This window comes from Saccostrea echinata, unplaced genomic scaffold, assembly GCF_033153115.1.
Source record: "Saccostrea echinata isolate AGI-Se365-2 ecotype Australia unplaced genomic scaffold, CSIRO_AGI_Sech_v1 ptg000054l, whole genome shotgun sequence".
Classification (NCBI taxonomy): Eukaryota; Metazoa; Mollusca; class Bivalvia; order Ostreida; family Ostreidae; genus Saccostrea; species Saccostrea echinata.
In genome coordinates this window covers 40,636,489-40,708,577 of record NW_026889803.1, presented here as the reverse complement: position 1 = coordinate 40,708,577, position 72,089 = coordinate 40,636,489, and the positions used below count along the sequence as shown (strand labels likewise).

The following is a 72,089-nucleotide window of genomic DNA, read 5'->3' as shown; positions in this document are numbered from 1 at the left end:
ACCATAGTTTAAAAGGGGTGTCTTAAAGATCTATTAATTAAAATTATGTGTGACATATATTCCTCCTTAAATTATGAAACGGACTGGGGCAGGAGGTAGAAAACATGTTAGAAATTCTATAACTGCAGTGCATGATTTGGAGACAAGCCAAGGCCATCTTTAAAAAAAATGTTTGTTAACCTTCTCCCGACCGACTGGCTAAAACGTTCCTACTCATTTTTAGGTCACCTGAGTTACTCAGGTGACCTATTGCTATCTGTTTTCGTCCGTCGTCATACGTCGTTTGTCGTCGATCGGTCGTAATCTTTTGAACATTTTAAGCTTCTTCTCTGGAACCACTGAACCAATTTCAACCAAATTGGGCATATAGCATCTATGGGTGAAGGGGAGTAAAAATTGTGAAATTCATGGCCCCTGCCCTCCTGGGGCCTGAGGGGTGGGGCTAAAACCATCAAAATTAATGCAATCTTAAAAAATCTTCTTTTTTACTCCTGGACATCAAGCAGTCAAACTGTTGGCATGATTGTAATAAGCATTGAGCTCTCTACCAAAATTGTGAAATTCATGGCCCCAGGGTCAGGGGTTCTGGCGCTAGGGTGGGGCTCTAATGATTATATAGTGAAAATGCATTAATTCTTTAAAAATCTTCTTCTTTGCTCCTGGGTATTCTTGTATATATAATCTTTATTGCCCAAGACATACATCTTATAGCATTGAGTTAACAAACATCAAAAGATTAAGGTTGTGTGACATGGTAATACAAATATATGTAGTATATAATGTTAAATTGTAACATACTTTAGTATTATACAGTTTGACCATATATACATTAGACAGAAAATGATTTTGTGACACTTTCTCGTACTTCAAAAGCACGTTTGAGATAAATACCTAAATTGCACAGTTCTTTAAAAATTTTTACGCTGAGCAGTTGTATTAACTTAAAAACTGAAGGTTTTTTCCAGTAATATTTCTTAATATATCGACATCTAATATCACTAAAGTAAGGGCATTTTAAAATAAAATGAAATTCATCCTCAATATCTAAATGGCACATTTCACAATATCTGTTATTTACTAGTATGTTATTGTGACGACCATATTCAATAGCTAGGTTATGGGATGACATACGTATTTTGCTTAATTGCTTCTTATATTTGATTGGAATAGCTTTTGTTAAGTAATATTGGAGAGAGAAATTATCAATGATATGCTTAAAAATTTTGCATCTTGATGAACAATTTATTTGCTCGAAACTTGTTTGAATAAAAATATCTACAATTCTCTGTTTAATAATAGGAAAATGTGTTTTTAATTGAATGCTTTCCTGACTATACCAAAGGTCGCCTAGCCCAATTTCAGCCGATGAACTAAGTACATAGTTATGATGAGCAAGAGTGCCTCTTCCAAAATTGTGAACTTCATGGCCCCTGGGTCAGGGGTTCAGGTGTAAGGGCGGGGCTCTATTGATTATATATATAATAAAAATGCATTAATTCTTTGAAAATCTTCTTCTCTGCTCCTGGATATTAAATAAAGTAACTAAGTACATAGTTATGATGAGCAAGAGTGCCTCTTCCAAAATTCTGAATTTCATGGCCCCAGGGTCAGGGGTTCAGGTGTTAGGGCGGGGCTCTAATGATTAAATAGTGAAAATGCATTAATTCTTTGAAAATCTTCTCTGCTTCTGGATATTAGATAAACTAACTAAGAACAAAGATATGATGAGCATGGCTGCCTTTTCAAAAATTGTGAATTTGATGGCCCCTGGGTCAGGGGTTCAGGTGTTAGGGCGGGGCTCTATTGATTATATAGTAAAATTGCATTAATTCTTTGAAAATCTTCTTCTCTGCTCCTTGGTATTAAATAAACTAATTTAGTGCATAGTTATGATGAGCATAGTTGCCTTTTCCAAAATTGTGAATTTCATGGTCCCTGGGTCAGGGGTTCTGGTGTTAGGGTGGGGCTCAATTGATTATATAGTGAAAATGCATTATTTTCTTTGAAAATCTTCTTCTCTCTCCTGGATATTAAATTAACTAAGTACATAGTTATGATGAGCATGGCTGCCTCCTCAAAATTCTGAATTTCGTGGCCCCTGGGTGAAGGGTTTTTGTGATAGGGCGCGGGGGGCTCTATTGATTATATAAGGAAAATGCATAAATTCTTTCAAAATCTTCTTCTCTGCTCCAGGGTATTATTCAAACAAAGGAAGTGCATGGTTATGATAAGGAAGAATGCCTCTTCCAAAATTGTGAAATTCATGGCTCCTGGGTCAGGGGTTCAGGTGAAGGGGGGGGGGGTCTATTGATTTTATAGTGAAAATGCATAATTTCTTTCAAATTTTTTTTTCTACTGCTGGTAATAAAGCAAAGAAACAAGTGTATAGTTATGATGAGGAAGGTGCTTCTTCCAGAATTGTGAGCTTATGACCCCTGGGTAAGATGTTCTGGTGTAAGGGGGTGGGGGTGGGGGGGGGGAGGCTTTATTTATTTAATGATATAGTGAAAATGCATTTCTTTGAAAATCTTCTATGCTTCTAGGCATATTCGAGGCAAACAGAGTAAAATTTTAATATGCAAGGGTATTTTTACCAGAATTTTGAACACCTGGATTATTTAGTCAAGTGTTCTGGTCCTGGCCAGGGCTCTATGAACTTGTATTCTGCTCAGCAAAGTTATTCCCCTTTGCCATTTACCTTTGATAATTAATCACTGTAAATAATGTATTTGAAAGGTTAATAGAATAAGAGAATTATGCAAGAATATTTATTGTATAATACAAAAAGTACTTTCATAGTTTTAATGATGAGGTAGACTTGGAAATAATAGATGAATAAAAGAGAGGCAAAAATAACTTTTCTTTTTTAATGTTCTTCAAAGGCCAAGAGAGACCAATGTGAGAAGTAATAATATGGGGGTTAAAAATAGACATTTTGTTAATAGTCTGCATGGTAATGTGTGATAAATGGGGGACAGATAAATTCTATACCAATTATTATGTTGATGCTTATCATACTATTTTTCTTGCTTTGGGGCAACAAAGCTTCATTTATCAGTTTATGGATCCTCTAAATTGCTGTATCGTACTCAGGTGTCCGTTAAGGCCCTTGGGCCTCTTGTTTTGTTTTTTTACCTCCAGAAAACAAAATATTTTTTTTCTTTTCTCACCCGTCCACATGTATGTTGAAATTTTCTTGGGGAAAAATTAACGCGTATCATATCTCATTTCTAAAGGTTTTTTTAACAGGTTTTATTATATAATATTGTGAAAAAGTAGGGGGGTCAGATTTCTATGGGGGTCTTTTTTCAACGTGAGAGGAGTCGTAGAATTACCGGTCTGGAAGGGTTTTCTGCGGTCGAAAAATGACCCTACTTGTCGTGGAATATTGACCCAGGATCATTTTTCTACGTAGAAATTTGACCCCCGGTCAATATTCTACGGGGGTCACTTTTCGTCGTTACACCGGTACCTCTCACTTGTTAAGCAAGAATCATATTCCTAGACCACGGAGGCACTTGATTTTACAGCAAATTAAATGAAACATTAGGTCACGTATAATGTTTATATTCACGTTCGATATTGTCAAAATTTTACACATTCGATATTGTCAAAATTTTACACAATACATGGTGTCTAATTTAGCCTTTACTAAACAGTTCTAGTAGATGTAATTAGAATATAAAAATCCGCCGACAACCTGTATTATTACGTAATAACTCTCCACGTGCCCCAGTGGACTTTCTTATATATGGCACGAGCAAGGTATGGTCAATATTAAATGGATAAGTGCTATAGTAAATCAGAATTTAAAAGACCAGTTTATTCAGAAATGGTCAAATGATGTAAATAATTCTTCTAAAGGCGAGGTTTACAGAATTTTTAAAACCAATTTCGGATTTGAAAGCTATATTAAAAAAATTACACCCAAAACAAAGAAAGGTATTGATGAAAATGCGTACTTCAAATCATCATCTACCTGTAGAAACAGGAAGATGGTGTGGCACCCCACTAAATGAAAGAATATGTTTACAATGTAAGAATGGAAAAATAGGTGATGAATACCACTACATTTTAGAATGTACAGCTTTTTCAGAAATTAGGAAAGAATTCTTACATAGTAGTTACTGCAGTAGACCAAATGTAGTTAAGTTCTATGAACTCATGGCAAATTCAAATGTTGAATCTTTAAGAAAACTTTGTACATTTATTTCAAAAATCTTCGAGACTGTCTGTTCCCCTTAGTTGTCCTCCTGGGTGTTTTTCCTTGCATTGAATACATACATACTGTTAATACTATATGTCTATTCTTTTACATGCAGTTGTAAAATATTTATTAATGTATATATTATATGTTGTATGTACCTCTGACGATTTAATAGATATGATTTATACTTTATGTCCCTCATGTACCATGGTGTATGGTTTGAGCGAATAAATTGATTGATTGATTGAGTTATGGTATAAAATTTCATTGCAAAAGCTCACAGGAATCTTGAGATATCGCGCGGAAACGAAAGTGTTAAAACAGACAAAATTTATGACTTTGACATTTGACTTTTTGACCTCAAAATCAATAGGGTTCTTTTTTAGGCCACAGGGAGTTGCTATGCAAAATTTCATTGCGAAAGCTCAAAGGGTTCTTGAGATATCGCGCGGAAACGAAAGTGTTACAGACAGACAGAAATACAGACGGACGGACAGACAGACCCAAATTAATATCCCCCACTTTCAGTGAAAGCGGTGGACAAAAATTCAATGAAAGCTTTATGACACAACTTAAATTCGAATTTTGATACAAACACCAATGAAACTCCAAATAGTTTTTAAAATCAAAACGACGAAAATATGAATGAACGACTACGTAAAACATCACGGCATGCACAATATTAGTGAAAAAAGGGAATTAATATTATTATTATTATTATCATCATCATCATTTAATATGAATTAAAAATCTTGCCATATGTTTCTTGTTTTTCTTTACTTATCATAAGGCTACAAACACGATGTATTTTTTTAAGCATATGTTATAAAGATAATTAATAATTGATTACTGTAGACATCGAAATGCGGATTTTGCAGGACATTTCAACTAACCAAATGTTCTGTGAGCAATTTTTCCTTGTTTTTACCAAACTAATTCCCAGGCGGAAAATTTGGTAACTGATAGAGAAAAATGGACGAATTCATAAAAAAAATTAACCTATAAAAAATTGCAGTACTCATAAAAAGGCAAGACAAACAAATCAAAGAAAAAAGAAAAAAAAAAAGAAAAAAAGAAACGGATGTACACATGATGAACGTTGCTAGTAACGTGAGTTTTCATTGGCTTACGTCATTATAATTATGACATCACATTTCTATACATGTAGACTTTCGTTGTGTTGTGGTTACGTCTCATTCTTACGGCATTAGTGGAACAGTTCGGACGCATTCAGTTTACTCTCCCGATTTCTGCTAATCTTACTGTGCTGAGCGAAGAAATGATGCTGAAGGTGCATGAGAGCAAAGATAAGAGGGTAATGCCTCACACCATTTAATTTATTGAGTGAAAAAACTCTGGTATTGAATTTTTTCGTTTAAAAAGAGAGGGGGAGGGAGGGGAGTTACTGGTGACATGTGAGCACCTTTTTTTTTCTTTTTTTTTTCCAAACATCCGCCCCTTTCAGTATATCCTGGTAGGTTATTTGTAAAAGTACAATCATGCAATAGAATTTCCTTTAGGAAGTTTTTTTTTTTGAAAGAAGTTGTCGTAGATTTTGTATTACATAAGATCAGTTGACATTTTGCCATTCTTGGTGCATATAGGAGTTATTATATATAATGAAGATTTATAATTTATAATATATAATGTAGATCTCTTCATGTATAGTTAGATAATGTAAATCAGATAATTTAACATAAAAGATGGTTAAAAGAAACTGTTTTAGGGCAAAGATACTTAAGAATTTCAGTTACAAAATTTATTTCCCTAGCTCTACATTATTTAGGACGTCGTTATTGGCAACGTCCTAGCTCTACATTATGTCGCAATTCCTATTGGAAAAAAGGGGGTGCAGCGTTTTACCCAAAAATGTTGAAAAAAAGTAAAAATGAACGACGAATGAATGAATAAATAAACAGAATAAATAAAAAAAAATAAAAGAAGGGTATTATTAAGGGCTCGTATGGTTTGTGTGTGTGTGTGTGGGGGGGGGGGGGTATGCTAAATATATACTGTTTAGGCCAAAATAAAAAATACCTTTGTTTCTCCTAACGCGACCGGCCCAATTAAATCTCGCCGACTGAAAAGTTTTTTTTAATAAGATTATTCAAGTTTTTTTTTTTTTATTATTGTTTATCGACTTTTATGAAATACAATTTCATCAAAATCCGTTTTATCAGAACGACCGACATTGTTCTACTGCGATTTTCAAGCGGTTACTTCGTTTACGGTGTTATAAAACAACGGCGAGGTATCAACCTTATGCCTTTAGCTTACTAGAATTCTACATTCTGTCTTGTCTTAAAATTTTGGTACGGAGTTTATGGTCAGGCCTGCCTCGTGAGCAGAGTGTGTGCGTGTGTGTGGGGGGGGGGGGGGCTTCATTGTGAACACATCAATCAATTTCAAACACATCAATCAATTTCACTGCTTTTTATTAAATTTGAGTTTTGGTCTAATAAATATATCTGGATATTTTATCCTGATGAATATAATTCAGACGTCCTTTCTTCACGCCTCAATTCATGTGTTAAACTTCGTGACTTTGAAATTGTGTGTAGCATTTTAGATATGGTTTGGTTCAATACTGTTTACATACTCTTTCCTACTATTTTGAAATTATGATACAGCTTCCTGAGTCGTCCAGTGTATTTTTCTTTAATAAGGCCCTTGAAGATTGGTTGTTTCTTTGCTTTAAATTCCTTTAAGAATTGTTGGGACGACAACATTTTAACATTTGTCAGGAGAAGGGCTCCAAATATAGACTTGAACTCGGCACTTGAACTGGGTCATTGAGCAGTGAGGGATCTTTTACGTGTCAGCATCTACTGCGACACTGGACCTAAGTTTTTACGCTTCAATTTGAAGGACAAGTCTCAATGTCCCTCATGATCATTGGGATTGAACCTGCTACTTAGAATTACTCCTTACTTCAGGACTCAAAAACGAAATGCTCTAGAACCATAGCACAACTTAAGGCCCTTGTATAAGTACATTGCATTAAGCACTGGAAGCTGATAGTAGGTTTGACAAGAACAGATATATGGGTTACCCCATTCGAATTTTCATTATGCTCAGATGATTTCTTATTTAAAAAAAACTATTTACTGATAAAAGGTCAGAGATACTCAAGCTGTAGAATGTCAACTATACAATGGCCATAAATATCCTGAAATGACATAATTTTTAGGCTACTGAGTTTCAACATCTTTTGTTGATTAAAATATGCATGTGTTAAGGAAACTGCATGTACATATATAACGTTACATGCGTGTAGTGACTTATTATCACAACGTTGCAGATGCCTAAAAAATAGTTTTAATTTCCCATAGAACATAGACTAAATATAATTAACCGTATAATTTTAAAGATGTATTTAACAGCTCACTCATTTTCAGGAATATTTTAATCCAGATAGCATGTTACAGGCCTGTAGCAACGTTTTCAAAGTGAAAGGGGGGGGGGGGCTCCGAAAAAATCCCGCGTACTATGGGCCTGTGCTACATGTGTACCATCTAACTTTCCAATGATAGAATCTTCTGTAAAAATTCGAAACAAGTCCAAGCAAAGATCAAAGATAGCCCAATTTTTTAAATAGCAAAACTATAGAACTATCAAGGATAGATTTTAATTTATTTTTTAATTTTGTGCTATTAAAGTACTATCACTCAAAGTATAGGCAGATGTTAAAGATGGGTCAACAAGAGTAATCAATGGACTCGTCTAGAGATGCATTGACGGCCGTTGTTAAACGCAAAGTAAAGCGCGAGATCGGTTGCGACTGTGGAGCGTCACTGAACATTCCTTCGTCATAGAATAAAATCCGACATTTAACACTTTATATAGACTTTGAATATAGAGACGTTTTGAAGATAAACTACATTTTTGTTTCTAGAAATGTTTTTATTTACAAAAATAGTATATTTTCGTGTTTATAAACTGAGTAGATCAATGACCTAGCATTGTTTTAGATAACTCAGCCCCTCTAGCCCAGTCTAGGGCTTGAGTAAAAAACCTGCACTTGTTATGAAACTGGTGTATAGTTCTTCCTCATGTCCGTAGCAAATACTGATACCCATTCTACATGATCTAAGCGTCGCTAGCGAACGGTGCACATACCTGTGCTTGCAAGACCAAATAGACTAGGTTTACACACGTGCGAAGATCCTTTCCGACGAGCTCGGCAAATCACGTTGCTTTGCCGAGAAGTTACGATTGCAGGTGTTTAACAATAATATCCATTCCGTTATTTTAAAAAAAAAAAGAGAAAAAAAACACACACAGTTAATGATTAACATTCTCACTCGAAAGAAAATATACGGCAATTAACGAACAATAATCATGACAGGTATATAATTGGTGAAAAGATTTATCACTATCAATCGAAGGATGACCTATATATTTTCGTGAAAAAGACTGAGGAGGCAGAGAGCGTAGGAATATGAAAACTTTTTATTTCCTTTTCTGGGGAAAAGTGATTTTACTTAAAATCTTTTTACGTTAATTCTGTTTTCTTTAACGAATTAAATATACATCATTATTCTTAACATTTGTTGTAATGTTGTATCTACTGATCATGAATGGAACTATTTTCTTCGGAGCAATTGTGTGAAGAGTACCTGACTTTAGTAATATATCTTGAATAGATAATATGCACTGATCGAATATATTAAAAAATATACTCGGATGTCTGGGCTTTGCGTATCTGAGAATCTTGTCTTTTTAAATATACATTATTCGATTTAAAATTTTAAATAAATTTACACTGGCGTGAGATATTTCAAAATGTTCAATTGAATAATAGTTGTGAATTAATTTACCTTAAATTTTTGCTTTTAAACAGCAATTATTGTATGATATTCTGTTTACAATTCCCTTTCTTTTTTACTGTTCTTATTTATAAAGGTATTATTCCATTAAATTACACAATGTATTTTTAAAACTGCTATCAGAAAAAAAAAATTTACCTACCTACATGTACCTACCCAACTTGAGATTTTAGGGTCGTGTTAGGGGAAACAAAGATATTTCAAATGATGGCCTTACCAGTATTACATGTGAATGCCGATGTCAAAAGAGCAATGTGATTAAATTCGTTACATAGATATTAATATTTTTTTTTAAAAATCGGGGGATTTGATCTGGAACTGATTGTATTTCTTGTATTTGCGACCGATTTTCAAACTCAGTACGTGATAGCTATTTCATGTATGTATGTGTGGGACAATTTAATGGAAAACCCATATTTTATGTTACCATAATGTTATGTCATACGACATAATACTAGAAGTTTTTTTTCAATGTTCAGATCTCATATCAATACAATTACAATTCTTTTTATAATGATTGATTCACCACAGAAAACTCACAGAACTGGTGTTTTTTTTTTTTTGTTTTTTTTGTTTTTTTGTTTTTTTGTTTTAATCACGACAAGTACACATGCACATATTCCTTTTTTTATATTCCAGAAATTTGAGGAACCAGGCGAGGACTCGTCAGGACCCAGAACATTAACACCTTCTGTCTCTGACAAGGTACTGTACATAATTCTCTTAACTATACAAAACGTGAATATTTGTATTTTGTTAGGACCCCCCCCCCCCCCAAAAAAAATGTGATTAGCAATATAGCAATTCATGACACATCGATCATGAATAATATTCGTGAACAAAAGATATCAGTTTAAAAGCACGTAAATCGTGTGTTTATTGTTATCGATTAATTAATTAGTTTATTTATTTATTTATTTATTTATTCATTTATTACATGAAGTGAATAAAAGTGATTCCTGTATTATCCGTAGTTTGTGTGTATAAACCACTAACTAGTTGTTTTCAGTTTGAAAAATATATACATGTCTGACTGCTAAAGTGATTTTCTTAATAAAATTCACATGTGAATTATGCACAATATTAGTTGTAGGTAAATAAAGATTTAATGAATATTCATTCTCAAAAAACCTCCAATAAACTTCAGAAACATGCCTACGTGACAAGTCGGTATCATTTTCACACCAATAACTCACACAAAACTTTTTAAAAAAACATTCCTAAGTTGATAACGTTGAAATGCTCGTGTGAGTTTAATTTTTGCGAGTAATAATTTTCTTTGCCATCTAACAATTTATCTTAACTTGTTTTTATAAAACTAATCCCACACTGAAAGTTTTTAGTATAATAATAAAATTGGACAAACATGTACTAGTATTCTTAAAAAGGCAACCGATGTCAAATTTGTGGATAAAAAATGTGCACATGATATGCATATTTTTTATCCATATGCTTTCTCTATCCAGTTGTCTGCCGCTACGTTTCCAGCACCTTTGACAACTCTCGTTGTACAAGATTCTTGTGAACGGTGAAAATTTGAAATTAAAGTTGTAATTAACTTTCGTAATTATTGATAAAGACGATAATTTATCATTTCCTTTAAATTTATAATCCATCAAAACGATTTATTCTCATATTTTTTAGGGAATTATTTTGCGGAGTAAATATTAAAAATTTAATTAAAAAATCTTTTTAAGGGGTAATAGATTAATTCAATTCAATTCAATTCAATTCACTTTATTGACAATTACCATGTCGGCATACAGTCATGACATAAAACGAATTAACAAGAATAATACATACATATACAAAATGACAAATGTGAGTTGAACAAAATAATGTAGAGTATATTCACATATTTCTAAGTATTCATTGCTGACTTTCTTTTCTGGTGTCAAAGCACTTTTTCAAAAAACAACATATCCTTCTAGCAGTTGTAATATTTGTAGGATTGACAATTTTTCTAATGGGATTATCACTAGTATATGTGTTTACATTAAATATATCAGTATAATTGCATCTAAATTGGTCATACTTTGAACAGTATAGAACAAAATGTTTTTCATCTTCAATAAATAATTTACATGAATAGCATAAACGTTTTTCTCTAGGAATAGGGGGTTTACAGTATCTGCCCGTTTCAATATACAATGGATGGGCACTGATCCTTAATTTTGTTAATACAGATCTAAAACTTTTCTTTAAAGGCAGCTTTAAATAACTTTGCAATTTGTATTCATTTTGAATTACAATTTTACTATAAAAAGCTAACTTTCCAGAGTTTGATTTGCTTATATTTTTCAGTTGTTCATGTATCTTGTTTTGGTAATGCTTTTGTAATTTGTTTTTCAAGGTTGTGTGAGAAATATCCAAAGAAGTGATATTTAATTTTTGTAGTAATGAAGACAGTTTTCTTTGCCAAGATATTCTAGATACAAGTTTTTTGTCTTCTTTAAATGCAGAAATCACTAAATAATTATTATAATCATGTTTGTTTTCCATTTCCTTAAGTCTCTTAAAATATTTAAACATATATTCATAACATAAATAGTACAAAGGAAAACGACCCAATTCACATAAAACAGCAAGATTTGATGCCTTTCTATGTACCCCTAGTATGTCTTTAAATATTAAGTGTTGTGTTTTTTCAAAAGGAAATTGGTCTGAAGACATTAAATCACATTTGAAGTCAGTTATCCATACTTCAGATCCATATGTAATAATTGGTATTATCATTGACTGGTATAATTTTATCATAATTTCAGCTGAAAAATTAATGTTTGCAGGAAAATTTGATTTAATAGCATAATATGCTTTCCTAGCACGTTCTGATAGTTGTTCAGCTGCAAATTTCATTTTTCCATCAGATCTGAACACAACACCCAAATATTTATATTCATTCATTATGTTAATCATTTGGTGATTGTAATAAAATCTAAATGATGTTTCATCATCTGTTTTTCTTGAAAAAATCATAACATCTGTTTTATCCATATTAACACACAATTTCCAGTCTGAACAATATTTTCCTAAAACATCTATACAGTTTTGTAGACCAACTTCTGATTCTGATACAAGGACCAGATCATCAGCAAAAAACATATGATTTATTGGCATAGTATCTAGATATGCAGGATTTGTGCTTACATTTTTAAGATAATTCACAAAATCATCAACAAAGATATTGAAAAGTGTTGGACTTAAATTATCACCTTGTTTGACTCCTCTATTAGCTTTAAATTTTTCACTCATTTGATTGTCCTTTTTACAAGAATAGTATGTATTTGTATACATGTCTGTCAAAAGTTTGAGAAAGTTACCACCAATACCCTTTTTATTCAATTTGTATAAAAGTGCAGATCTCCACACAGTATCAAATGCTTTTGAAAAATCTACAAAGCACACATATAAATTCTGTTTCTTTGTATAAAGATATTTGTTTACAAGTGTTTTTAGTACAAATATATTGTCAGTGGTCCTATGACCTTTTCTAAATCCAGATTGATATTGACTTAGTAGGTTATTTGACTCAAGATAATTATCTAAGCGTTTCTGTAGAAGGCCTGTAAAAAGTTTTCCTAAACAACTTGTAACACTGAGACCCCTATAATTGTTTGTATTATTAGGATCACCATTTTTGTATAATGATGTTATAAGTGAAAGGTTCCATTCTTTGGGCATTTTTCTATTTTTAAGTAGAATATTAAACAGTTTTGTAAGGACAGGTAAAAGGGTAGTATTGTTTGTTTTAATAAACTCATTTAAAATTAAGTCAGGCCCAGCACTTTTACCATTTTTCAGCTTTAAAATGCTTTGTTCTATTTCATCTTGAGTAAACAAAAAGTCTAATGGATTTGGTTCAGTATTTAGTTCAGTGTACTTGTATTTCAAGCTCTCTTCATCAGTATATTGAATGTTCAGTAAGGATTTGTAGTGGTCAACGAATTCTGAAATTCCAATTGTTTCTGCATTAGTTTTCTTTGATTTATTTTCTTTTATCTTATTCCAAAATTTACTGGAGTTTTGTGGCGAAAGTGTGTTAATTTGTTCTGCAATACTATTGTAAAAATTAGATTTAAGACTTTTTCTTAGTTTATTATAATCTTTTCTACATTTTGCAAAGGCATGTTTTAGTTCACAGTTGTTTGGATATTTGTGTACTTTCTTCCCTAAATTTCTAACTTCTTTTCGTAGGAGTAAGCAATCTGTAGTCATCCATTTTGGTCTTTGTTTATTTTTTCGTTGTGATTTTGTAAATTTTGCAGGTTTAAATGGAACACTTTTATTAGCTGCATTAATTATAATACTTGATAGTTTATAAACGAGATCATTTGAATCATATGTGTTATCATCATATATTTGGTCAAGTAAATTATCCAACATTAGTATTTGATTTTTAGTTTCTTCCTCATTAATAGCTTCTGCATATTGGTTTTTACAAGTGCTTGACCAGAGATATTTCCCCTTCAAAGAGTGCATTTTATATTTTTCATTGCAAAACACATTTGTGTTCATATTAATACTTGCAGTTATAAGGCAATGATCTGATATTTCTGTAGGAGGTAATACATTAAAATGTTCAATTTTATGATACAACTGACTTGATGCCAACATATAGTCAACAGTGCTTGAACCATTAGAATTAAAAAATGTAAAATAGCCAAGTGAGTCACCAAGAAATCTTCCATTCAGGATGGATAATCTATATGTTTTGCAAATATCTGTAATTAGGTGTCCATGTAAATTTGATGTCTTATCAAGTTGGTTTCTGTTCACTGAAATGTCAGGTTCATATATGTATTCTGGTAGAGGGCAATCCAAAAATGTATCATTCAGTGTGTCATGTTGTATAAAATCTTGCAGCCCTCCTGTACGAGCATTAAAATCTCCACAAACAAAAATTTCTCCTTTGCTTCTATAGTTTGCAATTTCATTTTCTAAATTAGAAAATATTTCTTCCGATTTTGCCTTACTTACGTATGGTTTTATATAACAGAAGCAAAAATAATATGAATCAATATTCTGTTGTGATTTTGTATTTCGAGTGTTAATTTCAAGCCAAATGCTATTTTCACTTTGAAATACTTTTTTGAAGTGTTTGTATATTGTAGGTTTAATATATACATGTAATCCACCTGATGGTCTACCCCTTTTCTTTGTCTTTTTTGAGTTCAATACAAATGGTGGAGAAAATCCTGGAAGATTTCTTGTTGAATCCTTCAGCATTGTTTCAGCTAAACAAACAATATCATATTTTGTACAAAAGTTTCTTAAAAGATCATCATTTAACTTTTCATCACTGAGACCATGTACATTCCAGTATGCTATATTTAGCGATGACATTTCAAAATTATAAGAAAAATCAAGCTAACATTCTGACAGTGACATAAAAATATAAATGGCAGATACATATATCAAGTTTAGAACAACCATTTAAAACACAACCAGGTATATATTGACTACTCTTACTTCAGTTTTACAACACACAACCTGAGGAAAAGAGAAATAATAATAACAAGAGAGTATTATGACTTAGATAATGACTAGATTGAATGATTGGTATCATGCTGGTCTTCCATGTATCTACAAAAATTTCAACATCTGTTCTAGAAGTTCTCTCATTTGAGACTCCTTCGTTATTGGCTCTTGAACATTTTGGTTCCCCTGTGTTTTTTGTGGTTGATTTCGTTCAAGATGTTTATTCTGGTGCTTTCGTTCACTTGTGTTTTGGTGGTTCTTGAAATTATATTGTCTCCATTCTCCGCTTGTTTGCCATTGATCAATGCGGCGATGCTGTTTCCTTTGGTAATATTGTCTTTGATCATTTTGGTAATGTTCCCTTTTGTGATGCAGATGATTTTGTGATTCATGTTTTTGATATTGGTCATATGGTTTCATTCCTAGATGTGGATTCAGATGTTGCTTTATCATAATGACAAGATTTTTCCTTCCTATGTTACTAAAGTGCACTCCATCCCTTGTGTAATTTTGAGGATTTTCTGATGATATTTTGTTTATTTTGATGAAGTTTACACCATTTTCCTCACATAATTTCTGTAGTTCTCTGTTGGTCTCTGTAACTTTTTGGTTGTATGTACTGTCTCCATATCTTTCAAATATGGGTAGAATGTGAAGGACACAATTTGTTGGATTTTTAGTTATCATTTCTTTAAATCTGAGTGAGACATCTTCTGGGTTTTCGTTGGACAGGTCGTTACACCCAACTCCTATGATTAAGTGTTTTGGAAATGTTATACTCTGAATATGTTCCATTGCTCCCTTGATGTTCTTTTTTCCTGCACCCAGTACTGTTATTCTTAAATCTTTGTTCTTGTACATCCATTTTGGATCTAACCATTTTCCATGTGAGTCCATGATGACTTCAATAGGCAGATCTTGTTTCTTTTTTGGCATTTCACATGATATGTCTGACCTTGTTTGGTGCATTGCACCTGGTTCTTCAACATTAGTTGAGAGGGCTTCATATCTGTTTGCAGTTGGAATTAGACACTTAACACTGGTATTCTCTTCTAACATCACATTCATTTCATTGTCTTTCTCTTCATTTTTGTTTTCCTTCTGCTGCTCTTTCTCATTTTTGTTTTCTTTTTTGTCTTCTTTCAGATATAATGAATGCATTAGTAAATAAAGTGAGGGGGGTTTAGTAGTATTAATATAAATCCTGTTTATCGATAAGAAATATAATTAAAAACGATAATTAATACAATTTTTCATTTTTTACAAATTTTCCAAGAATCTAAACTAAGTGCATGGTTATGATAAGCAATTGTGCCTTTTCCAGAATTGTGAAATTCATGGCCCCTTGGTCAGGGCTTCTGGTGTTAGGATGGGGCTCTATTGATTATAATGGGAGCGTAGCGGGAACGACAACTCTGGATAGACCTTTATAACGTGAGTTTTCATTGGCTTACGTCATTATGATTATGACATCACGTTTCGCAGTAGACTTGCGTTGTGTTGTGGTTACGTCTCATTCCAACGACATTAGTCGAGGAGTTCAGACGTATTTGTTCACTCTCCCGATTTTTCCGTAAATTTTACATCACTGAGCGAAGAAATGGTGCTTAAGGCGCACGAAAGCAAAGATAAGAGGGTAATGCCTCAAATCGTTTATTTTGTTTAGTAAAAAATCAATTGATCTTGATTTTATTAGTTATATTTACTTCCTAAAAAGGAGGGAGTTTACTGAAGGTATTCTGGTGACATGTCAGTATCAAAGTTTCATACATCTGCTCATTTTCAGTATATCTTGCTATCTTCTTTATAAAAGTTGTACAATGTACATGATATGCATGTATAAGCATTTCCTTTTGGGGAAGTTTTGGTTTGTTTTGTTTTTAAAAAAGCAAAATGTATTTGTATATAATGATCAGCTGACATTTTGTCGTTCTTGGTGCATATTTTAGATCGCTAAATAGAATGTAAATGTGATAATTTATCGTAAAAGATGCGGAAGATACACGACAGTTTTTGTAAAATAAGCTGCCTCAGAATAAAGAAACTTTAGAATTTCATGGTAGCAAATTATTTTCCTAGCTCTACATTATTCAGACGTCGCTATTGACAACGTCATTCTTTCTTAGCTTGGGGGGGGGGGGGCACTCATACAGAACGAACGACAGCTCTGCAAAGGATATAGGGGGGGGGGGGGTAGAGATATAATGAATGCATTAGTAAATAAAGTGAGGGGGGTTTAGCACTATAACGATACGGGGAGGGTGTTATGCTACTAAATACATGTGTTGATTATTATAATTCTGCAGTTTCAAGGTGTCAAAGACATACGATTTTTTTTTTGAAGTTTGTTATCGAAACAAGGAAGGGATAGCGAGAAGTTAAACTGAAGCTGAACTTTAGAATGTGATATTTAGAGAAAAAATAAAACAGAGGGATTATAGATTTGTTCTGTTAATTTCTGACACTTTTCAGTTGCATGAATGTTACAACAACAAACACCGTTGTTTATATTTCACCGTGCATGAAAACACTTGTAAAATGACATAAAACTAAAGGCATACTATATCATTATGTTTATACTTAAATATATGTATACGTATGTGTATATTGTCCTTTGAGTGGTCAGAACTCATATTTATAGCGAGGTAAACTCAGATAATAGTTTATCATCAAGGATTGATTCACATGTGAAAACTGGAGAGATGTAAATTTTCTTTTTTATGCCCCCGTAATCGAAGATTCGGGGGTATAAAAATTTTGCCCTGTCCGTCCGTCTGTCTGTCTGTCTGTTTAGCTGTTTAGCCGTTTGTCCACAAAAACTTTAACATTGCCCATAACTTTTGATTGGTTTGAGCCATGGGTTTGATATTTCACATGTGTATTCCTTGTGACAAGACCTTCCTTAGGGTACCAACATATTTGACCTAATTCTTGACATTCGCCTTGGAGTTTGACCCACTTTTGCAAAAATTTACGCAACTTTTACCTTGGCCATATCTTTTGAACAGTTGGTGCTAAGGCTTTTATATCTCACATGTATATTCATCGTGACAAGACCTTTCCATGGGTGTAAATGTTTTTGACCTTGACCTTATAGTTTGACCCACATTATAAAAACTTTAACCTTGGCCTTAACTTTTGAAAAATAGTACCATGGCTTTCAAGGTATACACAGGTATATTCACAGGTATATTCCTTGTGACAATTTTTACCTTGACCTTGGAGTTTGACCTACTTTTGAAAAACTTTAACCTTCGCCATATCTTTTGAATAGTTGGTGCTAGGACTTTTATCTTTTGCATATGTGTTTCTGATAACAAGGTCATCCCCTGCATACCATTAATTTTGACCCTTTGACCTTGGAGTTTGAGCCACTTTTAGAAAACAGTATCTTTGACCATAACTTTTTGAATGGTTGGTGCTTGGGCTTTCATATTTACCAGGTATATCCATTGACACAAGTCCTTTCTTTGGGTAACAACATTTTTTATCTCTTGACCTTGACCTTGGAGTTTGACTTGCATTTGAGAAACTTTAACCTTCGCCATAAGCTGTCATACGGGGGCATCAGTGTTTCACAAACACATCTTGTTTATTTCAGAAGTTTGTTGAACCAGGCAATGTCTCCCTGGGTACCAGAACATCGTCATTGGCATCTGACGAGGTACGGTACAGATTTATCCCAACTTTACAAAACGTGAATATTTTCTGGATTGTTTGTTTGTTTGTTTTCTATTTTAGGAGTTGACATATTGTAACATCATGATATGTTTTATTATATTTTAGCTCTACTGGTCAGAGACCAGAAGAGCTTATGCGATAGTAAGGTGTCCGTCGTCCGTCCGTCTGTCTGTCTGTCTGTAAACAATTTTTCAAAATGCTACTCCTCCTACAGTTTTGGTCTGATTTCAATATAACTTGGCACACAAATAGACTACACTAAGATACATAATTCTGTGTATCCATTTTTGATTTGGATTAACGGTGTTGCCATGGTTACTAAAAATAGAAATTTCTGTGAAATACTTTCAAAATGCTACTCCTCCTATAGTTTTCGTCTGATAAAACTTGGCACACAAGTAGACTACACTAAGATACATAATTCTTTGTATAAGTTTTAGATTTCAATGAACGGTGTTGCCATGGTTTCTAAAAATAGAAATTTCTGTGGAATACTTTCAAAATGCTACTCCTCCTATAGTTTTGATCTGATTTCAATATAACTTGGCACACAAAAATAGATTACACTGAGATACGTAATTCTGTATATCCATTTATTGATTTTGGTGAAGTGTTGCCATGGTTACAAAAAAATAGAAATTTCTTTGATATACTTTCAAAACATTACTTCACCTACAGGTTGGTCTGATTTTAATATAACATGGCTTTTAAGTAGACTGCACTGAGATACATAATTGTCTTAAGTTTGTTGTTTTTCGATTTTGACGAATGTTGCCATGGTAACTAAAATCGGAATTTCTCTTAAATTGTTTTAAAAGGCTACTCCTTCTACAGTTTTAGTCTGATTGCAATTCATCTTGCCATAAAAAGAGAGGAAAACAAGGATTATTATTTATTTATCGATGTTGCAAAGTTTCAAGTCCAGGTGCTACTTTTCTCTTCCTTTGTTTTAAGTACAAACCAGTAGAGCTACAGTCTTTCGACAGAGACTTCTGGTTAAATATTCTTAGAAACTGAAATTTTTATGGGGATAAAATTTTGCGAATTTGTATATTTTTTCCTTTTGTTAAGAGAAGATTGACTTTTAAAATGTTTGATTTTTTTAAATTATGAAATGGTTTGTAATTAGGCTTGTTTTTAATGAATGATATGTGCAAAGAAAAAAAAAAACCCTCCACATTCTCTGTATTTTGTAGTCTGTACCAAAGAGAACAAAGAGACCCTGGCGATACAATCGAGTGTGGAGTAATGACAAGAAATGGACACGTGAGGTGAATTTAACAAGCTAAGAAGCTAACAAGCTAAGGCGGAGCCTTAAAATATACTAATATAGAAAAATATCATAATACATCTTATTAAAACAAGTTTGGGATAACTTGATAAATACATATTGAATAGAGAGAGAAAGAGTTCAACTCATATTTTTGGAGGTTTGATGAACTGATGAACATGAGCCACTGATTAAAATCATTCTTGTTTATTATAGGGACTGGCCCCCTCTGAACCTGGAAAAACGACAGAGACTAAACAGGTGTTGCCAGTACCCAAACAGGTGAGTTGAATGAATGCCAATTACTAAAGTCTCATCTTTTTTCATAATCCACAATGATCTTGACACACCGATAAAAACTTAAAGTGATAGATTTGTTTTAAAAAAACAGCGAGTACGCGTACATGTTTTTTTCATTTAATTTTTTATGTTTCAGAAGTATGAAGTTCCCAGAGAGACCGCATCAGAAACCAGAACCTCTCCAATCTGGGAGTCTGATGAGGTACTGTACAGTGTATCAAGTTTACACATTGCGAATATTTCTGCATTTGTTTTTCAACTGATTTCCCTTTTTTGGGAGGGGGGTCGTTCTGTTTTGGTTTTTTCTAAGGAACAGGCTTATTTGTATAATCAAGATGTGTTTATCTATCATTTATGTATAACTCTACAAATTTATTATGACTATCGTGATTTGCTCATTTAATAGCTTATTATTAAATTACTAAATTAAACAAAATGTTATTACTATGAAAAATATCTTTGTATACTCTCTTTGGTTTGTAGGCTCTACCCAAAAAGAGACAGTGGAGGTTCAATAGAGTATGGAGACGTGATAAGAAATGGACTCGAGGGGTTAATATATGGCATTCAGTATTAGTTATCATGATTATTTTCGTTTGATAAACTGTTCAACAATTTTAAAATTAATATGTATAATTGATTGTTTTCATTTTTTCATTTTAGGGACTGGCCCCTTCTGAACCCCAGAAGAAGATAGAAACCAAACAGGTGCGTTGAATGAATGCCAATTACTTAAGTCTCATCCATTTATATGATTTTCCATAACGTTCTTGATCCACCAGTGAAGTGCAAATAGATACAAGTACAAAACTTATATGATATGTGTATTTCAGAAGTGTAATGAACCAGGAGAGGAGGAAACAAGAAATTCACCACTTCTTGTGTCTGACAAGGTACGGGATCGAAATATATTGACTATATATTTATAATGTTATGGTTCTTATGTTTGTAATATAATAGTAGGGACTCTATTTTTGTGATATTTTATATTTGTGATATAAGAGTAATGATTATGATGTGCACTAGTATGACACTGATTCCCTATGATTTGTAGGTTATACCAAAACAGAAGAAGAGGCCATGGCGATATTATAACCGTGTCTGGAGAAAGGACAAGAAATGGACACGAGAGGTAAATATAATATAATTCATTATTAATTAATTTTGAGAGGGGGGGCTAACAATTTTAAAAAGAAAAACTGATATACAAATATATCTTTCACAGATTAACTATAATTTTGAGAAAAACTTGATAAACACATAAGTAACTGAAAGCAATAGAGAGGATAGCATTATTTTGGATGTCAATTACTGATGATTAAACACATTAATTGTGAACTATAAATGAAATTGAAATAAACATGACGATTTTAGGAGCAGACCAAGCAGCAGAGAGTACCACCCCCCACCCCGGTACAGAGAGACCACCCCACAAAGGTGTCACCGGTCCCAGTACCCAAACAGGTAGACAAGGACCCAGGGGTCAAAGTTTCTCCTTGTATTTTTAACCATTCTAAGGCTATTAAACAGTAAACTTTGAAATCTGACAAGTTAAAATTCAAGAACAGGGCAATTCCTTATTGGCTGTAATATCTCATAATTGCTTGCCCATTTCCTGTATTTTTTGTATAAAATTAATAGTTTAAACGATACATTTAAAGTCTCTGCTAGTCAAAACTGTAAAACTGTAGTATCAGCAAACTATTACTGGAATTCAAATTTTTTGTGAATTTGAGAAGTCTGAATGTTATCCTGTAAGGTTCTACATGATCTCCTTATAAAAATGGTCAACCCATATCTAGATGGTACTAGTCAAAGAGTCCTCAAAAGGAAATCTTTGAAAACCTATCCTTATTTGAATAATTTCAATTTTACAACAATATGACTTATGTTTTATAGCCTGAGCCACCCAAATTCCTGAGGAGATACTGGCGGACCAACAGGGTTTGGAGGAGGGACATGGTGTGGATGAGAAAGGTAAACATGACACTTAGAATTGTCCTCTGTGAATCATTATGAAATTCTGTCAACATTAAATTTCAAAAACAAAATTAATATGCAAACTTTGGTTTTGAAATAAATGACATATTACCAGTTTTTAAGGTAGAAATTTTTTCACAATTCAAATTAAAAAAAAAAACAAAACAAAAAAAAAAAAAAACAACAAAAAACCGAGTCCAGACTGCAGTAGCCAAGTTCTCCTGTGTCAGCACCACTGGAACAGAGAGAAAGGGCAGGCAGGCAGTAATGTGGAATTATGGGTAAAAGTCAAAGGTAATTTTTTTTATCCTAAGACTGTTAAAAGTGAAGTTAATATACACACTGCTCATGTAAATTACCATACATGTTGATATTCTATTATCAATGTCATCATTGAATTGAACAGTCTGTCTCTCTCTCCAGGTCTTTTTTTTTTGAAAGGGGGGGGGGCTAAGTGTTGCATCCAGGTTTGACCATTATTAGTTTTGAAAATAACTCTTTGGGCTAGGTAAAAGACCCTGTAATTTGATTTATTTGTGGTGGTTATTCAATTTACAAGAAGCATTTTTAATTCCTTTTCCATTTTCTTTCAATAGTCAATGCCAGAGCCAGCTCAGACAAAGGTTGTTGATGATGCAAGTATTTTTTTTTCAATCTTACATAATTTTCTTACAGAAATATTTGATACCAGTATTATTATTTTGAAATGCATGGAAATTATTTGTCATTATCTGTTTTAAGAAATTTTAAGATTTAAATCAATAAGGATGTTTTTTAATCACACAGGATCAAATTTTGGTATCCTTTTCTCAGGAGGTTGCAGCATCCTCTCCCACTGGTCAGACTGAAGTCTCTGAGGGACAGATAGAAGTCACTTCTGGATCTTCCGCAGGTGATGACGTCCCTCCCTCTGATAGAGAATCCTCTTCAGCTGCTGAGACTCGTCCCATCCCTCCCTCTGATGAGCAGAAAGCTGTCACTGACAGAGTAGGCGTTAATACAATTTTTCTTAAAATAAATAAAAGTTTTTTAGAATAGCTTGTCATTTAGCATAAGCTTTAGAAATTTGCTTGTTTGAATAATGTAAAAGATTATTTATCTGTTTAATTTTAAACAAATAAAAGATAACAGTCATAGCTGCCTTTAGGCACTTCTAAAAGAGAAAAGAAAAAAAGTTAAATCCATCATTATTACAAAATATCTTCCTATCCAAATCACTGATGGCACACAGAGTAAGGTGAGGAAAGCCTTTATTAATTTCAGTTACATTACATAAGTAACTTATATGTGTCTTGATGATAGTTGAATAATTTATTTTCTTAATTCTAGGAACTGACCACAGGAAAGAGGAAGAGGCCAGATTGCCCTTTTATGCCTTCAAAAAGAATGAAGACTGATTTGGTACACACGTTTCTTTTTTTTATTATTGGGAACACTTTCAAAGCATTATTCTTTACAATTCCATTAAAATGAATTATAATACATGTTTTTTTTTTCTTTCAAAAATCCTTTAAATTGATTTTTCTAAGTTGTGTAATTTTTTAAAAATTATGTTTTTTTCAGTTTTCTCCAATGGAGATGGAAATACAGTGCCTGGTGAAGATGTTTGGTGCCATGAGCTTGTAAGCTCTCCGAAAGGTGTAGAAACTTTTACCTGTGTGTCTGTATGTCTGACATATGACCTTTGACTCGTATGGTTTGGGTTGCTGTGGTTTTTCGGGGTTTTCTCGAGTTACTTATACAGATTGTCACAAAGGTAATTGATACCATACCTCTTTTTTTGTATATATATGTACATAGTTCATACTGAATTAAATGATCATATAAATAATTCTGATAATAGTTTTTCTTTGTCTTACTTATTTTGGATTGGTATTTAAAAGATTTTTTTCATTCATTTTGTTGTTTTTGTGTTGTTGTTGTTTTTTTTTTTTGGTCTTTGTATTGTTTTTTAATTTATTTTTGGGGGTTTTGTTTTTTATTTTGCTTTTTGTTGTTGTTGTTGAATGAATTTTATAATAATTAAGTATGAGTTTTTAAAATCGTTTGATTTTTTCAGGGGGGATGTTTTGTTTTGTTTGTTTGTTTGGGGAGGGGTAGTTTTGTTTTTTGTTTCGTTTTGTTTTGTTTTTTATTTATTTTTTTTTTTTTTGCTTTTTGTTGGTTTATTAACCATTAATTTTATTTTTCTAATTTAAGAATTTAAATTCTTCAATATTTTCATGAATTGCATTCTTTTTTGGTTCTTCCTTTTTCAAAATAAAAATTTTGTTTATATATATATATTTTTTTTTACTGATTTTTTTTCTTTTGGTTATTTTTACTTTGTTGTTTTAATATGCATATTGATAATTATTTATTTTATCTTTTTGGAATATTGTAAATACTTGCATGATTTTTCCAATAAACATAAAACATCTATTGTTTGTCTTGTTATATTTTTTTTTATTTAATGATTAGACAAATCTCATGGTAATACAACACTGTCGGTTGAAAGTGCTCATCAAACTTGGGATAAAGAATCCCGTGGAACTTTTCACAAAATATCTTACTACTAAGATAAAATTTTCCAATTCTCCAAAGAGTATCTAAGCTATAGTTGGTCACAAAAAGTTTTGTAATTTTATTACATTCAAATATATTGTGAATAATCTTTTTTTTAAATAACAACTTTATTAAACAAAGTTAATCTTAGTCGTAAGATTTTTTCTGAAAATGGCCACAGAATACAGTTAACGGTAAGCACTGAATGATTAATATTCTTTGTTGTTTTCAGTGACTAAATTCACACAAAGTGAATACGATTTCAAATAAATTAATATTTTAACGGTAAAACTTGTTTCTGTTGAAACGTACACGATATAATGGTTGCTAACGTGTGATATGTATTTTTTCTGCAATGCTTGCAACCGTTATACCCAAAACTCAACAAAGACATTTTATTGCTTATATTTATATATTTGGAAATTATTTATATAAAGTGGGTGAAAAAAAAAACATTAAAAAAAAAACAAATTAAAACATTTGCACTTATATTCACACTCCTGCACCACTGCTGTGAAATACAACCAAAAAGGCTTGCTTGCTCCAAAAGTGTAAAGAATATCTATTTTAAAAATCGTGAACTACGCTTGTAACGATTTTTTTTTAAAGTTTTTAGTGTATGATTTTTAAAAAACTAGGCCTAAATATTTTTTACACCCTGCATGGTAGCAACCCCTGTGGTACGACACATGAGAAAGTAGGGAGATCTAGGTTTAGTAACTGCCGCCAGGAGCTCGTTTGCATGACAGTATGGATACTCTTGTTAGCATATCGTGCCCCCCCCCCCCCCCGATACTTTTGCCGATATATGGTATACTGCAGAAAACAAAGCTACTTTACTAATGTGCCCCCTCAATAACCTTGACATAATTATATATGAGTACTCTGTGACTACTCCGTTTATTTGTGCCTCTCCTATGTACATTTACATAGAATATACAGTTATCATATGTACTGGCATTACGTGCACGTTTATATAATAAATATCTAAATTCTCCCATTTTATACACATATACCTATACTTTAAGCATCATCTGTCACTTGTCCCAACATGTGTTTAAACTGTTTTTTAAATCCATCATATTGGGATCAATATTTCTATTATATACATAGTGTATTTACAGTAAAATAAATGTTTATCTCAGGTTCTAAAAATCATTAATTATTTTTGACATTTTATATGCTCATACATGAGGGTAATTTGTGTAAATCCTAATTTTTGGCATAAGGTTTAACATTCCTATATTCTTTAATCATGCATGCATTACACTTCTTCTTGCATTTGCATTTCAAGATTTCGAAAAGATATTCAAAAGTAACTGCACCTGTAACAGTGCATTGGAAGACTGCATTTTAATCATGCACATGATTTCAGTTCGAAACTTAGCTACTAAAACAGTACTGTTCACGACAATCGTATCTTTCAGCAAACTTCGAGATGCACCAATGAATTTGAAAGAAATGGAACAAAATTTGTAGTGCATAATGTAAAATTCGTTGAAATTTAAAAAAAAATATTTAGCCAGTAAGTGGTTTTAAGAAAACTATAGGTAAATGTAATTTTACATGAATGTATCCAACTAAGAAAAAAATGTTAATTTAAAGATATCTAGAGCTGCATGCTTGCAAATTAAATTCCTAAGTATACAGTGTACACACTTTCTGTATCTTATTTTATTGATGTCAACAGTCACATATGACTTCGATTCTTTTTTCGAAATTATGAAACTATGCAATATATTTTTACCTCTCTGATTATACACTTACAACAAAAAAGTCTGCATTCTATAGATTACTAGTAAGTCCGGAGAGTTGTTGTTGTTGTCTACAGATTAAGTCCGGAGTACCGTTTATAGATTGAGTTCGGAGTATTGAACAGGTCTACTGATTAAATCCTGCGTGTTGTTGTCCGAACTAGAGCGCTCTTTCTACAGATTAAATCCAGAGTGCTGTTGTCTACATATTGAGTCTGGACTTGCATGTCTATAGATTGAGTCTAGAGCGCAGTTGCCTAAAGATTAAGGACTGGAGCGTTGTCTATAAATTAGGACAGGCATGCTGTTCTCCATAGATCAAGTCCGCGGTGCTGTTTTTAGATTAAGTCCAGAATGCCATTGTCTACTGATTTAGAAAGCAGTGCTGTTGTCTATACATTAGGATCGGCGTGCTTTTGTTTAAAGATAAGGACTGGAGTACTATTCTCTCCAAAGTACTCTTGTCTACAGAATAAGTACAGAACTGTTGTTTATAGATTGAGTACGGAGTGCTGTTGTCAATAAATTCTAGTCCGCAGTGCAGTTGTCAATAGATTAAGTCCGGAGTGCTGCTCTCTGTATAGATTAGATAAATTCGCATTGCAGTTGTGTATATATGTTTATTGATTGAGTCCAGAGTGTTGTTGTCTATAGATTGGGTCCGGAGTGCTGTTGTCTATAGATTGGGTCCGGAGAGTTGTTGTCTATAGATTAAGTCTGAAGTGCTGTTGTCTATAGATTGGGTCCGGAGTGCTGTTGTCTATAGATTGGGTCCGGAGTGCTGTTGTCTATAGATTAAGTCCGGAGTGCTGTTGTCTATAGTTTGGGTCCGGAATGCTGGTGTCTAAAGATTGAGTCCGGAATGCTGTTGTCTAAAGATTAAGTACGGAGTGCTGTTGTCTATAGATTGGGTCCAGAGTGCTGTTGTCTATAGATTAAGTCTGAAGTGCTGTTGTCTATAGATTGGGTCCGGAGAGCTGTTGTCTATAGATTAAGTCCGGAGTGCTGTTGTCTATAGATTGGGTCCGGAGTGCTGTTGTCTATAGATGAGGTCCAGTGTGCTGTTGTCTATAGATTGGGTCCGGAGTGCTGTTGTCTATAGATTGGGTCCGGAGTGCTGTTGTCTATAGATGAGGTCCGGAGTGCTGTTGTCTATAGATGAGGTCCAGTGTGCTGTTGTCTATAGATTGGGTCCGGAGTGCTGTTGTTTATAGATTGGGTCCGGAGTGCTGTTGTCTATAGATTAATGCAAGATTGCTGTTTATCTGTAAAGGAACTTAAGAGATGGACCACTCGATCAAGAACTGAAGAGGAATATGCACTGTATATGTTTATCAGTAGACATCACACTGGCTTACTTACGCAGTCATTTTAATTTTACTTACACGGAAATCGGGAATCCTTCAAATATTTGGCTTAGTCACTGTTGTTGATAGAAATGTACCGAAAATTTAACCACGTCCATTCGGAAACATAGGAAAAGACTTAACAAACGGCACATGGGCCATTATACTTTTCTGAGGATGCTTGGTGCTGCTGTTCTGATCGTCATCTGAATTTTCCCCTATTGTCTTCATCCCTAAGAAAAAATGGGGACCTATATCATGTCTCCGGTATATCCCCGAGGGGTCAGGACTTATCAAACTTGAATCCTTACAACATGGGATATATGCTTCAAAATTAATATGACTAACATGTGGCTTTTGCTGTTCCGAGAATAATATTCTTTAAAATCCCCCCCCCCCCTGTACATTGCAAGATGTACAATGTGATCCCAGCCCTATCCCTATATTAAAGGCTCATGATTCAAACTAATTTGAGTCTGCAGATCCGAGACATATATGTGGAGCGGAGTGGATCAGAAACCCTTTATTTGGGAAGACGGATCCAAGGATGCTCGCAAATTAAATTGACAAATTATGGCCTTGTTGCACCGGCCATGCACTTGTTGACGTTAACCTTACAACATCAACGTTCATTTACAAGGTTTATGTGCCTGTGCCCTGTTGTTTGTTTAGAAGATTCTACCCTAAACATCCCTGTGAAACATTCCTGTGTAAAACTTTGAACCAATTCTTGGGCCCCCTCTGCATTCCGTGGGATTTGAATCTGCACTATATGAGGATATTTTGACATCAATATGAATAATCGTAGCCCTTGAGAAAAAAAGGTTTAAGTAATAATAACGTATACTCCAATGTTAAATTTTGATACCCCTTTTTTGTCCCCCTCCCGGGGAGCATTCCCTTTAAGAGTTGAACAAACTTGAGTCTGCACTATATGAGGATGCTTGCATATAAATATAACTATAATCAAGGAAAACTGTGATTCCCTGGTGTGGTTCCATCCTACCCCCTCCCCCAGAATTTGACAAACCAAATTTAAAACATGCCCAAACGACTTGATTATTTAAGGATCCCTGATGTTCTTGTGAAGAAGATTTTTCATTCCATTTGATCCCCTCTTGCAATCCCACTCTACCCACGGGGTTATTTGATTTGATAAACTTAATTTTGCACTACTCGAGGATGCTTACATATTAATATGATTTATCACTGCCCTCTTGTTCTTGAGAAGATAATGATACCCTATTGTGCCCCTCCCTCTTTCCGCACATCCCGTGAGGATAAGCTTTCAAGCTTGATTACTCGAGGATGCTACTAATCAAAGTCCCGACTTACTACTGTTCGTAAAAAATGTTTAAGATTTTTTCCTATACATTCCGATATAAAACTTTGATCCCCTGTTCTAGTTCCATCCTGTCCAAGGGAGCCATAATCTGAAGAAATTTAAAGCTACACCATGTCTGGAAGCTCTCACATGTTTCATTTTTTTCTGACCAAGTGTTATTTTTAGATGACCAGCCCTGTTTTTGCCTTTTCTTGACTATTTCCCCTTCGGAGGGGTATGACCCTTCAAAGGACCCCCCTTTACCCAAAATACTTTGTGGTAAATTTAGTTGAAATTAACCTTGTGATCAGAAATGGGTTATGGACGGATAGACAGATGGACGGGCGGACACTCGACAACGGGTAATCAGAAAAACCCACTTTAGTTAATAGTTTATGTGAGCTAAATAATTTCTGTAAAAATCTAGATTCATGTTTACTTTTACGCTCATTTTAACACAGAGGGACAATTTCCAACAAGTGGTATGATCTGTCATGCTTAAAGTTTTGATGCAAGTTATACTGTAAAAAAAAATATATGTTTAATTCACGCACACAGACACACACTGAGATATATACGTCATATACAAGAATGTAGGTGACAAAAATATTTCATAGATGTTTAATTTATTATCGAACCTTGAATGTGTTACCAGTACCTTTCCGATCATCTAGAGAGAAAAAAAGTTAAACTTGCTGGAGTACTACGATTTTGTCATGTTTCTCTCGAAACCGGATCCAAATTATGAATTATTTCTCTTCGTTTTTTAATTTCTGAAATCAGTAGTCCCACAGTTGTTCTGTCCATGAAAACATGTTTCGTTTTGATTCAATATACAAGCTCCTGACCACGCTAAATTAAGTACAGAACTCATTGTAAAGTATATTGTATTTTAGAATTCGTCAATGTGGTCCATGCTGCAATATTTGGTCAAAAATTCTTCTTCTTATTTTTTTATATTTAAAGCAATATCCAACAATCTGTTCAAACGAAATCCACCCACCAGAACTCCGCTCTTGGCTGTGATAATGAAATTATTATTGAAATGACACGCTTTCTTTCAGACCAAACATTGAATAATTACTCTTTAAACAGATTGATTAATTATATAATTTTAAAAAAAGCGTTATACATCACATGGGCGGATCCAGGATTTCGGGGAGGGGGCGGAAAATTATAAAAAAGTTAAATAAAAACAGAAACTCACAATTCTTATAATTAACATGGATTTAATAGCATATTTAAAAAATAATATATTTGATAAATTATGGGGCGTCGTCGATGCGCTACCCCCCCCCCCCCAAAAAAAGAAAAGAAAAATCGCATTGAGATAGGTTTAAAATAAATTGGAATCTTCTATACGCCTTTCATCCTCTTCTTACGATCATTTTTTTTTTCATATACAGCAAACACATCGATCACAGACCCCACAGGCCGGAAACTAATCCACAGGCCGGGAACTAAGAACTTGATTCACTGATCCCATTAAATAACCAATCATAAATATATATAACTAAATCTAATCCTATCAAATAACCAAATAGAAATATATATAAGTCTTATCCCATATAATAACCAGTTATAAATATAAACTATTATTTTTTGTTAATCATGAGTAAAATAACAATTAAGAATAAAAATTAAGTTTTACTTTGTGAAATTGAATGGTTAAGAAGTATAACATGGGTATCAATAGATATCTATGGTTAATCAATGTACATACACTGTTCATGGTGTACATAGACATTTTCATTATCATTTTAGCCGATTTAATCCGATTTTTTTTAAATGAGATGAATAATTGTCGTTCTATTGATTAACACTAAAAAAAATTCCAAAATAACATATATCGTAGATAGATATAAGTTGTTTTTATGAATAGAATTTAGATTTAACTTCCAGCTTTTGCGATAGTTAAGCCAGGGACCTACGCGTGATCCTGGTATAGATGTTACTGGACATGTTCATAATTATGCATGCACATACAGTTACATGTAAGTGGCGTGATCAACTGCTGATCACGTAATATTTTCCGTCTGAGTGGGGTTTTGCCAGATGGTTCATGTAAGTAGATTGTTGTTAGTCGAGACAATGAACTTACACTTATCCCCCCCCCCCCCATCCTGTAATAAAATTTTGTGTATTTTATTAAAGGTTGATTTTATAATGAAGCATATTATTTACCATTCTAAATATAGAGTGTTTTATTAATTTCAATCTGATTCTGGAGACATGGATACCGGAGACATGGATATCGTCATGTAAAGCTTTACTGATAAAACAGCAAGATCCTGGTAACCGGTAATTTACCCGTATCCCCGCACAACCCCCAAAACTCTGCATAATGTTTCGTGCTTAAAAACTAATCCGTTCAAATTGAACTGAAATGATGTTATTATAAATCGGTTGCTAAATTATTATTCCATTAATAATAGAATTTTAAATATGAATTATTATCATAACATGCTAATTTATACGGATAAGCCTCGTGTTTATTTGCGAAAGTTCTGCGTTATAACAACAACAACCCCCCCCCCCCCCCTCAAAAAAAAAAAAAACAAACAAACAAACAAACAAACAAACAAACAAAAAAAATTTAAAAAAAAAAAAAACAAAAAAAACCCAAACCAACAAAAAACAAAAACAAAAACATACGAAGATGAACTCAAAGGGCTTTTGTTCAAATTTTCCCATGTATAAAAAAATCTTCTTGTGGGAAAAGTTGGAAAACTAACTAAAGAGAATGTAGAAAGAGTATGACAGTCAATTATATATACAGGTAACTCGAGAAACCTCGAAGTCCGCGGGACCAAGGAAAAACTTCGAGAGATCAAGAGTTCGAGTTTTCAAGAGTCCGGAATTTTCCGGGTTTGTTGACAGGTTTTAAAATTAGTCTTACCGGTAATAATGATTTTCATGCAGTGCTAACCTTTTACACGTGGTTTTTATAAAACAACGATATTTTTTCGTAATTCAGATGAATATTTCATTAAACTGAGTAAAGCAAAAAATGTATATCGTCATATCATGTATATTTATTTATTCTTTGTAATACGGACATCATACTACGCGTTCGTTACATGAAAACGACATTTTACAGCGTTGTACATAGCATTGACTATTCCAAACATGATCATTGATCGCAGTTCTGTAAGTATTTGTCCAATAATAGTCGTCATATTGACATTGAGGCTGTTTCTGCTTTTTTCATATTTCGTTTAACTTTGATACTGACTCGAAATAAAAATTAAATTAGTGTTTTGTCTTTTAATAAATTACTACTTTTCAATGACACTGCATCTCTAAATTATCGTAAGACAGTCGATGATAATTATTTTAATAGCATATAGGCAAAATAGGATTCATTATAAATTAATTATCACCTTGCATCATAAGTGTCACCTGAATAAACATCCTGTTCCTCGAGACCCGCGTCTTCTGCCTGGGGCCATTTAAATGTCCAGATAAAGGTGCTAATTATATAATCTTGTATACACATAGCCACTTCGAGGTATCGAGGGTAAATTCTAATAGAATATGCATAGCGGGACTGCATTTTGACTTTGAGGGATCAAGGGTTTCGAGAGATCAAGAGTTCGAGAAATCAAGAGTAAATTTGCTTAGTTATATAGTGAAAAAATTCGGGACCGGAGACTCACTTCGAGCGATCAAGAACTTCGAGAGATCGAAGTTCGAGCCATCAAGAGTTACCTGTAATTAATATGCTATATAATATATAGTGCTTGAATATAAATAAGATCATATGCTCCTTATCTACTTATCTACAGGCACACAGGTAGATTAAAACCAAAATGGCTGCAAATAGAAAAAATGATCTTGGATGTGGCAAACTGAGAAGTGATATGGAAGATTCACAGAGCAATACAGAGGAAGGTGTCTCGTCCACCTCAAAGATTAAAGCCAACAAATCAAGAGAGGATTTACCAAGCAAGCCAGAGGAAGGCATCTCATCCAAATCAAAGACTAAGGCCAACAAATCAAGAGAGGATTTACAAAGCAAGCCAGAGGAAGGTGTCTCATCCAAATCAAAGAAGGCCAACAAATCAAGGGAAAATGTGGGCAGTTATACTCAGCTGCTAAGGCAACACAGGAGAAGATCACCAAGAGATCTGGTAAAGTGTGAAGAAAACACAAGTCTGCATATTCAAACATTATATATTGAAAACTTAACTCTCCTCAGTTATTGTGTGAAAGTTGCTGGATGTGTCTGTTTCACCATTCTTTCATTTTCATCAGTAGAGCTATTTAATTTGGAGTGTATAAAAAGTTTGCTTCACTTAAGGATTTAAAAGTCATTATTATATAGTCTATAAATATTCCCTATATAATCTATACAAATGCAAACGGTTCATAATACAATGTACTACATATTCACAGGATTTGAAGTAGGGCTGGGACGATACAACTTTTTTTATATTGATACGTATCACGATATTTGAGCCATGATACAATATGTATCACAATATGTTGAATTGGTTATAAAATGTTTTTTCTTCACAAATAAGAATAATTTATTCAAAGAAGTTGTATATCTGTTGTAAAACAAAATCATTTTACACAAATGGTATTTATTTTTATGTATTTCATATTTATATTTATATTTAGCATATTTATTTTATAGATTTAACCCAAAATGTTAAGTAAACAAAGAAAAACACAAGTCAGAATTTTTTTGACGATATTTCGATATTTCCTCATACGTATCGATATGCGTATCATCCTCACATTGAATTGATATTATCGATATCTCGATATATCGTCCCAGCCCCAGTTTGAAGCCGTATTCACTGGAGGGTCAGTCATTGTGACGTCCCAATCAATACTTTGAACAACGTTGAAAACAATGGTTGTAATGGCCAGTTATTTTTCTGGTGAATAACAAACCATATTCACCACCAAAAGAGTCCATAATTGTATATTATTTTAGGTTTTCAATATGAACTGTCTGGTCCCAAAAGTAAAATAAGAGGTTCTCAATGGGGGAGATAGGATATACGAGTAATAAATAATATATTTCTTTATAGATGGATCAAGAAGATATGAAAATTGATAAACCAAACAAAAAGAAAGTATGTGAAATGATAGCAGAGTCAGCACAGAGATCTGTAGGGAAGGAAGCATTGACTAATGAAAGTGTGTATCCAAAGTTAGTGGAGGATCTCAGGGACAGTGCATTGAACAGTGGTTGTGATATTCCAGTGGATATAAAACCCAGTGAGAAGAAAAATGAAAGTGGTATAGAAGTTGAAAAGTTTGAAAAAAGTGAAGGACAAAATGATAGTCAATTATTAAATAACCAGGCAGCTAATTCTTTAGTTCAGGAACCTCAGAGTATAGAGTCTGAAAATAAAGGTAACAGGGTGAAGGGTCAGAAGGAGAAGAGGCCAAAAAGTGGGAAGTCAAGACAAGGTTCAGGGGGGCCTGAGATGTCAGAGAGAGGGCAGAAAAATGAAAGAAAAGGTAAAAAAGAAGAAAGTAATAAACCTCCTAATGATTCTACTAATAAAGTAGATAGGCCTAAAAGTGGAAAAGGTAGACAAAAGGAAAGAGAAAACCAGGAAATGGTTAATGCCTCAGAAAATCAACAGGATGAAAATGGCAAGAAGAAAAAGCCAAGAAACAGAAGATTTGTAAGGTATGATAAGGAAAATGAAAGTAGACCAAATAGTGAGAACTTGCAGGAGGGTTCAGATGAAAACGAAAGTAGAAATGGTGGTTTGAATGGAGAGGAGTTAAAGAAAGGAAGAAGGTCTGAGAGACCTGGGAGTGGTAGGAATTTACAGGAGAGCATAAAGGAAGATTTAATGGAGAAACGAGATAATGCACAAGGGAAGGGCCATAACAGAGGGAAAAAAAATAAAGGTTTGTCTTTACTGCACTTTTATGTTTCCTTTAGATTCTCCTAAAATCAATCATTTAAGAAAATAAAAAAAGGTCAATTGTAGACATTTCTGGAGTTTGTTTGTCAAATTGATGTACAATTAAAACAGAAAGATGCACTGAGAATTATTGCACTTGTAACTGGCGAGGGAGAAAATAAGATGAGTAGACCAGGATTCGAACCTCGATGGGCTCCCTAAATCACTAGTCAGGTGCTCTGCCAACAGGGCTATCTGGCCACTAGCTATCAAACCTGTCTGACTGCCACACATTGAAACGAAAATTAAATAACATATAGTGAAGTTCACTAGTGACTAAATACATACATGTACTTTTATTGAGGAAAAAAGAATTAAAACTTATAACTGTATATTGTATTCAAACTTTATAACTGTATATTGTGTTCAAATTTCAGGACAGCCACAGAACAATAGAGGACAGTCAGCTAAAACCCAGGTACAGTATCTCTGTATTAGTTAAATACTGTAAAATCAATAACCAGTAGACGTTGAATTCTCAGGATTATTTAATAGGTCTCAGAATATCTGTTTTATACTGTAGAAGTCAATTAGCAGTTTTAAAAAGTTCTTAGAACAAGTTAGAAGTATTTACTAACTCAGTGAGTACACCCACAAAGACAATTGATATAGTGTCTATACTTAGTCATAAGTTTCCATTTTTTGTGTTTGTAGTGTTTGTTTGAGCATTACTGGTCAGCTGAGGAAATCTCTGCTGGACTGAAACGAGGGGAACTGCTTGAGGTAAGTAAATCTAGGAAACGATAATCAAATTAATGAGTAATATGAAAATTCCAAACTAAATGATTTCGTAAAAATTTTATAGTTCGAGTTCCAAAAGCTTTGTTTATGGAAGTTTTTTTAAATTTGTATATTTTTTTTTTTTTATAATTTCAGGGACAGTTTAGGATAAATGTGAAGAATTATGAAGAGTGCTTTATAGACCATCCTGTGAGTGCAAGATTTTACATGTAGTGTATGAGATTGATTCTTAAGAAAGAGCAGAACTTTACCAATTGTATTTCATGAACCAATATATCTAATTAATGGTGAAACTCTCTCTTCTGAAAATGGGATTTTCATGACGGACCTAACAAAGGTGTATACATGTATATCAAGTAACAGTGTTTGAACTGAAGCAACACCAATGTTATATAAACATGCTAGTGGATATACAATGTATACATTAAATGTGACTATTTTTCCTTGGGTTTGTGTTTGCTAGGTGAGCATGTGAATCGTTGTAATTTTACAATTCACATTTAATGTATACATTGTATTTAAATATGTACAATGGTTGTTGTATCTTCTTGCACTGGCTATTAATATTTTTAGAGAGAACAGATGATAATTTTGTTGTTGTTGTCTTACACAGGATGGAAAGAGGGACATTCTTATCTCAGGGATGAAGGACAGGAACCGAGCATTCCACGGGGACATCGTGGTCGTCCAGCTCAAAGACAAGCTGGAATGGAGGGTCAGTGTTATAATCACAGCTGTCTGAATCTACTCTTAATGTAGAAATGTTTGGGAGGGGGTAGTTTTTTTTTTAAATTTGCAGTAAGAAAAATATCTCGAAAATATTGCAAATATTTCAGCAAGCATGACATCTTTTAAATCATACTCTGTTTTTCTTGCCTTCACAAAAATAATCCCCATATAGAGAAATTGGTATAGAAAATCACAAAAATTATTATTATTATAATAATAATTTCCTCATTTTCAGTGGTTGATATATGTGTTATTGAATTAAATAATTTTGTTGGTACCCCTAAAGCTTGCTGATTCCAATCAAAGGATTTTAGTGTTGTCAAGACTTCAATATTTTAGAAATTCTTGAATGATCCATTATTTTGTTTATTTATGAATATTAAATTTTAAGGTGCATGAGAAACACCTAACAGATCTGGAAGAAGAACACAGACAAAAATGTGATGAGAAAAATTCCTCAGTTGTTGATACATCTGATGTTGTCACTGATACCATAGGTGCCACTGGGAATAGCAACAGTGGGGACAAAGATGCCAGTGGCAGCCAAGCTGACAGTCAGAAAAACACTCCTAAAGCCACTCCACAGAAAAAATACCTCTCTGTACATGGGGCTCTTACTAATAATAGCCCAGTCATCAAAAAATTATTTCATGAAGAAGCAGAGAAGAAAGATGAACATTTGGAGAGCAAACTGCTACAACCAACAGCAAAGGTAAGAAATAAAAGGGTGGGTGGGGGGGGGGTGATTTGTGTGTGTGTCTGAAAGTAATTGAAAGGTCTGACTTGTTATGAAATGAGTTTGTCAAAAGACATTTTTTGAGATGCATTTAAATGGGTAATGGTAAAATTTATACCAAAGTATGTTAAACATGTATTTAAAAGAAGAGAAATTGAAATATGTTGAAAATCAATTAAATGAACTTGTTTCAGTAAAAGATTTATTAATGTTTTATCTTCTTATATTGTTTTACGTGTACTTGAAGGTAGTGGCCATCCTGGAGAAAAGAAACAACAGAGCTTGTACAGGAAATATCAGTTTAATGACTGACAAAAACAAAAATTGGGCCTTTTTCAAGCCCATCGACAGTAGAATGCCTCGGATGAGAATTCCAATGTCAGAGTGTCCGAAAGGTAATTAAGATTTTGGTGTGCTGTAAAGACCTTTCTGACCATATCTATAAAGTCGTTATTTTATAGCAAAAGTGTCTATTCATATTTTACAGATTTTTATGAAAGGCCAGATGACTACAAGAACACTTTATTCATATGCAGAATAATAGAATGGAAAGATAACATGCAGGCATTTGGGTAAGTCTCTGTTCCTATGAAAAATTAATTAGTTAATTAAATAAGGAGATTACCCCAGGTTAACAATGAGAAATGGAGAATTATGTTTGGGTGGAGGTGGGGGGATAACTTGGTTGATTCCTTTTGAAATGGATAAAACGAGATAATTTTCTTATAATAAGCTTGAAAAAAACAAGCCGAGGTCTTTCAGAAAAAAGATTTTAGGATAATACATGAAACTGAATGAAAAACTGTAAGTGCATGCAGGTCTCTAGGGTCTTTTGCAGTCGTAAGCCATTGTTACTTTCTACATGTATGTTAGCAAGAGTTGACTGATATAAGGTCCTTTTTTTTTTAAGGTCACTTATGAAAAGTCTGGGAGAGGCAGGACAGATTGAGCCAGAGACTGAGGGAATGCTGATTGAGAATGATGTTGATTCTTCAGAATTTCCTCAAGAGGTACTGAAAAAAAATCATTGACATTTCAAGAGCACTAAAAACAAATTGTAATATTTGAAATGTTCAAGCTAGAATTATTTGTTTCACCAGCACGTACAAAATCTAAAGAGGTAGTTACATGTATGTTGTAAGTTTTTTATCAGAAGGAATTTGATTCTGTTTTGGAAGATCCATTACATAGAATAAATACTCTGTACTGTATTTTCTTTAAATATGTGTGTCTCAGTAATTCTGATGGATAGGGGTTAACAAATACAACAGACTTACTAGAATCTTTCTGTGACTAGGCCATTGACAGTTTACCTGTTCATAGTCTGCCTTGGAGGATTCCAGCAGAGGAGTATGAATCCCGACGGGATTTCCGATCCCAGTGTGTGTTCACCATTGATCCCTCTACAGCACGGGATTTAGATGATGCGCTGTCCTGCGAGAAGCTCCCTGATGGTAAGATTTCCTCTGTATCTTTGATACCATTCTTTTTACTTTGTAAAATGTTTGTATATTTATCATACCATATGTACATGTAAATTGCAAAAATTGATTTTTGGAAAAGATGTTAACTTTATGATTTTCAACCTCTGTTGCCTAGGTAACTATGAGGTGGGAGTTCACATAGCTGATGTCAGTTACTTCCTGAAAGAAGGAACAGTTCTAGATAAAATAGCAGGTCATAGAGCTACTAGTGTGTATTTGGTGCAAAAGGTAAATTTTTTATTAATCAATCATTATTGATTTTACAAATAAATGTATGATTGTTTATTTGCCTTCCAGTATTAAAGGAGGCTTTCTTCAACTACAGAATTAGATTATTTCAAGATGGAACTATGAGAGCATCTGGTTTTTATTTTATCTTGCATCTAATTAAAAACATATAGAATCTGATTGCTGGTACATGTATATAGAAATTTTTCAGGACAGACATTTATTTTTTTTTTTTTACAGGTAATTCCTATGTTACCCAGAATTCTGTGTGAGGAGCTTTGTAGTTTGAATCCAGATGAGGATAGATTAACATTTTCTGTGGTTTGGAAAATTTCAGAGAAAGGAGAGGTCATTATCAGACACATTTTTGCACATTCAGAATAACAATTTTCCATTGGCAAAAAAAGGAACAATTTTGCAGCTTGTCTCAAAAAAAATGTACTGAAATATAAAATAGTTTTCTTTTATTTAAATCTATTAATGCTTTTTTCTTTAATGGACAGATATATGAAGAGTGGTTTGGTCGATCTGTGATCAAGTCTTGTTGTAAACTGGCATATGAACATGTTCAAGGATTTATCGAACAACCAGATAAAGATTGGACCAAGGAAGAGTTGCCTCCCATATCTGAGAAATTCTCTGTTCAAGAAATCAAAGACAGAACTCTAAATCTTCACAAAGTGAGTCCTTCTCTATTGAAGATTTATAAAAAGAAGTATTGAGATACAAGATACAAGATCTAGCTTGTTTATGCAATTTATAAAACTTCTGGAATTAAGATAATGAATGTTTGAAGTTACGATTTCAATGATCAGATAGCAGTGAATCTTCGGAAGCAGCGAATGGATAGTGGTGCATTGAGACTGGACCAGGTCAAGTTACAATTCTGTCTGAATGATGAAACAGGACTTCCTAATGGCTACAGTATCTACCAACAGAAAGATAGTAACAGGTAAAAGAAAATGTTGTAAGGATTACCAATGAATGGAGTCTTCTGAAGTAGCCTTTTGTAGATTTTAAATTTTTTTATTAACATGCAGAATATAAAAGGATCTTGCAGATATAATGTGTTTTCATTTTGAATTTCTTTTTAAATTAAGTTTGTACCATTTAATACCATTTGAAAATACCATCAAAATCAAACAAAAATCAAACTACCATTTGATTTCATCATTGGGGGGGAAATCCTATGCTTAGCTTGTTGACAACCTTTTGTATATGTTTCGTTATATTTAGATTGGTAGAAGAGTTCATGTTGCTTGCCAATATGGCTGTTGCTCATAAGACATATTCAGTGTTTGACAAACAATCTCTGCTGAGGCGTCACCCACCACCCAAATCTAAAATGATGGAGGACATGGTCAGTTTCTTTGTAAACAAACCCATATTTCTTTTTATTGATACATTTTGTGTACAGAAGAAGTAATATACTTGTATTTTACCCTTTAGAGAGACCTTTGTGCCAGTCTAGGTGTTCCTATTGACATTGACAGTGCAGGTGATCTTCAGGTTAGTTTTTTGAAATGTGTGTATGATGCCCAAAATTTACATATTAATTGTATTTATTCTATTTTGATTTTCATTCAAGAAGAAGGTTTGCTTTGGTATTGCAGTTGTTTATTTATTTTCAGAGGTCTCTGTGGAGTTACCTTGGAAATGATGAATTTTCAGGTGCTAGAATGCAAGTGCTTGTCAGTATGTGCTCCAAGCCAATGCAGGTATGGCAGGCCTCAAGATTAATATAAAATGATGTGGCACAGCATTTTGAATATAAAATGAATATTTGCACCGAAATAAAAGTTTACTACTGTATACAGAGTTATTTTCGCCCCATGTTATTTTTGCCCTTGCACACTTGCAAACAATTTTGCCCCATTTTAAATTCACCCAGTCACAGTTCTGTTTAAGAAATACTACAGTGCTCTTTGAATTTGCCCCTTTTAAATTCATCCAACTGAGAGTAGGGCGAAAGTGGCGAAAATAAAACGGGGCAAAAATTTCCCCGTATACAGTAATTTTCCTGTTCAGAAAGTCAGTGATGTTAATGTACTTTTCTTTGATCATGAATAGAGATGAGTATTGCATATACATGTGTATTAGTGATCTTCCATTAATTTTATAAAGTACGTGTATTTCAGAATGCTGTATACTTTTGCACTGGATGCCTTGAGGATGAAGAACTGTACAGACATTATGCCCTAAATGTTCCACTATACACCCACTTCACCAGTCCCATCAGACGATATGCTGATGTCATTGTTCACAGGACACTATCAGCTGCGCTAGGTAACATAAGTCACAGACAGACATACAGGAAATCTGTGTGCTTTTGTAATAATAAAAACCCATCTCTCTTGTTGTGAATATTGTTAGGTGTTTACAGTTTAAAGATACTAAAATAAAAGATAATGTTCACAGCATTTGATTTCTTAAATGTAAAGATGTCAAGGAGGGGTAATGAAATTCCTTAATTTTTCAATGATACATCTTGTATATATAGGCTACAGTCCAGAGATTAGTCTGACTCCACAGCAGATTAACAAGCAGGCACTACAATGTAATGAGAAAAAGACCAACTCTAAACGAGTGCAAGAACTAAGTGTAGATCTCTATTTCTCCATATTTGTCAAGGTAATTTTACTACTCAAAGGCATTTAACATTTTTGAAGTTTATTGCAAATAAATATTTTGGACGATTAGTTTTTCTGTTTGTATATTTACAAGTTGAAGACACTGGGAAGGGTAATGGTCAATAGCCTTAAAGGAAATTAGGCCAGTGTTAAGAGAAATGATAAATTATTCTCTAAAAACAATTGTTGCATTAATAGGTTAATAAGAAGGTTACGGATATTACCGGTATTGTCATTATGTTTTTGTAATATTGTAGGAAGCTGGTCCATTTGAGGAGAGGGCAATGGTGATGGGTGTGTTGGACAAGGCTTTTGATGTCTTCATCATGAAGTTTGGTGTTGTCAAACGAGTGTACTGTGATGTAAGTTTGTGAAAGCTTCATTCTATAAAGATACTTGTTATGGCAAAATAAAATTCATTCTTCAAAGTGTTATTTGACTGCACATTTTTTATTGTCACTGATTTGATGGCAATGAATCTGCTATTTTTTTTAAAGTATGTAGGATGAAAAAATGAATCTGTGAGTAAAAGATATGGATCATCTAACATCACTATCATATTGATAAATTAACCTGTTTTATTTTCAGAAACTGGACATTAAAGATAAAATCTTTATAAAAGAACAGAAGCAGTCTGTGATGACCTTAATTTGGAATCCAGAAAAAGAGGGGGGAGAGTGTGTGCAGGAACGAATCGCTATCTTCTCATTGGTCGATTGTGTAATGGCAGCAGGAGATCGTCCACTACAATGGATGGTAGGTTTTAAAGAATAAAGTGTTGGGTCCATAATCTTAACTGTTGTATGCATTAATACATGTATCTGACATATATATATATATATATATATATATATATATATATATATATATATATATATATATATATACGTACATGTATATATACCTAGATACTTGTATATTATCTAGTGATTTTTAGGAACAGATAACCCATTTAAGAGTTTAAAAATTCTCATGAACTGATTTTCTGTTAGCTGCAATAATGTAGCCCTTTCCCGAATTTTTTTTTTTTTAATTGGGAGAGGGCTACAACTCCTTAGGATCTCTGTAATGGTGCAAGTGTGGGAGTGATTCACTACCGCACAGATTTCGGCTCAAATTATTAGTAAATGGCTATTTTACTAGCATTTCTTACCTGAACTCCAGAAATGTAGTTATGCAAGACATAAATCGATCCAAAAATATACAGAACATTTCATATATCGGTTATTTTTATGTCAACATCACAACTTGAATTTATCCGCCATGTTTACTGACCTTGATCATTTTAGGACAGCCAATGAGAATTCGGGAGCGGATCTTTAGGAATTCCCTTATTTTTAGCATAAATATCGCTGTTTACGAAAAAATATCACATGGAATGGTTTTATTTATCGATGTTTAGTGATACCTTATAACGCAATCATTTATCAACACCGACATTTGCTTTATCAAGTTATTCTAAAGCTCAAGCGCAAGTCTCAGTACATCACGCGAGAACTGTCATGGCTGCTGAGGAGAGCGACTGGTAAACACGCAGATTTATTTTACCTGGTTTTCGCGTTTAAAGGGCTATGCTGTTGACAGTCAATAAAAATTTCGTCTTATTAGAAATGAGTTAAATGTAAAAACAATTTATTTTGCCTGCAGTCGCCTGTATTTAAAAAATATATTTGCACCATTATGGAGATGCGGTGGAATTGTAGCCCTCTCCAGAAAATATCAGATTAAAAAAATCGGAGAGGGCTACATTATTGCAGCCAATTTTCTGTATGTTCCTCTATAATGGTTAATTTCATACTGAGTGTTCCGTCAGGTTTCTTATTATGTCATGGGTTTGATGGAAATAGAAAGACCGTCCCTTGGGATACTTTCAATAGAGTATACATATACCTAGAATGAATTACACTTAAAACCTCAACAAAGAAGAAATATTTGTTATTGTGTGGATATTTGAAGATTTGGAAGTACGATAACTGAAAAATGAAATGCATTAATTACTGTATACAGGGTTATTTTCGCCCCATTTTATTTTTGCCCTTTCACACTTGCAAACAATTTTGCCCAGTTTTAAATTCGCCCACTCATAGTTTTGTTTAAGAAATTATACTGTATTCTTTGAATTCGCCCTGTTTTAAATTCGCCCAAATGAGGGTAGGGTGAAAGGGGCGAAAATAAAACGGGGGCGAAATTTTCCCTGTATACAGTACCAGGTATATCGTGTGTGCATGTAAAATGTTGCAAATGAATTTGTTTATCATTTATTACAGGCAACTATAAAACCCCCTCACAAGAGAAAGAAAGAGACAGATGATTTGAGCACTCAGATGGACAATTTAGAACTTAGCTGATTCACATGACTGTATAAGGAATTGTATACATCATTTCAATACAGCATATTTATTTTAAATTGGGTATATTACATGCAAATTAATAGGATATTGAAATGTAATTTCTGTATTTATTTGATTGAAATGGCAATTAAAAAATGCCAAGCAGATTACAACTGACTTTTTATTTAATAATGATAAGAAGGTTTTGAATTTTTAATCTTTTACTAGTTTACAGAATCAGAATGGTGATGATTTTAGCATCTGCTGTGAATTAATAAATGAAAGTATTTCCAACACAGAACAAGAAATGGATATTAACAAGTGTATGTCTGGTTTATTTGTAATTAAGATTGATGGTCCATTTCACACATACAAGTAACTGATAACGAAGTCAATAAAATAATAAAATGTTAACCACTGTCAAAATATGCAAAGCATGTAAAATACGTAAAGGTTGTATCAAGAAATGAGAAAAAAAAATACATAATACAGACAAGGGAGATTAAATAATACAAAAATTACAGAGAAAATATTAACAAATCTGTCAAAAGCTGTACATGTTATCATGCACATTGAAGATGTATCATATAAAACCCAATACAGATAACAAATTCAATGAAAGGTGACATAACTCGTAGCAATTGCCATAGTGTTCATTTTATTGCACAACAGAAATGGGTGTTCACACTAACACTCTGTGATATGCAAAGTACATTTATTAAGTTTAAATAAAACCCATTCTAAGTAACCCTAAGGTATTCTATTCATTAACACTTGTTTAATTATAGGTTAGTCCACGGTCAGTTAATTAATCTTAAGGTTTCCTGATAAGCCCATTAGTTACCAACAATGTATAATAACATAGCAATAATAACATAATAATAATAATATGCAGTTGTGGATTTTCCAGACCAAAGTACCAGTATAGACTGATTAATTTATAATACAAAATTGTCTACATGTGAACAAATTGTGAGACCTAGATTGGCTTTTTACTACATGTAATACCATATAAAGTTGGCATACCATATCAATTTTATCAATATTTTCAGTAAATAAAAGAAATGAGTTATACCTGTTATAAAATATGTTTTTTTCTTTAGGTATTTTTTTTTTATTCAATGAAAATTAATAGAAAAATTAATAGATAGATACATTCTTCTGCTAATACAGACATCTTTTAAAGGAAATTATACATGTAAGTTGAATTGGTGGTAAGCAAATTAGAGACGCAACTTACTGTGAATAATACACATATCTTGACAGTATGTTCACAAGTTTGAAAATCTCAAAAAAGAATTAAATACTTTAAATATATTGTAGATGCACATGTGCTTAGTTATTTTAGCCCTATTTTTTTCCATATGAACACATTGGAGCTATCATACATTCTCACAAATTGTTATTTGAGATGTACAAAAATTTATTAGCAAATTTTCATGAATTATTGAAAGAATGCCAGCTTTTGATTGCCGCTGAAAAAAAGTGCATGAGAAATACTATAATAAATCATTGAAAATAATTTGAACATTTACATGAAAGAATATAAAAAAAAGAAACTGAAGAAAATACAAATTATGAAATTTCATCAACTGAAGACCCAAGTGCATTCCCATACCATATTGATGAAAGACTAGCTTAATTAATGTTTGGCAAAACACTCAACAAAAACAAGGAACTCCTTCTGAAGGAAGTAAATAAACGGAATTAAAATGTTCTGAATGTTTTCTGTAAGGTGTAAGAAACACTTGAATTATGGTCAATATGCTCTTGACTCTTGCTTCAATGCAGAAATATATGTCCTTGACCCTTGTTTTAGACGTCCATGACCCCTGCTGCAGAAATAGAATTGATGCCAACAGATCCATTGTGAGTTGAACTCATTGTTTTGACTGCATTCAACACCTCGTTTACTGTAACCTCTACAGATCTATTAAAATAAAGAGCATATATTTCAAAATAGACATGACATTTACAATTACCAAATGAAGTATAAAGTCCACACAATTATTAAGCACCCATCAACTGGTAGAGTACTTTTAATCAAACGCTTCTGATCAATATTTAAAATCAAGCTGCATCTACATGGATCTTTTGACATAAAATTTACACCTTAATCAATTATAATCCTTAAAATGAATATTTTTGGAATACTGACTTGAACTATGTATATTATTTGCATACAGCCTGATACAGTTTTTTTTTTTTGGTTTATAACATAAAATGGACCTGACAGAAATTTAACTGCTTTTTGGCAGGATCTATAAAACTGGTGGTATTCAATCTTTCTCAGATATTGTAAAGTAAGGTTTTTATGATCTCCACTAAGTTTATTCCTCTTGCTCTTCTTAAAAGTGTTTTTCAGGTTTGTGAAAGCTTACCCCCAATTCTGAGTTGACTCAGCCACTGTTGTAGTATGGATTTCTATCTGTTTCTGTAAACCACTGATCTCGGATCGAAGTGAACTCAAACAGCTCTGTAGATTGTCCAAAGGTCTTTAAAATAGAGACATGTATCAGTTTTTTTGACTCATAAAATGTTATTGACAGGACAAAACAGTTCACTAAAATATTGGCATCATTGCAAGTAACAGAAAACTTTTTTTTTCATTAAGAACACAATTAACAATATTTTTCACACAATGTAAAAATGATTAATTTGACTGCTTGATTTATATACATGTACACATACAGTATATCTTAATACAGGTATACAAATGTACATTGATATCATATCACTTGGAAACATACTTGCTAGCCAAGGCCTTGGCAGATGTTTCTTGAAGTAACCTCTCAACAGCTTCCAGGTCAAAGGGCAAAGGTGGAATAACGATGTCACGGTTTTCTACCTGTGTCCCAGCATCCTTTGTCGAATCAGAATTGTCATTTATTCTTTTTGTGAGCTGCAGGAAAAGACCTTTCTAATTATTTGTCATTTTAAATGTTATAAAGACACACAAAAAATCATTAATTTTTAAAAATAAAAATGACTCTCTTTCTTTAAAAAAAAAGCAATGGGTAAATCTTTGAAGCCCTTTACATGTATATATCAGATTCCTAGATTATCTGGTAAGGGTAATCTATTTTTACTACTGTACCTTGTGATGCTGGACAGAGGCCTTGAGTGTGGTTCTGAGCTCTGTCACCTGGGCCTGCTGTTCTGCCTTCTCTCTCTGGGCTGTTCCAAGTTCCTCCCTCAGACTTTCTAGTTCTGACTGGTTGTCTTCGATTGTCTTCCTCAAACTATCAATCTCCACCTGCTGTCGCTGCTCTGTCATTTCCATCGTCTGCTGAATGGCTGCCACTTCTTTGTTTTTCTGGCTGATCTGCCACTGCAAACTCTGTTGAATTTACATAGTGTTAACATTATTAATGTTTTTGTCAATAATTTATTTGTATCATCCTGCCTCTGTCCATAAAAAATTATGTCTATATATATAGAAAAAGAATTTTTACACAGGCTTAATTCATTAACCTGAATTTGCTCTTGAAGTATTGGTTCCTTGGCAAGGTTGTCGGCAAGTTCTACTTTGGCTTTTTCTAAATCATGTCGCAGGTGTTTATTTTCAGTTTCCAGATGGTTTATTTGACTAGTCTTTCCTTGCTGAAGGCTGTTGCTGCTCTCTAACTTAGATCTCAAGTCATCAGATTCCTGTGTTTTGAGATCTAAATCCTGTTGTAAGATCTCTTTTTCATTTTTCAGGGAATCTAAATTCCTTCTTAACTTTTTGTTTTCTGTAATTTTAACACCAATCTGAAAGATAAGAAATGTCATCTATTTTAACAGTAATTGTTCTTGTTCATGTATATGCAAACATTTTTGTACACATATACCAGGGTATATTCATTTCATTTTGAAAACTGTAAATCACCTTTTTTTGCAAAAATATTATTTAATAACCACACTTGCTTACTGATTGACTTCACTTGCTGAAATGAAAACTAACCTGTTTTCTGAGCTCCCTCTGGGCCTCTTTCTCTGTTGTTTGTTCCTCCTCCAGCTGTTGTATTTTGGTAACATACTCCCTCTCTTTTTCCTCGGATTCTTTTCTGTTTGACTCCATCTGTGAATCCATTTCTTCTATGCTGGTCTCCTTCTCTGCTAATGTACTCTCTAACTGCTGAACATGACTCTTCAGTGAACTGTTTGTTTGAATCAGTCCTAAAGTAAATGTTATGTGTTGATTAAAAATTCACCATGTCATGGAGAAAGCTACATGTATGTCTTTTATTTGTGGAATAAAGTAAGTGTACAGTTGTACTTCCGGATTGTCAACATTAATATCTCAAATATATTGGATATGTCCAAATGAGTCCCTACCAATTTTTCTTTTATATGTATTCTAATTTTCCCCATTCCATTATGTTTGAGAGAACAAAGTTTTGCTATACTTTTTTATTACTAAAAATGACATTTCGTCAAACTTGGCCCTTCTCTGTCAAAGTATACCAACATGACATATAACCTATCCACTGTATTTTTTGCAAAGAAAGTAGGAATCCCTTTATATTCAAATTTCTCCATACCACCATTAAATTTCATGAACATACCCTCCACTTTCCCTTTCTCCTTCTCTAATTCCAGAGCCAGCTGTTGACTGATTTCTTCCTTTTGTTCTGCTGAAGCGGCCACTTCTTGGAGTTGGCTGATCTGTAAATCAAGGGCAGACAACCTCTGCTGGTACTCCTGAATCTGATGTTCTCTCTGCTGCTGCAGGTGAAGGAGCTGGCTCTCTAAAGCCTGTTTCTCCATTTTCAATGACTCAACTTCATCAATCATTTGCTGTCAAAATAAACATTTTATTTAAAATCCCTTATCAAACTTATCTCACTGATGTCATCTACATGTATAATACCGTAAACCAACTTTTATTCAAGTGCGAGAAATATCCGTAAGTTTCATGATATACTTCTTTTACATGCTAATATTTCTCTCCATGAACCATATTTTTAATTGTGTATACATGTATATGTAGAATGTTTCATCAGTTGAGCAAATTAATAGTCACAGATGGATTTCAAATTGAAAAATCACAAATTTGCATAAATTAAACTGATTTGATACATTTCAATCAACCTTACCTGCAGCATTGTTTTCATTTGATCCTGCTGCTCAACCATTCCAACATCAAACTTTCTCTGCGCTGAATCAAGTTCCGTCTCCAGACGCGTCTTCTCATCAGAGATTTCCCGTATTTTACTGGTAAGTAACTCCACGTTAGAATCAAAAGTGCTCTGTCTCTCCGTTAATTCATTCTGCAAAATTTTTAAATCCGAACTCAGCTTTGTAGCTCTAGCTCTTTGTTTCATCATATCCTTCTGATGTTGTTTTTCCATGGAGGTTATTTTCAGTTTCAGTTTTTCATTATCCTCTATGAGATCATGATTATCACTTTCCTGTGGAACCTCAGCAGCTTGCTGCTTCTCTTCTACTTGAACTTTTGCCTCCTGAAGTTTTGTTTCAACCTCAGTCAACTGAGATTTTAATTCCTCTAGCTGCTCCTGTAGCTTCTGGTTTTCTTTCACTGTTGAATTATTAGTTGAATCCAAAACAGCTACCTCATTCTGTAAACATATGACCTCTGATTCCAGCTTGACCTTCGCTTGTTGAAGGTCATCAATAACTTTTTGTTTTTCCTCTGACTGATCACTAGCTGTTAATATTTCACGCTTCTCCTTCTCAAAGTCTGCCAAACATTTATCTAGTCTGTCCTGTAATTCAGTTTTTTCCTGAAGTACATGTTGGCATTCTGAAGATTTAGTGTTCAGATCTTGCTTCATTTGCTTGAATGTCTTTTCCACTTTTCCCATGTTTTTCTTGAGATCATCCAGTGCAGAATCAACAGATTTCTTCTCTTCCATAGCAGATTTCAAGGATATTTCAGTAGCTGCCTTTTCTTCCCTTAACTTCCAAATCTCAGAGTCCAACTGTGAAACACTCTTTTGAAATTCTTTCAGTTCTGCTTCCACACTCAGTAACTTCTGCTGCAGTTCCTCTACCACTCTATCTTTCTCTATCACCATCTCCTGGGAAAGAACAAGTTGTTTATTGAGCTCAATTTGTTCACTTTCCAGTACATTAATCTGAGATTGCTTTTTCTGCAGATCACTGTGTGCTCTATCTAGACGAGATTCCAAATCATTAGTGATTATCACAAGAGACTGGTACCTTTCCCTCTCATCTTCCACCGACTGCAGCTTGGAATCAAATGTTCCTTCGAGGAGAGTCCTCTCCCTTTGAACTTCCTGAAATGCTACTTCTCTATCCATCATATCCTTCTGAATTCTCTCTAGATGCCTGGCTAGCTGCTCTTTGTCCTTCAAAGCCTTCTGTTGGATTTCCTTCATCTGGTGCCTGAGTCTGGCACTCTCTGTCTTCATTCTCTCTATGATGCTACCTTGAGATAGAGCTTGGGCCTGAAGTGTAGTCAGTTCTTGCTGCAACTGTAGCTTGCTGTCATTTGCGAGCCTAAGCTGTTGCTGATACCACTGTTTAGCACTGATTAATGATGAGACATCTGTTTTAGCTGTCCTGTGCTCATTATCAGCATCTATCTTGGCCTGCATATGAGTCTGAACCTCAACATACAGTTCTGCTATCTTATTCTTAAGAGCTTGGATTGTCATATCTTTTGTTCTTGTGTCATCCCTAATCTCTTTCAGACGGATTTGTAGCTTGCCATTTTCCTCCTGGGTAAGCTGTAGATCTGCCTCTATGACCTTCACCTCTGCTAGTTTCTCCTCTAAAATTTTCTGAGCAGAAACCAATGATTTCTCCAGCACCATGCGATTTCGTTGCATTTTTTCTACCTCTGACTTCAAGGCCACTTTTTCAGCATCATTTGCTTGGTCTCTCTGGGATTTCAATTTCTGCTTTAATGTTGCAATCTGGGACTGTAGTTCTGTTCTTTCTTTTAGTGAAGTGTTTGCCTCATACGTTAACATTTCTAACTGGCCTTCCAATTTAGCCTTTTCTCTCAGTGCTTCATTTAACTTTTGTGCTGAATCAAACTGAATTTCAGAGGAAACACTACTTGAAGGGATACTTTTCAGTGTTGCTGAATGGCTGTGTGATGCTTCTGTGTGTTTGGGTAAAAACGATTTGGGTGTACTTGACCGCTCTGGAGACAACATTTGTGGCTTAGAACTCTCAAAATCAACACTTATTCCTGAGTCAGCCATATGTGGAACTGAGTTTGGTTGGTTGTCTACTTTTAGCTTCTTATTTTCCAAATCTTTTATTGATATGAACTGATCAAGCAGTGGTTTAAATGAGGAGTCTCTTTTTGCTGGTATGAAAGCAGAATAATTACTAGTGGTTTTCGGAATAACATCACTGATATCAATAGTTTTAGATGGAGGTAATGTACTTAGAAATTTATCCATGTCAGAATGTGAAAATGAGTCTGTGGAGGCAACGGAAGCTGTGTCGCTGGCAGTTGCTTCACTAACCACACTCTCAGATTTATTTAAGTCATGGGCAGATAACTCCGTTTCACTAGCTGGGTGATCTCCCTTCAACCATGACATGGATTTCTGTGTTGAGGTTTGAAGACTAGATGCAGGGATTCTGACCAGGTCCCTCCCTGGTATATCCTGCATGTGAGGTGGTGTATGAACACTCTTGTGGTCAGAGTTCTCCACTGGACTTTCTGAAGAGAAATCTGTATTCTACAATGAAAAAAAAATCCTGAATGATATGTTAAATTTTTTGTATAGAATTTATCCAAATTTCTCACAGGTTTTCATAATGAATGTCTTAATATGATCAATATTCCTTTGAGTGAAGAATTTCTGTAATTCAATTGTTGTTACAAACTTACAGTGTGCTAATTCTACACATGTATTTAAATAACCTTAACAGAAGATTCATTAGATGACTGCTTTTGCATTTTTCTCTGGGTTTCTGCAATCACTCTACTGATCTCTTCAGGGGTTGCAATGGGAACTGTAACTTCATTCGGTAGAGAACTACCAGTAGTTGTGGCCTGGCTTTGCATCTTTCTCTGGGTTTCAGCTATGGCTTTTGCTATTTCCTCTGGGGATGCCATAGGAACCAATGGTGAAGCTCCACTGGTTTCTGTAACTGGTTGGCTCAATTTCTTTTGAGTCTCGGCTATGATACGAGCAACTTCATCAGGTGATGCTGGTGTAATTTTCTTCTCCCCTAAAAACACATATAAAAGATGTATGGACAGTTTTATTCATAATATTCGCATAATTATTTCCTTTACACATTTAAACCATGACTATTACTTAATCTTCATTTTCCTTCTCATCAAACAAATCTATCCTAATAGTTGTTTTCTTACCAATGACTGATTTCTGTAGATGAAGAGCATCAGCCATTGTTTGAAATGCTAAAGTTCCATCAACTTTGTCTGGAATTGGCTTTTCGGACATGACTGGTCGTCGTGGAAATTTCTTGGCAGAGGTACTGTTGGAGGTAACCTGTTATGTCAAATGATCATGATTCTTTAGTTTTTGCTTCAACAAATATTTGAAAACCATTACAAATAAAATCAGATAAAATCAATTCATTGTTCTTAATCCTTTAATATATATGTAGCTGTATAAAGTTAACGTATACATCAAATTCTCATGCCCACTAGCAAACAAAGTATATAATAGAAATCAGCAAAATAGACACATCATCACCTGAAAAAGTGTGCGTATATCTGTTTGTGAAATGTGAACAGATTCACGGCGAGTAAAGAAGCTTTGTGATTCAATGAAATTGTGATTTGGATTGATCAGTGCTTCTTGAGGAGGATAGTAAGATCCAGATCCAGAGGAATCCAAATGACCCTTAGGAGAAGGAATGGAGGAAACAGATTTGGAGTAGATTTGTGTAGACTTTAGGCGACTAGGTTGGGGGATTCTTTGAGGAAGTTTTCTTAGTTTCCTTGGTTTTGCTGCATAAAGAAACAAATTATATATATATATATATATGATATATATAATTTTACAGGAAATGTATGCACAAAAAAAAAATTAAGTTTACAGATCTAAATTACATTTAAAACAGTTACTGATGTTAAATTCATCCAAAATTTCTAGTTTATGATTAACACTGAAGCAATACCAAAAAGCAGCACTATTAGTTTGCATTGTGATTACTTAAATATGTATGAGATTGTTTTTGACATAAACAGGAGATTGTACATATGTTGTACTCGCACACCTTTCCCAGTGCGTTTTATGTTAGTACATGTACATAAAAACAGAATTTAATTGAAAAAATTATGATAAATAGAAAAGTTACTGTCAGATTTTCAAATTATTCTACAATTTTTAAAACTAAAGATAGCATCTAAGTAAAACTTATCCTAAATCATATATCTTAATACATGTACATAATGCAAAAGATTATTTTGCTAGTCCTATTGATAGTTAATTCTTCTAGATAATGGAAACAATAGATATATAGAAACATGAATTATATTAGATGACACACACAGTTTACCCTATGCTTTCACCAAGTCACAGCAGATAAAGCATGGATCTTGCTACAAATTTATACTAAAATGAGTACATCTTTTAGTTACATTACAATTAGTGTATCATCAATTGATCTCCAATTAATATACAAAATTATCAAATCTACAAATATAATCTTTTGCAAAAATTATTTACGGTAACTAGGAAAAACCCATATTTTCTCTGTTTCAATCTCATTCTGTTCTTGATATTTACCTTGGTTTTCAGTGGCTGCTGTGAAGGTTAAAGGTGTGGAACAGGTTGTTGGTACTGTATCTACTTGAGCAAATTGGGAGTCATAGGCAACAACAGTGCTAAAGGAGTCCACTTCATCAGGTGAATCAGAACCTATTTCATAGGTTACTTGATGGAGTTTAAGATCAAAAGGCTCCATCTAAGATGAGATCTGTCTTCCCCTGTCAACAAATCCATCCACAACTAAAGGGGAAAGGGAAAGATCATCTAAAGTTATCACATCAATACTCAAAATTATGTAAACAAATTATATATGACACTGTTTCTTAGTGGCTATGAAGTAAAATAAAAATTGAGGGAAGGGACTTCACTTCCAAATATATCTGTACTATTACTCCTGTGACTTCAGCAGGTTGGGACCAATCGCCCAAATGGGATATAATAGCCTGTTTGGGATATAATATCCCAAATGGGATATAAATTTACAGTGCAAAAGATGAAAATTTTTATTTTGGCTATAAATATCATAAATCCGCATCAACATACTTATAAAGGAATAACTTTTGGTTTACAAGTTTTTCTGATTGCCCACTGTTTATGAGATTGATCCCTCGGAAGTTCCTAAACTTCTTGGGGATCAATCTAACAAACTGTAGGGTTGCAGAAAAACTTGTATGCCAAAAGTTATTCCTTTTTAAAAATTCTGATGCGGATTTATGATATTTATAGCCAAAATAAAAATTTTCATTTTTTGCACTGTAAATTTATATCCCATTTGGGATATTATATCCCAAACGGGCTATTATATCCCATTTAGGCGATTGGTCCCAACCTGTTCAGTTATTGTGAAATTCACATGAATACATTGAACCGATTGATGTTGAAAGGGTATCTTAAACTCACTGAATGAACATAAATGTCAAAACTTACAATGACTTAACAGGTTATGCAGTATGTGAATGAGCCGAGAACCACGATCATTAATGTGATACCTTACACTACAACTGTACAAGGCCTGAAGGGCCATTCTTCTTCTTTTGATAATTCCTGATTTAGCTACATAATTTTTAATTTCACTTTTATTCTCTTGAACCTTATTTTTCATTTCTACGGGTAAAAACAAACCATTATGTGCCAGTTTTATTGAGGAATACTATGGACAAGCCTCATCCTGACGTGTTAGATTTGTTGACATGATATAGACTTCCGGCGTGACGGGTATTTGCTAAACGAGTTCCAAACTCATTCGGATAAGACCCCTTTCTCAGATTTCTGTGTTTTCGGTATTTTGTGCACTTTTATGTCTGTATAAATACAAAAAAATCAAGATACAATAATAAGAATGGATAACTGCTTGTATTTGAGCAAAACAGTTTTAGATAAAACATCCATAAAATCGACGCACGCAAAGAGTTTTTTTTTTTGTTTTTATTTTATTTCCACAGATACCCGTGGCTTACGACGATTACATTGACAGCCACAAGAAGAGCCGTAAATATTACAACGTTGTCAAAAATATTGCTATTTTTTTCTCTTAAATATAAATATAATAATGTCATAAATGGAAAAATTGTTTGTAGCTTCTTAACATAATTTGGACATATTCGTGATAATTTTATCCATTTAGTGTTGCGATGATATCACACTTCAAGTGCTGCGAAATGAAAAGCACTTTGTAAAGAAATTATCGTTTTTTTACACGAAGTTTTCATGATTTATTCTCAATGATAGATCTATAGCATTTTGCTAAGCATCTCAGGAAAAGAAAATATGAACAAATTTGCATTATTAAGTGAAAAAAAAAAATAAGGAAATTGGGCCAAAATTAACTTCACAATATTTTTTTGCCCCCGTATCGAAGATTTGGGGGTATATAGTTTTTGCCCTGTCCGTCCGTCTGTCTGTCTGTCTGTTTGTCCGCAAAAACTTAAACATTGCCCATAACTTTTGATTGGTTGAAGCTATGGCTTTCATTTTTCACATGTGTATTCCTTGTGACAAGACCTTTCTTTGCGTACCACCATATTTGACCTTGACCTTGGAGTTTGACCCAGTTTTGCAAAATTTTTCCCAACTTAACCTTGGCCATAACTTTTGAACGATTGGTACTACCTAGGGCTTTCATACTTCATATGTGCATTCCTTTTGACAAGATCTTTCTTTGGTGTACCACCATATTTGACCTTTTGACCTTGACCTTGGAGTTTGACCTACTTTTGAAAAACTTTAACATTGGCCATAACTTTTGAACGGTTGGTGCTAAAGCTTTCATACTTCACATATGTAATCCTTGTGACAAGACCTTCCTTTGAATACCAACAACTTGGACCCTTTGACCTTGACCTTGGAGTTTGACCTACTTTTGAAAAACTTTAACCTTGGCCATAACTTTTGAATCACTGATGCTAAGGCTTTCATACTTCACATATGATCCTTGTGACATGACCCTCCTTTGGATACCAACAACTTTGACCCTTTGACCTTGACCTTGGACTTTGACCTACTTTTCAAAAACTTTAACCTTGGACACAACTTTTGAAAAGTTGTTAGGGCTTTCATATTTAACATGTTTTTTTCATGTGACAAGACCTTCCTTTGGATACCAACAATTGTAATCCATTGACCTTGACCTTGGAGTTTGACCTACTTTTGAAACATTTTAACCTTGGTCATTACTTTTGAACGATTGGTGCTTCAGCTTTCATATTTCACCTGTATATTTCTTGTGAGAAGGCCTTTCCTTAGGCAACATTTATTTTGATCATTTGACCTTGACCTTCATGTTTAAATTATTTTAACCTTTTCCATATCTATTCAATGTTTGCTACTAGGGCTTTCATATTTCACAGGTATATTCCTCGAGACAAGACCTTACTTTGGGTACCAGCATATTTGATTTGCATTTGAGAAAGTTTAACCTTTGCAATAAGTTGCCATACGGGGGCATCAGTGTTTCACAAACACATCTTGTTTTAAATATCAAAATGGGTTTTTCATTGAAATAAATATTTAAAAAAAAAATAAAATGATAACTCACTTATGGCCATATACTGTATATATCCCCCAGCATACTAGTCTTGTTCGTTTAGTTTTTTTTTTACCTGTACAAAATGTTTATTTCTTTAAAATAATGGATCCACAAGGGGCAAACAAGAAAATGACTACATGTATAAAGAGACAATCACCAACAATCACCATATCTAAACATTTATATAAATGTTTTGTGAACTAGTGTAAATACATACAATTTTGATCATGAATTGAAATGTGCATGCCTTCGTCTTTTATGTGAACTGGGTGTATTTCTCTTTCGTGTAATTCATTTTTTTAATCTATATGAAAAGAATTTGAAAATTCATAATTTGTCCACTTATTTTTCGGCAGTACTCGTCAAATCGACCTTTTTTTTTTTTTTTTTTTACCTATTTAATTTATGAATTATTCATTTATTTGCGCAAATATTCGCTCTTATTGAACATTGATTCTGATTTTTATATCAAAGAATTGCTTTTCACTTGTTTACCTGATATTTTCAATAAAAATGATTAAAATATTTATTAGTCGTCGATGATTTGGGGTAATGAATAAACAAGATCGAGGAATCTTAAGAACTAAGCGAAATCTTATTTTTCTTCTAATAGGATTACTAAAAATTCGTTTATCTTGTGACATATATGAGGCATTCAGTTGGATTTTGATCAGGAATTTACATGTATCTCAAAAGAAAGGAATTACATGTACATCTTCCTTTTTCACCAGGCCATATCTGCATTTACCAAGGGTCTCTTCTCACGATGAACTTGTGATCTAAAGCCCTTTTTTTCCACTTCCGATTTATAAACAATAAATATCGTCATTAAATACTCTAAAAACATACAATTTCACACCACTTTCCAATCTGCATCATTTTCCATCACTATTCGAAAACTATGAGGGTAAGTTTTTGCTTTTATCTTTGATAGAAAATCATTGGTACTCATTTGCCTAATGCTTATTGGAATGGTCGATTTTTCAATCAAGCGACAGAATTCAAAAGTGATAAAAGAAACTAAAAAATGTCTACTTCAAAGTGTATATCAGCAATATCCATTAATTTTCCAGGGGTTGTATATATAAACATCAGGTGCCTGTGTGTCCTCTTCCACGATCGACTTTGAGTTATTAATAAACATGATAAACGGCACATATAAACATTTGCCTGATACTTGTGAACCCCCTGGTAGCAACGGTTTAAACCCGGGGGGGGGGGAGCATAAAAAAAATTGCCAAAACTAAAATCCTATTTCTGGAGGAGGGGGCGGGGTTAGGATCTTTTTCGAACTTTTCGGTAAATTTGCTCTTTTTACCAGATTTTGACAGAGTTCGACCATACTGCAACAAAAAGTGGGGGAGGGAACGCCGGGCACTATCCGATAATAAAAGCTCAAGAGTCTTTAGTTCAGATGAACTTGTAAATATTTGATAAAATGTATGATCTGAAACTTGTTGATTGACATTTTCATGTTTGACAATGTTGAAACAGCTAATAAAATACCTGCAATAGTTTCTCTCTCTCCAGTTCGATAGAAAATGGAAATTACCCCTTAAGTCTTCACAAACAGAAGCCATGAATTAATTGCTTTTTAAATGACTTTAATTAATGAAGTGAAACATATGTTTAACATTAATCTCAAGATACAAAAAAAATCACATACATTCCATCCAGTATACATTCTTATTTTAGACAAGACTAGTAAACTTATAAAGAGCTTGGCGTCTCGACATGTAATGTAAGATACAATAACGGTTATCACCAATAAATTAATTTTATAAATAGTTACAGTGATGTTTTTATTAGTTTAAATGCTATAGAAAATCAATTCGAAAGCAAAAATCACTGTCTGTACATGTGGAATAGCTGCTTATTAATGACACAAAAGCATGGAGTCTTAATTGTCAGCATGCACAATATTAGGAGAAATATAAATACATGTACCTATGTTCCTTTCTTTCACACATAAAAGTGTATCATTTGACAAAGGTAATGACGATAACGATGTGGATCTCATAAAAAATGAGAACTGAATCCTAATCTCAATTGGTTATCACAAAATTCTTCGTTATTAAAAATTACGACAGAATTTTTTTTTCGTATACTAAGTAATTTTGTAAATGGAAACAATCTCTAAACAAATTTGAATTCTTGTCAGCTATTTTACATGTAGATGTCCCGCCCATCCTATTTTTTTTTATTCAAATATTCATATACAAAACAAGAGATACTGTGAGCACTGAGCTCACAAAATGATATCCCCGGCCCTGCTCCCATATAACTATAATGGTAACGTCCATATTTGCTATTGCAAACCCCAAATATCTGTCTGATCAGATCATAAAATATGTAATAAAAATTCTGTGAAAATCTCACAAGATTTTATTCAGTGGTACACGAGAAGTTGCAGAAAAGAGATGGGTACCCCCATAAAGGATGACAGTGTCCATGTTTTGTTATAAGAATCCCCAAATATTAATATGTGTCCTATCGAAACGTGAAATAGGAGGCGCACGATGACACTGTTTAATAAAGATTCCACAAAGTCTCATAAATGTCTATTCAGTGGTATAGGAGGAGTTGCGGATAAGAGATGGGTATCCCAAAGTGGCAGGGACGTACAGACGGAAGGACGGGCCCATTGCCAAAAACTGCACAGGCACGTAGCATTGTTTTTGAAAAAAAGGGGGGGGGGAGGGTTTCAGCCAGAAAAAATTAATGACAACTTACAACCTACCCAAAAAATCTTTGACAGACAAAAAATGGAATATATCAGCATGGACGAATTTAACTATGTTGCAATAAAAAAGGGGAGGGGTCAATAAACATTTTCATACCGAATTTTAACAGTATAAAAGATTATGTTCAGAAAAAAGTGAGGGTTCAGCCCCCCCCCCCCCCCCGAATACTATACGTGCCTGAAGTTGACAGCAACTTTAAAATGTTTATCAAAGCTTCTTTCCTAAATTGTTTTCCAGGATTTGATCTATTTCTTACAATCTAATCCTTGTTCGCAACAGCAATAGTCTGGAAACTTCAGGTTACAAATCAGAAACAATATTACACGTGCATTCTTTAAAGCGAAAAAAGGTTTGTCATATTGAAAACTACATTGGAAAACCATTGTACAGAGTTTCTAATGTCTATGAATGTTTGCTACACAGTCAAAATATTTCCATATTCTAAAATTACAAGTATCGAGTAACCCCCATTTTTTCCTTTACGTTATTAAGAATCATTCACGTTGTACTGACATTCAAAGTGACAAATGCTTTGAGTTGCAAGATTAAATAAATAATGTAAGTATCCAGTCTAAAAGTTTTTACGTGAGAGTAAGCAATGAATTTAGAATCACTCATAAATCCATATTTCTATACGTATTTTGGAATTAATCTTCTGTTTCAATAAGACCAAGTTTTTGGCCTAACCATCTGCATTTCGCTCGGACCTCTTCTTGCATCAAGTCAAAACACATAGCGATGATAGCAAGTCCAAATATGAGATAAAATGAACACAAAATAAGTTTTTCTTGGTTTGCCGGTGAATCAGATCTCATTCCAGGAACTAGATCTCCAAACCCTATCGTACTCAATGTAATAAAGCAGAAATAAGCGCCATCCAGCCATGGCCAATTTTCCCACTCAGAAAACAAAATGGCACCGCCGAAGATGTACAGTGCAATCAGCATTAGACTGACAAAAATCGGAACGCGCACCTGCTCCTTGGGAACTTTTTCATTCACAACCATCTCGATGACGTCATTATTTCCGATCAGCTGACCTTTCTCCATGCTGTCCTGTGACCACTTTCGTTTGGTCAGTGTCTTTGTTTGGTGGGTCTTGTCTAAGGTCTTATTCATATCTCTGTCCCGCTTTCTCTCGGATGACCATTTTGCCTGTGAAGGACAGCACAACCATATTGTCAATAAGCAGACATGTTTGTAGAACCACCGGAAGCAGTTTCCCAGAAATCCTCCCAAATTTGTCAAACAAAGCAGTGTGATTGGTATACCAACCAAAGCGTAGACTATCGTGATAAATTTTCCCATGTCTGTCTTTGGTGCAATATGTCCATAGCCTTAAAACAAAAACATGTGATAATTTGATTTCATCGTTTTGAAAAAAAGAACGAAATACATGTATAAAAAAATGCAATATAGCATGACCAGGAATGTATGTACAATTCAAAAAGAAATGCAATAAAATAATTTATTGATTTACTAGTATTCTATTTCAAATTTCACAATCTGTAAATTTTCTGTCAATCATGTCTTGAATATTCATCAATTTTATGGTTTTAGTGTACTGCTGTTTCCCCTTCAAAATTTCTTAAATGTGGTCTTATTTGTGATGCGCAACAGGCCTTCTCACCGTTGTACCGGTCTTGTAGAGTAAGCTTTCCTCCCTAAAATCTTTCCATCCCCGAAAACTGGCTTTAGAGTAGAATCCCCCCCCCCCCCCGGAAAATAGGCTCTTGAGTAGGATTTCACCCACAGAAAAATGACTCTAGAGTAGGATTTCCCCCACGGAAATCCCACATCAGATTCGATTTTCCGGGGGGAAATCCTACTCTGCGTTATAGTTATAGAGTGCGATATCCCCATAGCCAATTTCTCCATAATAAAAATTCATGGCTGTACTTATGCCTGAGGGGGAAAGTTACAAGTGTCCCTTCTTCAAATGGCGACCAGTTTCATTGAAACATAAGAAGTATGAAAAATTCAAAATTTAAATCTTAAATAGTATATGGAACCTTTGATAACAAATTTTAGAATTTTCTCACACATTCTTTGTAAAAAGGATCGAACCTTAGATAAAACAATGAGCCTTTTTGAGGACAAATTATCAAATCACTAAAGATGGCCTGATATACATTTTAAATTTCGTGAACAAACAGGCGCCGAGATAAGGTGTTGAGACATCAAGTCACACGATTTTTGAGGACTAATTTAACAATTTCCTATGAATTAAAATTCTTGCTTGAGACTCATTGATTTAAAATTTCATAATAAATTTGACAATTCTTGAGTAGAAAACACTCATATTTCCATTAAAAAATCAGTTGACTTTCGTATAAACTTTAAGCCAAAATATTTTCGATATGATTTAAGCATTGATAAAAGAAGGGAAATCCTACTCTGAGAAAGAAATAGGGGAAATTTGGCTCTATTGTGAGATTTCCCCTCGGCGGAAATCCTTCTCTAGAGTGCAAATTTCAGGGGGAAAGCTGGCTATGGGGAAATTCTACTCTACAACACCGGTATTAGTTGACTAGGTCTCTTGATACATGGCCTCAGATTGTATAATACATTTATAGTATAAAACATGGCAAAATCTGTATCACACCCCATATCAACCCGAGACTCCAATATCAGTCCGACGGCCGATATAACAAATACGTATATAATAAATTATTTCAATATCCTACATTTTATCGGGCTCAGAGTCTTACAATTAAGCCGGATTTCCTATATAGATTGTATAATACATATTTCTAACCCACACATGAAGAACTGGGATGGAGGAGAAGGAACATCATATCATGAAGAGAGAGGTATAATTCATCAAAGCCAATATGAAGTGTGGAAAGTGAACAAACTCTTTGAAAAGCATTGTTCTATGAAGAAAACACATGTTATAGAGCTGCTTATTAAAATCTGAATATTGCATGCTATTTTTTTGGTCATTTAACGTTTATTACATTGGGAGACTGAAAGAGATTTTTCCTGTTCGAAACTCAATGTCAGAATTCCACGGAGCAATAATTCATGAGCTCCAACATTTCATGAGTTTCCCGAAATTGAGAGGTTTATCGAAAAAGGTAAAAATAAGATTAACGAAAAGGGTGAAGCGTGATGAAATGATAACGAACAAGAGCATTTCTATTACTAGTATGTCACTGCAATTTCAGAAATGAGATTTGGATTCTATAGTAAAGCTGCTCTAAAACAAACATACAAATGAAGTTGAATGAAAAGCATATATACGGTTAAGATAAATGGTGGATATGCCATATACACAAAAAAATATTTAAATAAAATATGAAAAGATTTATGGAAAATATTTCTAAATCCTTACATACAAGAGTATACATTAATGTAATTGGTTGATTCTTAACTTGCTTTACAAGTATTTTTTTTAACTATGAAATAGTAAAAATCGGTTGAGTTTAACCAAAAAAAAAACCAAAACAAAACAAAAAAAGAAAAAAAAAAAAGAAAAGAAACAAACGAACAAAAACCCCCCCAAAAAACAATCACATACAGTGTATTTAACAAAATGCGTACGCAAAGTTAACTTGGGTTCCTAAAACTAACTGTTGGGAATTAAGGACATCATACTTCTGTGTTCCTTGGCAAAATTCAATATTGACACAGTAAATCTTCATTGATGTGCATTTCAATCGACGTGGAAAGGCATTTAACATGTTTAAGCTCTTAAATAAGTCAGACGAACTAGGCTAAAAACAAATTATACGCGTACATTATGTAAACTGCTTTTAGTTTTGAAGTTTTTTTTGTAAATTAAGTTTAACTTTATTACCTCCACCCGTATTTGTGAATTGGACCAAGAAAAAAAGTTCTCTACTTATTAAATTAATTTTCTAATTGATCATGACTCGTTTTGTAGAGTGTGAGCTTTAATTTTAAATGGGAAAAATTAAACTCTACCGATGTAATGTGTTTTGAATTGAGTATTTAAAATTAAATGGGAAATTGATGATCAAAAAAAACTTTTCCAAAAGTTTGCGAACAGAATTCCTATGTAAAAGTGTTGTTAGTTTGACGGAGTTCATAGATCTAGAGCTGAAGAGGCCGGTGGGCGATAATTATCTGCTAATTGCAAACTTGTCAATTGTCGCTCATTTTTCATACAGAAAGCTTGCGGGTGGAATTTTCCTAGACCAAAGGTTGTGCTTAGGTTTTATCTAAAGCTAGGCCATCCATTTGATTTTTACCGAGCAGATTGCGCTTCAGTTTTTCCCCATACTATGTAGCAATCAAATTTGATCTTATACTGTGGAAATCTTTAAGATAATAAAATCAAGGGTATACATACTTATCATATTCTTATGTAAACACGGCTGATTTTTATCAGACTGATATCTTCTTGTGTGAACTAGAAAATTAGGCGTGTCAATTTCCTCGGACGTTTTTTTTCCATTTTTAAAAAGGCTTCTTGCAAATTCATTATAGGAAATCAAAGCATCTTTGAAAAAAACCATATGATCTTTTGACATTCGATAAAATCGTGTTTTCTGGAAGAAAATCTAAAGGGCTTAGAGAAAGGTGCATTGTATATTGTGCGAATTTCTGAATGAAACTTTTATTCATAATTTATAAATGCTATTATCAAAATTTTTGTGTCAATAAATTTTAAAGATCAAAATTTACCTTTTTAAAATAAAATTTAAAAAAGCTGTATATAAACTGATTATAGCTTACCTATAGTCGTTATAACAGTGATGGAATAAAGTAGAGAATTGGCGAACGACCATTGAGCGTCTGCATCTTCGCCTTGGCCATCCCACCCTCGTAATTTGGTGGCCTCGTATATATCCGTTTGGAAATCTCTCAACACTTTGTCCACTTCATAGGTCCAGTTTTTCTTTCCGAGAATCAAATTGAAATTGGTAATATTCCACAGCTTCTCTACCTGAGATTTCCTCCTCATATCTACACTTCCTCGCTCCATTATTTCATGACTTGCTTCTAAAGACATGAAAACGAAACCACCCATGATAGAATATGCTATGGCGAGTCCACAAAGTCCAATATGGGAAAAGAGAAATGCTGTAAACTTTTTACAACATATCCAACACCGTTCTTTTCTTCGCTCACTTTTGGACATGTTTCGGACTTGAGAGGTCTGTTTTTCAGTTTTATTGTCATTTTTGGACAATTTGTTTTCATCTTGTTGTCTTTTACACCTACAGTGGCAGTTAAGACAACAAAAACAACATCTCCGATGCCTTTTTTCTTCCTCGCAGTTTGTATTTTCGTCACAAACAACGACGCTTATTGCTTCCCCACCAATTCTATGTTGTCCTCCGTTGTTAAATTTTACAGAAATCACATCGTCAGTTATTTCGTCTGAATGTTCATCTTCTTCGTCCCGTTCTTCATCTGTTGAGAGTTTTTGCTCTTTTTCATCACTACTCCCGGCCATAGTTCAACAGGGATACTCTCAATGAACACAGTTACACTACAGTCTAAACATGCTGGAAGTTTAATCCCACATGCTGAATGTATACACTATACAGACACCCAGACCTTTCCGATGATAATTTTCATTTTCAATTAAGCATTTATTGCAATAATGACTGCTGCTTTATTCTAATTCCTTTCTTCGGATGATCGATGGCTGTTCTCCCCTCATACCGATAACGAACCTATTTTAATAACCCTCCAATGACAATCACTGTTTCTTCTGGCAGTTTCCAACTTTCAATACTTATTTTAGAATAGCCTTTGATTTTCCTCCGACATTGAAGAATAGAATAGCAAACTGTAACCATTCCACGACAAGGGGGCATACTTATAGAACACTCCAATTAAGCGGACTGATTTATGAGCAGTTAAACCAAAGATTGCTTTGAGCTTTAATATATGTTATAGATTATCTTTACTCGGTCATCGTTACTGGACATGGAAGAGCATTGATAGATAGATGCTCAGAAGCATGTGGCCACATATCCTTAAGCCTCTTGGTAGATATCTGAAAAATGTGAAAGATGGCAATAAAAGTTAAGTAGACACTTCATTGATAACAATAAAATATTGAAAACGAGAGACTCCAAACAAGAAAATAACGGAATTTATTACGTCTGGCCAATTAGTTATGTCATCAAATGATCGGTTAGTCATATTTTACCCAGGAAATGTCGATACAACAATGATAAAAAGAATAAAAGGACGTTTTTCGTTTCGTCTTTTATACACAATTTGAAGCACATTGTAGGGATCAGTCATTGTAGATTGTTTATCTCGAACACTCTCTGACGAAAATCCATCACTTTTATTGACATGATCGGGCGACTTAAAGCATCACACACACATTTAGACACATGGCTCATCAACTCACATAAACGCTTACGTCATGATTTATGTAAATATGCTTGATGAATGTTGCGATCCATTTGGTGTATTTCAATTTAGATTTCACTTTATTGAGAAAATATTGCTTTTTCTGCAGAATTTCGGCGACAGAATTCTTTAGATTTTACTACTGTGCCATGTAAAGATTTGATGGTCCAACAGAGACAGATCGAGCGCTAAAATGCGCAATCAACATTTCGTAATATATCATGTTTTGCACTCACTGGTCAATATGACCCAGACAAATTAATTCACAATATTTGATTCAGGTTTAATGACAGAATATTGCAGGTAACACAAGTAAATATTGCTTCAAACAACTAATTAAATACTTAGTTTAGTACTTAATTCTGTGCTCAACCACGAAGCACTATAGTAATGATAAATCCTGTTGAAGCTAAAAAGAACAATAATTAATACGTTCAAATGAATAGTAAGTATATACGACAGATCTAGACCTAAAAAGCAATGAATCCAAATCTAACGGTAATCGAAAAAGTGAATAACCTGACAAAAGAGCTCGATATCCCTGGTATCATATATTAACGTTATATTTACGTTATAAAGAGGTAATAACTAAAATGTGTATTATCAGTCTTTAGTCAATTTGTAGTCGTTAGATTTGGATATGGATATAACCACTGACTTTAGATTTATCCCGAGCAGTAAACTGACAAATGCAGATCATATATGTAGGAGTTATTTTGGAAAACGAGAGAGATCCACACATTACATGACATGTTACCAGGGACAAGTAAGGATTTTTAAAAAGTAAAATATTGGTATTGGATACGTACGTCTTTAAGTCTTTAAGACTTTCATCAAATGTTTATCAAGATACAAGCTTGTGAAATAACGTATGATGCTACAACTTAGGAGTACCTAGCTGTTGTAATAAATAAGACACTTCTTTCAAACAACTATCGAGTTAACCATGCATTTATTATTCAATACAAGTCTCATTTCAATTCTTTGATGGGTATCCTATGTATATTTTTCCCCGAAAAAATACACTGCACGTTTGATACTGGAGATAAATAACGATTTTTATAAGACAATATCACGCAAAATTTATCATTTCTACTTAATGATGAAATATTTACACATTATTTGGGTTAAATTACCCATACTAGAAATTTCACACCATCCCAAAACAATACTTTACAGTATGGTAAATGCTCCTGTGAAAAGAAGATTTATGTTTCAACGATAAACCAAGAATACTGAACAAAATAAATGGTCCAAGTTATTGAAGTGTATACAATTTATCTCAGAAAATAAAACACTTGTTAGAGAAAAAACATATTATCTAATTTCGATACGCAATATTAGATACCATCAAATGAATTCTTGTTAAAGATTCTGGTTTTATTTTTCAATACACGTGGACATTAAGCTTACATGAAGCCCCGTCATTTATTTTATGCTATCAAATTCCCAATATTTTCTATATAATAGACATTTGAGCAGCGTCCTTTATTGTTCTTGTCAAAGAAATCCTGAAGAAATGTTTTACGGGTATGTAAAATATTCATTATAGTAGCATACATTATATTGAGTTTTATAACCTGTGAGTATATACAAAATAAATTATTATATGAAAAAAATTCACACCCAATAAACGTACATGTTACTATTCTAATACAGCTCCTTGGAAATTCATCACAAAGGGTAATGTTTCTTTGATCTCAAATTGAAAGATTTTCTGTCGAAATTTGCATTTCGTATAAGATATTGCATTGCCTATATTTACTGGACTTAGTAAACATAGTGATATTCTCATTTAATTAAGGACATACGCTACGTACCTTACCTACTGATAATTTTTCAAGATATTCTTAATTTAAGATTATAGTGCCATCAGATGTGCATAGACAAAAAATCAGCATGCATTACCAGGGGTTTTGAAAAGATATCAATTGATGAAAATTCTTGTATATACTTCAAAGAAAAATATTCAAAAATTACTAAACATATATTTTAGATATTTTGTTTATCTAAACTTGTTTTAGAAGAAGTGTACAACAGCATATATAGGCATTAAAATGTAGCACACAGTTCCTTTAAGTATTGGAACTCTTCAACTCCAGGGAAAAGGACAATAAAAGTTCAAACTACGTTGCGTATGTCCTTAAGGACAAAAGATACTTTAAAAAGTTATAGAATTTGTAAAACATCTTGTACAGGTTTTATTTATGCTAAAACACATAATTACTACGAAATTCCCCTATTATTTTTCATTCTCCCCAAAGCTACACTGAAATTCACTTCAAAAACATGACCCCCCCCCCCCCCCCAAATAATAAAAAAAGTACAAGTAATATTATAATACATACGAAAGTTATGACCGACTATTAAGTAATCCTTGACCACAGTTTACCACGGGAAGAAAATTTCTTTGTGTGGTCAATCATGAAGATAAGACTACGAAATTGCCAAATTTAATGCAAGTGTGCTTAGCCGACATACTATGTTACAGTGAGATTATTGGATGTGTCCAGCTTTACTACCGCAAAACAACCAACTTTAATAATATAGATGTATTTTATACATTTATGTTGATTTATCACATTAAATCATGGCAAAAGAACACAAAGAAAGATAGTTTCGATGTTCTCTTATGTTCTTTATAGTGCTAAAATTAAATGAATCCTTTCATATCTATAAAATCAAAACCTTCAACTGGAAAAGTGCCGTTGTTTAAAATTCGGGAAAATAAAGAAAATATCAGAATCGGCAAAAATTATTTTTTTGCCCCCGTAATCGAGACTGTCTGTCCGTCTTTTTGACCATGCTCATAACTTTTGATTGTTGGAGCTATGGCTGTCATATTTCACATGTGACAAGACCTTTTTGGGTACAAACATACCTCTTGACATTGAACCACTTTTGCAAAATTTTATCAGAATTTAGCCTTGACCATAACTTTTGAATGCTTGGTGCTAGGGCTTTCATACTTTACATGTGTATTCTTTTTAATAAGATCTTTCCTTGGATACAAATATTTTTGACTTTTTGACCTTGACCCTGGAGTTTGACCTCCTTCTGAAAAAAAATTTAAACCTGGCAATAAATTTTGAACGGTTGGTCCTAGGGCTTTCATATTTCACATGTGTATTTCTCTGTGACAAGACCTTTCACCAATAGTTTTGATCTTTTTTCCTTGACCTCGGAGTTGAACCTACATTTGAAAATTCTTGACCTTAGCCATAACGTTTGAACAGTTGGTCCTAGGGCTTTCATATTTCACAGGTGTATTCGTTGTGACAAGACATTTCTTTGGGCACCAATATTTTTTTATCTCTTGGCCTTGACCTTGGAGTTTCACTTGCATTTGAGAAACTTTAACCTTCAACATGAGCTGCCGTACAGGAGAATCAGTGTTTCACAAACACATCATGTTAATTATATTTTCTATCAGAATTGTTCAGAGCTTCAAACACATTATATAAACTGATCTTGTCCTGTACATGTAAGTCTTTTTGCATTGTTTGGAATTCAGTAGATTTTCTAGGACATTAATTTGAAGTAAAAGATACCACAGCGTCTGACACATTTGTTTCATGTTTGGATATTTTTCTAGAAAAAGACGTTAATAGTAACCTAACAACAAAGCTTTAAGATAAAAGTGATGACTTCAACTTTTCAATCGTCAACTTCCCTTATTTATGTAGCAATATACCCTTTTCACTTGCACATGCAGTTTATGTCTCCCAGTTGGTTTGTCAAGAGCATGATCTATGTAATAATTTCTAAAACGAGGCAAGCTATTGACAAAGAAGTTACTGACCCAAACGTCAAAAGTCAATATTTCGCAAGTTCTATTCTCGATACAATGGCCTTGTCAGCAAATACAATCTATCATTAAGTCGAATGCTGACTGAAGTTTTTTCATACTTATTGTTAGGCCATTATTTACACACTGAATTGACAACGGATTTTTCCGTTTGCCCAATCATGACAAGGAGCACACGGCAGATGTGACCGGTTGACAAGGGATGCTTACTCCTCCATGGCACCTGATCCCACCTCTAATGTTTTAGAGGTCCATATTTGCTCTGCTCCCGATTTGTATTGTTTCAATAGACTTTTGAGCTCGATTACTGTTCGTTATATCCATATTTCCTTGAAAAAAAATGAGAAAAAACATTTCTTTTCAAGAGAACTTCGACATCGATTCCAATGTCAAACGTGTTTAAGGTGAAATTGTTATGCTTTTAAAATCTAGACTTCCGGAGAACACAAATCTTCTAATTTTATTGAATGGCGATATATCTTCTTGCTTAAACAAAATGAATAATTTATCATGTAAACTGGTTCAAAATATTAACACGAAATAAAGTCATCAGCCATCGTTTACAACGTTAATGAAAATAGTTCAGATGGATCAGCAACAAGGGAGTTTTCTACATAAAAGTCGAGCGTCCACGAAATCTTTCCCCATCGCGTCACTTTCGCGCCTTCTTTCGTTTGATCAAAGATGCAGACGATTTCGTGTTAATCCATCATGCAGAAATAATCATCATTTGACACCGCCATGATGTACGTCAGCACGAAACCGTTGTTTGTTGTGTTATGTTCTATATCTGTCTGGATGAAGCATAATGTTATGTATTCATAACCTTAGAATTGGTATAAAAGGGGGCATCAGAAAATTTCACCGGGTATGAAATGGAATCTTTTTCCTATGAAGAAAATCGTCTTGGAGAAATACTTCAGAAAACCTTCTGTTTTACAAAAGTACACCGATTCTAAATATTTTACAATAAATAAACCGACACTAAACCCCTAGTTAAATCTCTCTGATTATTTATTGTTTCTGTGATGTTGGCATGTTGGAAATATGTTTCTTTTTTTTCTGTGCCTGAATAAATTCACAATCTCGTATATTTCAACAAAGCTCGATTAGTTCTAAGGCTTAGTGACACTACAATACCTACACTAAACTTTGATTTTAAAATCAAGAATCGAAGATACCAGAGCATTGAAGTTCTTGGTTCCTTTGTATCCTATTCGTCGTGAATTCATTAATTACTTGTAAAATCAATTAATGGCTTCTAGACTTCAAATATCTTCTAACGAAGAGATAGCATTTTCAGCAAATAACACGTACTTCAAAGGCTTTGAGATTATATTGAAGTAAAAAAAATCTCATAATGTTTTCAAATTCTGAAAAGGGTTGTACTGAACCGTACTTTATTATTATTCAATAAAACATTAGACACATTTTACAACAAGGAAAAAAATAAGCTTTGATTGCCTTATGATAGTATAGTTGTCACTAACTGGAAGAAATATGTCGGTAAACACATCCCAAATGATTTCGAAATTAATGGAAAAGTGTAAAATCTTGTCTCTAAGTTACTAGTCAACTTTTGACCTTAATGTGCTTTTTGGAATTTATATTGGCAATGTCTGCATGTAAAATAGCTCCATTATACATAATGGAAAAAAAAACTGCAAATAAACAAAACAAAAAAAACCCCACCCAAAACAAAAAACCCAATAAGAACCACAATAAAAAAGAGAACAAAACAAATACATATACAAACTCAACCCCCACCCCCCCCCCCCCCACCCCCAATAATAAACAAAAAATAATAAACGAAAAAATAAACAAAATAAAAAAAAGACAAAGAAAAACAAACAAATCAAAATCAATAAAGCGATACAACGTAAAAAATCTAGAAATTTGAGCAGACAGATAGTAGTAAATATACAGAAGATAAAAAAAAAAAACGTATCAATATATCCTTTTTCTTGAGTTTCACAAGATGAAGATGACTGAAGGCTCCCCGGGACTTTATTTGTAGAAGGTGACTGGTTCAAATCAGTTCAACAAAAGTATTAGACCGAGTAATATCAGGTGTTAAACCTCCGTGTAGCCTATAGCGATTGGAGTCAAACTCCTTAACGATTTCGAGAACTCTCTTTCAGAACTGTCTGCTCTGGTATATTGAGAGAAGAAACAGAAAGCTTATCATCACTTGTTAGTATCGCATGCATTTCATGTTTTGTATAAAAAAGTCGCCCTTTCGATTAGTAGTGAATGTTTCAAGGAGTTTTGTGTGAGAGCTTAGACATTCAAGAATCAGGAATCACGCAGTGGTTATATCACAAAATTTTTATTTTCAAAATGCCCTAAATTAGATATATTCATATAGCATTTTGTTTCGATAACATGTTTAATCAAACTTCTGTGCGAGTAACTCAATGTTTTTGACATTTCCTAAACGAATCATTCCTTTTCATTGTTTTTTTTTTAAACTTACTTTTATCAATATTTTATTATTCTCCAGCAATATTCTCAATATTAGGTTTGTTTGTTCGGTAATATGAAACACGCACTCGGTTAGTTTAGAGTTTCAGGCACTAATGAATTTATAATTTTGATGATGAAGACTCATTTATTGTTCCCTAGATGCTGCCTTTTGTGTGGAAACTGTGTTTTGCCAAAAGAAAAATTCAAATTCTATCTTTCATTATCTTATATTCACAAGGACGTTTCATCACTTATTTTATGTAATACACAAATATGGTAAGTCCGTTTGCAAGACAAAAGTTCCATTAACAAAATACGTGCTCCTAAATGGGCAGAAACATAAACAATCTAGCAGGTAACGATATCATTACTGCAATATATGTACTCTCCGGTTTCAGAAAAACAACATAAAGTTATACACTGTGCAAGAAATTCATGATACCCTTAAAAAGCCAAATTTATTGTGTACATTTACAGACATTAAACCAATTGAAA

General features: G+C 33.5%; 3 protein-coding genes across 3 annotated transcripts; 1 reads left to right on the top strand and 2 right to left on the bottom strand.

Moving 5' to 3' along the window:
* Positions 1-32,505: 32,505 nt before the first annotated feature.
* Positions 32,506-43,674, top strand: LOC133172685 (DIS3-like exonuclease 2). Its single transcript, XM_061307636.1, has 23 exons — positions 32,506-32,846; positions 33,759-34,596; positions 35,030-35,070; positions 35,307-35,375; positions 35,529-35,582; positions 36,007-36,108; positions 36,514-36,834; positions 37,106-37,253; positions 37,346-37,430; positions 37,769-37,868; positions 38,156-38,312; positions 38,458-38,570; positions 38,811-38,918; positions 39,074-39,250; positions 39,386-39,522; positions 39,807-39,930; positions 40,020-40,079; positions 40,202-40,288; positions 40,709-40,856; positions 41,071-41,201; positions 41,458-41,562; positions 41,789-41,956; positions 43,468-43,674. Exons 1-23 carry the CDS (start codon positions 32,526-32,528, stop codon positions 43,546-43,548), a joined length of 3,675 nt encoding a protein of 1,224 aa, XP_061163620.1. The 5' UTR covers positions 32,506-32,525; the 3' UTR covers positions 43,549-43,674.
* A 170-nt stretch (positions 43,675-43,844) lies between these two features.
* LOC133172684 (golgin subfamily A member 3-like) lies at positions 43,845-54,414 on the bottom strand. Its single transcript, XM_061307635.1, has 13 exons — positions 54,330-54,414; positions 53,226-53,447; positions 52,188-52,444; positions 51,842-51,980; positions 51,386-51,696; positions 48,612-51,200; positions 48,081-48,312; positions 47,477-47,691; positions 47,005-47,283; positions 46,628-46,870; positions 46,281-46,432; positions 45,912-46,025; positions 43,845-45,460 (listed from the first exon to the last, which is right to left on the bottom strand). The coding sequence occupies exons 2-13, from the start codon at positions 53,401-53,403 to the stop codon at positions 45,346-45,348; spliced, it is 4,824 nt and encodes a 1,607-aa protein (XP_061163619.1). The 5' UTR covers positions 53,404-53,447; positions 54,330-54,414; the 3' UTR covers positions 43,845-45,345.
* A 4,730-nt stretch (positions 54,415-59,144) lies between these two features.
* LOC133205626 (TWiK family of potassium channels protein 7-like) lies at positions 59,145-64,885 on the bottom strand. The gene is made up of 2 exons (XM_061341466.1): positions 63,680-64,885; positions 59,145-60,312 (listed from the first exon to the last, which is right to left on the bottom strand). Exons 1-2 carry the CDS (start codon positions 64,401-64,403, stop codon positions 59,624-59,626), a joined length of 1,413 nt encoding a protein of 470 aa, XP_061197450.1. The 5' UTR covers positions 64,404-64,885; the 3' UTR covers positions 59,145-59,623.
* Positions 64,886-72,089: the final 7,204 nt, after the last annotated feature.

Excerpts from the sequence above, each read along its gene's own strand:
- LOC133172684 (XM_061307635.1), bottom strand. The coding sequence starts at position 53,403 with ATGGAGCCTTTTGATCTTAAACTCCATCAAGTAACCTATGAAATAGGT. Across the intron at positions 51,697-51,841 it reads TCTACAGAAATCAGTCATTG|GGGAGAAGAAAATTACACCA; the intron begins GTAAGAAAACAA and ends ATGTGTTTTTAG. Across the intron at positions 46,871-47,004 it reads TACTTCAAGAGCAAATTCAG|AGTTTGCAGTGGCAGATCAG; the intron begins GTTAATGAATTA and ends TAAATTCAACAG.
- LOC133205626 (XM_061341466.1), bottom strand. The coding sequence starts at position 64,403 with ATGGCCGGGAGTAGTGATGAAAAAGAGCAAAAACTCTCAACAGATGAA. Across the intron at positions 60,313-63,679 it reads CACTGTTATAACGACTATAG|GCTATGGACATATTGCACCA; the intron begins GTAAGCTATAAT and ends TTTTGTTTTAAG.
- LOC133172685 (XM_061307636.1), top strand. The coding sequence starts at position 32,526 with ATGGCTGCAAATAGAAAAAATGATCTTGGATGTGGCAAACTGAGAAGT. Across the intron at positions 38,571-38,810 it reads GTGTGTATTTGGTGCAAAAG|GTAATTCCTATGTTACCCAG; the intron begins GTAAATTTTTTA and ends TTTTTTTTACAG. Across the intron at positions 41,957-43,467 it reads ATCGTCCACTACAATGGATG|GCAACTATAAAACCCCCTCA; the intron begins GTAGGTTTTAAA and ends CATTTATTACAG.